The 60948-nt window shown below is 47.0% G+C and overlaps 5 protein-coding genes across 17 annotated transcripts; 4 read left to right on the top strand and 1 right to left on the bottom strand.

Annotated features, from left to right (window-relative positions):
• Positions 1 to 2274: 2274 nt before the first annotated feature.
• Positions 2275 to 7119, top strand: LOC100729580 (sulfotransferase 1A1-like). The gene is made up of 8 exons (XM_005007560.4): positions 2275 to 2453; positions 3286 to 3441; positions 3541 to 3666; positions 3758 to 3852; positions 4230 to 4356; positions 4448 to 4542; positions 4938 to 5118; positions 5239 to 7119. Exons 2-8 carry the CDS (start codon positions 3294 to 3296, stop codon positions 5349 to 5351), a joined length of 885 nt encoding a protein of 294 aa, XP_005007617.1. The 5' UTR covers positions 2275 to 2453; positions 3286 to 3293; the 3' UTR covers positions 5352 to 7119.
• A 4922-nt stretch (positions 7120 to 12041) lies between these two features.
• On the top strand, positions 12042 to 15838 carry Slx1a (SLX1 homolog A, structure-specific endonuclease subunit). 5 transcript variants are annotated; one of them, XM_013141903.3, is made up of 7 exons: positions 12047 to 12219; positions 12512 to 12577; positions 12971 to 13155; positions 13248 to 13562; positions 13971 to 14098; positions 14261 to 14348; positions 14425 to 15838. In XM_013141903.3, exons 3-7 carry the CDS (start codon positions 13000 to 13002, stop codon positions 14452 to 14454), a joined length of 717 nt encoding a protein of 238 aa, XP_012997357.1. In that variant the 5' UTR covers positions 12047 to 12219; positions 12512 to 12577; positions 12971 to 12999; the 3' UTR covers positions 14455 to 15838. The 5 variants fall into 5 exon arrangements, with proteins under 5 accessions (XP_005007615.1, XP_012997357.1, XP_003477892.1 ...); XM_013141902.3 differs by having other exon boundaries at positions 12051 to 12340; XM_013141901.3 differs by having other exon boundaries at positions 12051 to 12367.
• Positions 15839 to 15935: 97 nt separating this feature from the next.
• LOC100728747 (sulfotransferase 1A1-like) lies at positions 15936 to 21033 on the top strand. 2 transcript variants are annotated; one of them, XM_003477843.5, is made up of 8 exons: positions 15936 to 16088; positions 18891 to 19046; positions 19146 to 19271; positions 19363 to 19457; positions 19835 to 19961; positions 20053 to 20147; positions 20543 to 20723; positions 20844 to 21033. In XM_003477843.5, the coding sequence occupies exons 2-8, from the start codon at positions 18899 to 18901 to the stop codon at positions 20954 to 20956; spliced, it is 885 nt and encodes a 294-aa protein (XP_003477891.1). In that variant the 5' UTR covers positions 15936 to 16088; positions 18891 to 18898; the 3' UTR covers positions 20957 to 21033. The 2 variants fall into 2 exon arrangements, with proteins under 2 accessions (XP_003477891.1, XP_063082836.1); XM_063226766.1 differs by having other exon boundaries at positions 15987 to 16088; positions 18895 to 19046.
• A 154-nt stretch (positions 21034 to 21187) lies between these two features.
• On the bottom strand, positions 21188 to 36732 carry Sgf29 (SAGA complex associated factor 29). 7 transcript variants are annotated; one of them, XM_063226767.1, is made up of 11 exons: positions 36161 to 36705; positions 33038 to 33125; positions 29033 to 29108; positions 28358 to 28430; positions 28131 to 28221; positions 24048 to 24112; positions 22736 to 22865; positions 22522 to 22668; positions 22262 to 22297; positions 22009 to 22171; positions 21188 to 21400 (listed from the first exon to the last, which is right to left on the bottom strand). In XM_063226767.1, the coding sequence occupies exons 3-11, from the start codon at positions 29057 to 29059 to the stop codon at positions 21284 to 21286; spliced, it is 849 nt and encodes a 282-aa protein (XP_063082837.1). In that variant the 5' UTR covers positions 29060 to 29108; positions 33038 to 33125; positions 36161 to 36705; the 3' UTR covers positions 21188 to 21283. The 7 variants fall into 7 exon arrangements, with proteins under 7 accessions (XP_063082837.1, XP_063082839.1, XP_063082838.1 ...); XM_063226769.1 differs by having other exon boundaries at positions 36542 to 36701; XM_063226768.1 differs by having other exon boundaries at positions 36574 to 36694.
• An 8728-nt stretch (positions 36733 to 45460) lies between these two features.
• Positions 45461 to 47045, top strand: Nupr1 (nuclear protein 1, transcriptional regulator). Of its 2 annotated transcripts, none has more exons than XM_063226765.1 (3): positions 45461 to 45924; positions 46287 to 46430; positions 46743 to 47045. In XM_063226765.1, exons 1-3 carry the CDS (start codon positions 45818 to 45820, stop codon positions 46744 to 46746), a joined length of 255 nt encoding a protein of 84 aa, XP_063082835.1. In that variant the 5' UTR covers positions 45461 to 45817; the 3' UTR covers positions 46747 to 47045. The 2 variants fall into 2 exon arrangements, with proteins under 2 accessions (XP_063082835.1, XP_012996975.1); XM_013141521.3 differs by having other exon boundaries at positions 45651 to 45959.
• The last annotated feature ends 13903 nt before the right edge of the window (positions 47046 to 60948 follow it).

Genomic DNA, 60948 nt, shown 5'->3' with positions numbered 1-60948 from the left:
CAACCCAAAGACTGCGCGCCCAAGACTGGGGAAAGGGGTTTTTAAAAGTAAGGGAAAGTGGGGAGGAAACCTGTAAGGCCATTAAACCTGTTGACCCGCATCTGGAAACTGTATTGCTGTCCACTTAGCTCTGACCGTCCCGGGAGTTCCTGGTGTTGCTCAAATTACTCCCATCCTGCAGACTGACATTATCTCAGAGTGGCACGTCTGCAGCAATATTTGGAGAAGAAAGTGGAGAGTTAATTATCCCAGGACAGCTTGTCTTCGCCAGTGAGTGCAAAGGGGTCACGAGTTATGAGATGCTGGAACTTAAGTTTTACAAAGATCTGATATCTAACCCATTGATACATACAGAACAAAAGGAAAGCACCGATCGGGGTTTGGGCCACAGTATTTCCCGGTAATTTCTTTGAAGCTAAACAGTTCTTAAAATTGGGGCAGGCTCATTTTATGACAGATCATCACCAGGTCGAGGAGAGGTCACCAGAAACCCAAATTCTTTATGGCCCAGATAGGTGGGTGGGGGGAGGCAATAAGGCGCGCTACAGAACAGGAAAACGGCGAGTATCTATCTTGTGGGAAGAGTAACTAAGGTTAGGTAAAAAGGTTAAACTCATGGGCAAATCTCCCTGCATATAAACACACTACTTCAAACAATGTGTAAATTAGTGGGCCTTCTTGTCTTTTTTAGTTCTTTAGCGAAGACTAGAGGCGCCTACCCGTGATTAACAGCCCTTGTTAGCTTGTTTTAGCACCACTCTTCTTGTTTGTAGAGGGCCGCTCCGTGATTAACATCTCAATTAAGTGAAATTCTTGCAATTCTTTACAGGGGAGAGTATTGCTCAACATATCAATTGGGTCACTTAACATATCAGTTAAGAAAAGAAAACATTTAGTAAGCCGCGGTACAGGTTTGCTATAATACACAAAATGATGAAGCTACTTTCTTAGAGTACAACAATATACAGACCCCCCTGGTTCAGGGTCCAAACAAGAGGTACTGAACTGGAAAGTTACAGAGTTTTTAAAAGACAGAATCACAAAAGACATCCTGTTGGAAACAATTTAGCATGACTGTTTCACTAATTTTCAGTTGACACCTGTATCCTGCTTCTGTTGTTGAGCAGGTTAATTTTTCTCCTGTAGATACAGCTTATTTTGCTTTTCTCATGGAACTTATATCCTGAGTAATTTTCCATTTTTCTGAGTGAAATACAGGGCACTAGTTAAACGCAAGGCTCAAGATAGCGTCAGTTATGCCAAGCCACAACAGTCTCTGTTTCTTACTTTATCCTCTTAACGTAAACAGTCAGGGCTGTTGGCCGGGTCCCTGATACTAAAGTCCTTTATCATTTTCCCTCATTTTCCAAGTCATGCTTTTTCCTGGAAATTTTGGTTTTGGTTTCCCTTATCGCTAAATCAGGGTCCCAGGCTAGCTGGTGAGGTGCTGCTAGACTGAACTTGTAACCAGCCGCCCACGCTGTTTGGCTTTCTCAGGAAGTGTCTGAGATCATGGAGTTCTTTGAAGACTCCAGAGACCCATGCACGCGATTCAGGTCTCCAATCGCCAGCGCCCAGCTTCACTTTAGATTTTACTCTAAACTGTAAAGTCCAAGGCTGAGGAGGATGGTGCTCTCTCTCTATGAGTTCCAGGCCAAGCCTATTACCCTTCTTTTTGCAAAGGTCCCTGCAAACCAAAAAATGAAAATCAGCTCATGCAGGGCTCCTCTGCTAGGAGTGTTGCTGCCTGAGAGGCTCAGGACCCTTGAGGCGGGTGGGGGGAGGGGTGCAGGTGGGGGGAGGTGTATGTGTGTGTGTGTTCCTCCTCCAGAGACTGGGCTCCTGGCATTCAGGCTCTTTCTTATGCTACCCTTTCTCCAAATGAGCCATCCTTGCTCTGCTCAGCCTCCAGCCCCTCAGCCTGTCCTCTGACATCACTCTGCCCCTCCCTTGTGGTCAGAACAGCCAGTTCTGGGCCTGTCTGGGATTGGTCCAGCTTTAATCCTCTGGAGCCAGCATGAAGATGGATGGCCCTAACCCCTCTCGTTTCCCTCTCTTTCCCTCCCCAGCCTTCAGTGGGCTAATTAGAAAAGGATGGCTGTCAGTTTGCCCTGCAGGCAGAGGTAGAAATTGAGGGGCTGGAGAAAATCCACATTACAGCTCTCAAACCAACTTCTACAAACAGGATATTCCACTAGTTTCAGAAACTTTTTGTAGTGCTAAGAACTTCTTGAGCATTCAAAATCCACTTAGTTCCAACTGGCTGCTAGGATGATGACAGAAGCCGCCCCCAAACCCCACGCATTCCCTCCAGGGCAGCCAATCCCATCCCTTCTTTCACTTTGGACTTTGGAAACCTCCAGCTCTTGAGAGCTGCTCTCCATTCTGTGCACTGCTCCACACTAAGGCACTGCATACCCCAGGGGCCGGTCACCAGGATCCCGAGAGGCCAGGTAGGTGCTGCATGGGGCTAGCTGCCTGGATTGCCCTCAGCCTGCTCTGCTCCTGGCCACCGTATCCTCCAAGGGTAGCTCAGCCCCTAGGGCTCCATCAGCTACTGTGTGAGCCTGGCTGTGGCCTCTACTCTCCCAGCTCTTTCTCCTTGGATGTCCTAATTCAGTAGGTTTCCTTTTGTTCATTAGCTTTTTTTTTTTTTTTTTTTTTGAGCTAGGGTCTTGCTACATAGTTGAGGGTAGCCTTAAATCCTTGGCAATCCCGCCTTCCTCAGTCAGCCAAGTACTGGGATTACAGGAATGTGCCACCACACCCAGCTAGTCATTGGCACTTTGCTCACTTACATACAAGGCCGTGGCCCCCCTAAACATAGTTGCTTAGTTATTTGCCTACCCAGGTAAAATTTCACCCTGGCCCAAATGGGACGTTCTCATATGTGAACACTGAAAAAAGGGGCCAGTGTGGAAAGGACCCAGTGAGTGCTGGGTAGGAGGTGCAGCAGGAAGTATTAACATAAATTGGTTGTAAGCAGTTAGGGAGGTTAATTCACCCGAGTGTCTAAGGTGCTCACTGGCATCTCTTAAAGAGTTTCAAAAACCTGGCCTTTGGCTTCTACTACAGAAGGTGCTGTACTGGGTGATGGCCTCCGCTGTACACAGCCTGCAAATAAACCAGAGAACCTGGAGGCCAATCACAGCTACATCTCTTACTTGCTTGGTGAACTAAGCAAAGGGCTGAAACTCCCTGGCTTCAGTGTCCTGTCTGGAAGCAAAAATTCTTCCAGTAGTGGGGCAGTAACATTAAGAGAAGCCTGTGTCTCTGGCCCTTGAGGCAGCAGCATGCAGCTGGACCAGGACACCTCCTGCTCAAAAGTGACTTACGTGAAGGGCATCCCACTCCTCAAGCAATTTGCAGAAGCCATAGAGCCACTGCAGAGCTTCAAGGCCTGGCCCGATGACGTGCTCATCAGCACCTACCCCAAGTCTGGTAAGCAAGGAGGCACCCCTCTCCTGGGCTGCAGTCTCTGCTTGGCGAGCAGGACCTGTCTGTCAGTCCTGTTCACCTCTACTTGCTCTCTCTTCCCAGGCACCACTTGGGTGAGTGAGATGCTGGACATGATCTACCAGGGCGGTGACCTAGAGAAGTGTCACCGAGCCCCTACCTACGTGCGGGTGCCCTTCCTTGAGTTCAAGCACGAAGGGGTCCCTTCAGGTGTGTGGCAGGGCCTGGCTACAAGTAAAGCGGTGGTGGTGGCCGGGGGTCCTTGTTCCAGCTCAGCAGCTTTCCTTTGCCTGTGCCTTAGGGCTTGAGAATGTGAAACATGCCCCTGCCCCACGGCTGCTTAAGACACACTTGCCTGTGGCCCTGCTCCCCCAGACTCTGCTGGATCAGGTCAAGGTAAGTGCACTGCAGCGTCTCAGCTTTGATCATGTTCCACTTCGAGGGTTTCCTTGAGCCTTGGCTAACCTCCTACGGGGAGGGCACATGTCTGTTACTCTAGTGGGGTTCCCAGACCAGGAAAACAAGACTCTTCAGTGCAAACCAGAGAATGCAGTCCAGGCACTCACGAGCCTGCAGAGGACAAGGCTGGTGGGACCTCTCCTATCTTGTTCCAACTCTCAGTGTGATGGCATTGAAGAGAATCAGATCAGCACCAGATACTGCAAGCCTGTTTCCTCCTTTGCCACACTGAGAGATAACCTCCTCCAGGGTGGCTGGAGTGTGACAGGAGGCCAGATTGGAGAGCAAGTCTGCATCTGCATCTGCCCCTGCAGGTTGTCTACGTTGCTCGAAATGCAAAGGACGTGGCTGTGTCCTATTATAACTTCCACCAAATGGCCAAGGTGCACCCTGATCCAGGCACCTGGGACAACTTCCTGGAGAACTTTATGGATGGGAAAGGTGGGCCTCACTCTGTGGTAAAGAGGGACAAATGGTGCTGCGGGGCAGTCGGCTAAAAGTGAGAGTGCATTGTTGTCGTCCCCTTCCTCAGTGGCCTATGGGTCTTGGTACCAGCATGTGCAAGAGTGGTGGGAGCTGAGCCACACCCACCCCGTCCTCTACCTCTTCTATGAGGACATGAAGGAGGTGAGAGATCCCTGAAGCAGCCCCAGCAAACCAGGGTCCCGTCCTGCCCCCCACCCCAGACTCTGAGCAGTTCTTATCTCCAAGTACCTTCATGGGTGACCTATGCACTCACTGTTCAGCACTTTGTGGCTCTTGCCTCTCCCTGCCCCAGGATGAGTGTGCCAAGCTGTGGGTACAGTGACAGAAGTGACTTTCCCTGCTCTCCTCCAGAAGGAGCCAAACAGGGCTCACTCTGGGATCCCAGGGTAGAAGTGACTCTCTTTGGAGAAGAGGCCCATGGGGGAGCTGGGGCTGAGAGGCCTCTCTGTGGAAGTGACTCCTCCCCTGTGAAGTCACAGGGGGTGCTCCCTTTGTTTGCTTTATTAACAACTTGGAGAATGTGTCTGCTTCTTCAGAACCCCAAAAGGGAGCTTCAGAAGATCCTGGAGTTCCTGGGGCGCTCCCTGCCTGAGGAGACCATGGATCTCATCATCCAGCACACGTCCTTTGAGGAGATGGAGAAGAACCCCATGGCCAACTATACCACCATACCCCCTGATGTCATGGACCACACAGTGTCCCCCTTCATGAGGAGAGGTGGGTGCCTGGCCAGGGTGGGAGTCTGGGCAGGAGCGGGAGAAAGCAGCACTGGGGTCCAGCTGGGGCCACCTGTGAGTCCTCTGCACTCAGACTCAATCCTCTTTCCTTCTGCCCCAGGCATGGTGGGAGACTGGAAAAGCACCTTCACTGTGGCCCAGAGTGAGCGCTTTGATGCCCACTATGCTGAGAAGATGGCAGGCTGCAGCCTCCCCTTCCGCTGGCAGCTCTGAGAGCTGAAGGAGGGAACTGTTCCAGGGGGTGTCAGTAGGCCTGACCCTGGCCTCAGGAATAAAGTGCCATGTGCTCAGCCAGGCCCCTGTTGCAAGCAAGAGAGAACCTGAGCTAGAGAACAAGTCCCCAATACAACCCTTTTCCTACGCGGCCCGGTTGTGGGTCTGAGAAAGTGGAAATCTTGTGTTGCCTTTCCCATTGTATGAGCACTACCCCTTCACTTTCTCTTTACTCCTCTCTTGTCACCATGGGCCTTTGGGCTACACTGAAGGGAGAGGAGCAGCCATCAGCATCCGAGCTGTCTTCAGATAGGATGAAGTAGTCATCGGGGCACTGGTTAGGGGCTCAGGCTCTTGCTCAAGCTCTCAGACCCTGATTGGCAGTTGGTTTAAACACCCTATGGAGAAACAGAAAGCCATTGCAAGAGATGACCTGCTGCATCTAGCTTTTCCTTCGTACTCCATAATGTTCACACAATGACGAAATTGCCTAACAATATACCATGTGGGACTGAACCAGGGCGAAAACATGCTAGGTAAATGCTCTGTCAGTGTGCTAGATCCCAGGCCCTACCCTGGCTCTGATCTTTGCAGTCACCCTCCCCTCACCGGACATCAGGATGCATGCAGCTGTCCTGGCTCTGCTGCTTGTGGGCAAATGAACCAGCAGGCACTCATGCCCTGGTCATCTTGCAAACCACAGGGTCACAGGAGAAAAGGGATATGGGACCTCTGTGCCACAAAAGCTTAAAATGACTACAAGAGCTGGACCCTCGTTTACAGGAGAGAAAACTGAGGCACACTGCAGGAAACGGGTTGGTGAAAGAGGAGATGCTAAGTGATGGACAAGGTCACCTTCTTCTAATTTACAGCCTCCCTCTCACAGGTCCACAGGGCTGCTGTCTCTTGGGACCATTCCTGTAGGTTTCTCCTGGGCCTGGCCTCTGTGAGGGGACCCTGTGGACCAGGTCTGTCAGGCCTTATACAGATGGGATTGAGGTTGGTATTGATACCTAATTTATCCCTGTTGTAGGTAACAGGTTGGCAAGGAGTGGGAGTCTTGGTCATAGCAGGGCTTAGCTCATAACATGCAGGCACGGTGAGGAACCACATTTAGGCCTCTTCCTCTTCCCCTTCACCAATGTCACAGAAGAAAGCTGCCATATGGGGAACTGCATTGGAAAAACATATAGAGGTCCTTAACTGAACACTTACCTCTCACCCCCTATACAAGCTCTGGTCTCAACAGAAGTCACTTCTTGGCCAGCCTCAGGTGGCCACCTATTACATGGAGGAGGAATCTCATCACAGTTTAGGGAGTGAGTGGTGGACCTCACCAGAGTTCCCTGTCCTTAAAGAGGCAGTGCTCCTTTTCTGGGTGTCTCTGGCATGATGGGATCATGGTGCTTCTGGGTCATCAACAGTTTGCTCAATCAGTAGCTCTCCTGGATCAGTAGAAGTGTTAAGAGTTCAGCAAACAATTTCTGGAACCCAGAAGAGTTGGCCAGTGTGGGAAGCCACCTATGATGGCACCCATTTCCTGCTTCCGGGTTCTTCCCGGCCTGAACAAGCCCGCCAAATTGTCATATCTGCCCAGTTACCCGTGACGCTAGCCTATCAGCTTGTTAGGCGCGCTTCTCTGTGATTGGATACTGCTTCCCCTTATAAGAGGTTGTTCCTGCCCCCAACGGCGGAAGAGGAATCAACACCGAGGGTGGCGGACCTTGTCAGGTCCGGTTCGCTGTACGTAATAAAGTTTGAGAGCTGATCCTGCTCGAGTTTGGCCTCCTGTCTTCCGCGGCTCCGGTCATCTGGTGGCCCGTACAGGGAATAAAAGACTCAGCGACGTGCCTCTTCGGCCGGGAGGTGCGATTGCTGTCGCCTGCAGTACGACGGAGGACCTGGCCCAATAACAACGGAAGGCCGCGAGCGCCTCTTCTCTTCACCCTGATCAGCTACGTGAGATACAGCGGTTCCCGGGACAGGTGAGTACTGGGTCACCTGGGTTGGGTGGACGCACCTAACAGATTTTGAGCGCCACACGAGTGGACGCCGGTTTTTTTTTTCTTTTCTTTTCCCTTTGCATCTGTTTTGCTTTCGCTTCGCTAATACAGCCCGACAGGCTTTTGATAGAGCTCGATTGGAATGCTCAGAGGAGCCCGGAGCCACTGCCGATTGTGGGTCTCCGGAGGACCCTCAGGGCTCTAATTCTGATTCGGATTTGAAAGGCTCAGAAGAGGAGGTCGTCTTTGCTAAGCATGACCCTCCTACACTGTTAAAAGAGGAACTTAGGGCTCGGGAAGATAAAAAGGGGAACCAAACACCACCGTGCCCAAGCTACTCCGCCTTACGGGAGGAGCTTAAGCCCTTCCGCCCTTTGGCAAGTTCGCGACCCACGATCACCCCCTTCAGGGCGCCAGGCCCCACTAAGCCCTTCCGCCCTTTGGCAAGTTCGCGAATTCAGGGCTCGGGAAGATAGCACCGCCGTGGCCGGAAGAGGAGTTGCTCCCTGGGCTGCCACCACAACCTATGGCACCGCCCTGGTTAGAGGGAGAGCTACTTCCTGGGTTGCCTTCTGCGCCCCCATCTGGGGAGGGAGGAGGACGTTCCTTCCACCAGAGGGTATGGTCGCGGCTTCCCTTTGAGTGTTCCGGTCTCCATGCATTCCCGGTACAAGTAGGAGGCAGGAGAGGAGGAGGATATTATGAGCCCTTAGAAATTACACCCTGTGATTTTTCCCAAGGTTACATCCGCATACCCCATAACTGGAGCTCCAATAATCTTCACGGATGGCTCCAAATCAGGCATAGGCACATATGTGGTTATGGGTCAAGAGCCAAAAACTATCCAATTCACTCCAGACCAACCCCAGGTGGTCGAGCTCCAGATAATACAGAAAGTCTTACGTCGCTTTCCAGGCGATGTTAACCTCCTGTCGGACTCCAAGTATGTGGTAAATGCTCTCCAAGTTCTGGAGACGGCGGGTCCCATTAAACCCTCTTCAACGGTTGCCTCCATATTCCTAGGTATTCAACATCAGTTATAGAATAGAACCTCAAAAGTGTTCATCTCACATATCAGAGCCCATACTAATTTACCTGGGCCCTTGGCTGAGGGCAATGCCTTGGCAGACTCGGCCACGCGCCCGATATGGGTCTTCACCTTTCCCAACCCTCTGGAAGCAGCCCAAAAATTCCATTCTCAGTTCCATGTCAATGCCCGCACCCTCATGGCGCGCTTCAACATCACGAGAGCACAAGCACGAGAGATTATACGGTATTGCCCAGCTTGTGTGATCTCTTCACCCCAACAATCTATTGGCATTAACCCAAGAGGACTTCGCCCAAATCATATTTGGCAAATGGATGTTACACACATCCCAGAATTCAAAAAACTTAAATATGTTCATGTTTCGGTAGATACCGCCTCCCAGGTTATGTTTGCCTCGACAAAACCCGGAAAAAGGGCCACCCACGCTATTAATCATTGTCTTGCAGCCTGGGCTGCTTGGGGAAAGCCCAATATATTAAAAACAGACAATGGTCCTGCTTACACCAGCAAAACTTTTGTAACATTCTGTCAACAAATGGATGTTGTCCTTAAGCATGGCATTCCATATAACCCTCAAGGACAAGGCATCATTAAACGGGCACATCGGACACTCAAGGGTGTCTTACAAAAGCAAAAAGAGGGGATAGGCCACGGCCTAACGCCCAAAGAAAGAATATCATTGGCACTCTTTACCATAAATTTTTTAAACCTTAATCATAATAATCATTCCCCTGCCATGGAGCACAATAACCCGTCCCCGGCCGACAAAGGGCTGGTGAGATAGAAAGATGTCCTTACAGGACAATGGATGGGCCCAGATCCAGTGGTTAGCTGGACCCGAGGTGCGGTTTGTGTTTTCCCACAGGAACCAGGTCGCAAACCGCTGTGGGTCCCGGAAAGATTGACGCGAGCAGTAAACTCCCCACCAGTTCCTGATAAAGCACAGGAGGATAAGCCCGCGGACACAAGTCAACTCGACCCTTCTGGGACCGACGCTCAGCGCCCTAGACCATCTACAAACTAAAATGTCTGGTTTGGAGCTTTTTCTATTCTGTGGGTTCCTATTAATCACCCCTGTTCACACAAATTTGACCAACACTGTTAAAAATATGACAGCTTGGCTGCAAGACACCTACCTACCTAAGTTTCACAATTTGTCCCTCATATCTCCTGGCCCAACCTGACTACTTGGATCCTGATTGCCGTGGCCTTCCTAGTGGGGCTTGTGGTTATCGCCTCATACAAACTCAGCAGCAGGTTAAGATCACAGCTATGGCAGCCATACAAATGGCAGCAGGTGGCCCATCAGGCCAGCAGGCCGCCGCATATCTCCTTCACATTGCAAAACATCAGCTATAAGAGCTGAGTGGGCAAGCCAATGACGGGTAAGACGGGAAAAGCCCTCCCGGTCAACCTAAGACAGGCTCCACTCAGATATACATGGCCTATAAGGCCAGGGGTCCCTCCTGGAGCCAAATTATTGGCATTGAGATGCAAGACCAAGGGTACTGCAGTGCCATCCGCCCCAAAGGTTGGGGGAAAGGCAGAAATAAATGTCTATATACATCCAGGTTCGGTTCACAAAAGCCTGGCCCTGCGAAAAAATGAACCACTCACCTTGAGCATGGTCCTGGCGCAAGGATATGCACAAAACAGGGTGATGCACAGCAGGGTATAGACCTCTACATTCTCTCATGCCTCGGCCTACAAGGTAGGCCCACTCCTAGGTGTCTAACAGCAACAAGGTCATAGACACCTTGGAGGGACCCACAGACCATCCTATTTTAATAAATAAAAAAGGGGGAGATGTGGGAAGCCGCCTATGATGGCACCCATTTCCTGCTTCCGGGTTCTTCCCGGCCTGAACAAGCCCGCCAAATTGTCATATCTGCCCAGTTACCCGTGACGCTAGCCTATCAGCTTGTTAGGCGCGCTTCTCTGTGACTGGATACTGCTTCCCCTTATAAGAGGTTGTTCCTGCCCCCAACGGCGGAAGAGGAATCAACACCGAGGGTGGCGGACCTTGTCAGGTCCGGTTCGCTGTACGTAATAAAGTTTGAGAGCTGATCCTGCTCGAGTTTGGCCTCCTGTCTTCCGCGGCTCCGGTCAGGCCAGTTCCCACTATGATCCAGCTTGACTACCTTAGTGTGTGTCTGATCAGAGCACAGAGGTGGTATGTGTGTGTGCGTGTGAGGGGGGTGGATTGTAGAGGGAATTTGGGCTGACAATCCAGTTTTTTTTTTTTAAATCGGTATTGGGGATCGGACTCACGACCAACTGCTTGCAAAGCAGGTGCTTATGCCGCTGAGCTACATCCCCAGCCCCTGACAATCCAGTTTCAAGGAGGCAGAGAAAGAGTTTCTGTGGTGGCAGAATCATCATCTTTCTCACTCTCAGCTGGCCATGTTGTAATCTCCAGTCCCACTGCCATCATGCTATATACCTGTATTCACTGGTAACAGGGATTTAGACACCGGGCTTGTAGATTGCAGTCATCCTGTTGTTGAAGGATGAAACTTGGCACGTCTACCTTCATTTCTCATTATGTTAAAATTTTGGGTCAGATCCCTGCTCAACTCTGCACAAAGGTATGAACCATTTAAGGAGTCCCTGTAATATAAACTTTATTAGCCCTAAGTTTACCTATCCTATCTTCCTTTGAGACTAAGCACACCAACTGCCTGATGGTGGCACAAACCTGTAATCCAAACACTTGGGGACCCTGGGGCAGGAGGACCATAAGTTTGAGCCCAGCCTGGAAAACGTAGCAATTAATACTATCTCAAAATAATAATAATTATTGTTATTTCAGGATTTACAGGGACATCCAACTGTCAAATTTACATGGCTCAGTCCCAGATCCCTTAGAGCAATGCCTAGAAGTCTTTGGTCACTGTCCAAATCAAAAAGTAAATCAAAGAAAAGTAGAGCATTTTAGACCACCCCGTGATGTTACCCCCTTAGTGTCGTTAATGACCCCATATTAGGAACTCAGCTACCAGTCCCAAGGTGGAGTCACTGTCTCACCAAGGGAACTACACAATCTACTCAAATTAAGATGCCTGTCTTTGAACTTTCGAGAGCCAGTCCTGATATACTGATCACCAAGAAGATAACTTGATCAGGATTATCTTTCAGCTAGCAAATCCTTGATCTGTGTAAACCCCTAGCTCATCATTGTTCCCTTTTTATAAAGCCCTAAATGTTACACCAAGACAGATCTTCCCACTTTCTTTCTTTTTTTCTTTTTCTTTTTGAGACAGGGTGTTGTGTGGTTTAGGCTGGCCTTGAACTTGCAACAATTCTCTTGCCCCAGCCTCCACACTACTATTTTTTTTCTTTCTTGAGACAGGGTCTTTTATGTAGTTCAGGCTGGCCTTGAACTTACTTATGTAACACATACTGGCCTCACACCTGCAGCAATCCTTCCTTAGCCTCCCGAGTATTGGTATTACAGGTGTGTGCCACCATGCCCAGCATATTTTTGAGAGTCCTTTTAGGATAAATTGAGTTTCATCACAGCCCGGCAGGAACTGGGCTCAGTGAGGTCAAAGCCCACAATAAAAGAGTCACAATACTTCACTAGCAACTGCTTCCGCTAGGGCATTTACTTCCGCCCTTAAGAGGGCGTCCATGATGATGCCCCTCCGCCCTCATTCCAGTAGGAGTCTCTCAAAAGCCACTGTTTCTGTGTTTAGCCGTATTAGCCAACCAGAGTCAGCGGGAGGACCGAGTCTGAGAGAGTGGATGCTAATTGGTTGGGGCTCCCAGCCTGCCCGTTGGCAGGAGTTTGGCGGCCGGGTTTAGACACCTCCAGGTGAGGGTGTACGAACGTGCATTCCTGAGGTTCTTTTAGACAGCCTCGCGATCGTCCCTGAGCAATTTTCCCGAAACAAACATCTCCTGCCCTAGCAACTCAGTGATCCCTGGGATCTCAGGTCGCGGAAATCAACCTCCAGCTCTGGGTCTGTAACCTGTAAAGTCGGGATGGGCCCCGCAGAGGGGGCAGCGAGGCCGGGGCGCTTCTTTGGCGTCTACCTGCTCTACTGCCTGAACCCTCGGAATCGGGGCCGTGTGTACGTGGGGTTCACGGTCAACCCTGCTCGTAGGGTGCAGCAGCACAACGGAGGCCGCAAAAAAGGCGGGGCCTGGCGGACAAGTGGGAGAGGGCCCTGGTAAGATGAGGAGGCGCTCGGTGCCTGGGGAGTCTGCGGGGTGGAGGCGAATCCCACTGGGCGGGATCAGACTCTCACGGAAGGGCCAGGATTGTGGCAGAGAGCCGTGCCATTAATGGAGGGGCGGGGCCTGTCCCGAGGGCGGGGCGCAGTGGGGAGAAGGCGGATCCAGACGCTAGGGGCGGAACCAGGCCAGTGCTAGTGGGTGGGACCAGTCGGGTGGGTGGGGCACGAAGGGGAGGGGCGCTGTGCCCCTGTGGGGTGGGCAATGGCTGGTGAGGGTCTGATGAGCAAGACTGAGGTCCAGCGAGTGGGGGCTTAAAGTCAGGCTGGGGATGGGCTAGAACATGGAAGGGAGAGGCCCCCAGGATTGCAATGGCCCTGTGACCCCAGGCGGGGCCTGAGGTGGCAGGTGCGAGGGGATGGACCTGCCTGTGCCTGAAGGCAGCGAGGACTGGGCTCTGCGTGAGGGGAGCCGCTGGTGCGCGCGGTGGGGCTCACATGCCAGGCCCCGTTGTGGTCGCAGGGAAATGGTGCTCGTCGTGCATGGGTTCCCGTCTGCCGTTGCGGCGCTCCGGGTAAGACTGGCAGCGGGCGGGGTTTAAGGGTGGCAGCGGGCTGGGGCCGAGTACCCAGGCAGCTCCCAACTTCTGCATTCACCCGCCCGCAGTTCGAGTGGGCCTGGCAGCACCCAAGCGCCTCGCGTCGCCTGGTGCACGTGGGGCGGCGCGTGCGCAGCGAGACCTCCTTCGCCTTCCACCTGCGCGTGCTAGCGGCCATGCTGCGCTCGCCGCCCTGGGTACGGCTGCCGCTCACCCTGCGGTGGCTGTGCCCGGACTTCTGCCGTGACCTCTGCCCGCCACCACCTCCGCATGTGCCGCTGGCCTTTGGGCCACCTCCCATACCCCAGGCCTTGAAGGACTGCACGCAGGCGAGAGACCAGGGCGCGGGTGACCAGTGCACTCTGTGCGCCTGCGCACTACAAGTGAGCTCTCCCTTGGGATCTGAGGCCAGGGGTTCTGAGGGCTGTGGATGGGGCTGCTTGTTGAGGGGCCACCCTGGCACATCAGTCTTGTGTAGTACTTGGGGCCATTCCTGGACACATAATTAGCAATCGGTAGCATCTGCCCTTTCCTGTGAACTTAAGTAGATTCTGGGAGATAAGAACAGGCCACCCTCTCAGGAGGTCTTCCCTGGCACTCTAAAACTGAGTCTTTGTTGTGCACTTGCCTGCCCTTTTCTCCCTGAACTCTGTCTAACTTAGCATAACTGTAGCAAGTTTTATCATCAGGCTTCCCACCCTTCTCCCTAAATCCAGGAAGGCGTTCTTATGCTCCTGTCAATGTAAGTAAATGACTCCCTGTATCCCTTCCCTGCCTGCCATCTCCAACAGGATGAAGAGGGCCCTCTGCGTTGTCCCCATCCCAGCTGTTCCCTGCAGGCCCATGTGATCTGCCTGGCAGAGGAGTTCCTCCAGGCAGAGCCAGGGCAGCTTGTGCCCCTAGAAGGCCAGTGTCCTAGGTGAGTCTGGTCTCCTCCCCAAGCCAGGTCTAGTCCAGGGTGAGGGTGCCCAGTGGACCAGGCCAGGCCAGCTGAGTCTTTATCTTGGCACCTGGATCCCAGGCTGGTAGGGGCTTGTGATGTGTGACTCTGTATCATCTCATCCAACTACACCCTTGGTAGGTGTAAGAATTCGCTGTTGTGGGGAGACTTGATCTCACTATGTCGGATGGGATCCGAGAAAGACAATGATGACTCAGATTTAGAAGAGGTGAGATGACCCTAACCTCAGCTTGGATACCCACTCCATCCTATGCTGCCACTGATCAACTCACTTGTCTCCACAGGGACACTGGACAGACCTGCTGGAGACCTGATCCTTACTGTCCCCAACTCTACCCACTATTTCTTTTGTATTCCCCTTTCTCCTCTGCTCTTCCCAGGTTTTGAGTAAATTTTAAAAAATCTGAGTAAGAAAAAAATAAATCTGGATAAGAATACTTTGTACAGCGCCTGCCTGGCAAGCACAAGTTCTGAGTTTAATTCCTGGTACCAAAACAACAAATTTGTGCTGTTTGTGATAGTCCTTGATGGGTGCAACAGAGGAGGGAGTGGAGGATGTTTCCCCAACCATAGCACCAGCCTCTCTCCCGCCTGGAAAACCTCTGCTTCCATTTCCCCATAGTACCTCAGGTCACATGATTCTAGGAGGGCTCCAGAGAAGAGCACCTGTGATTCAAATCTCCCACCTCCAGTGCCAAGGTTCAGTTTAGATTTTAATCCAGACTATATTTAAAGACAGAGGCTGAGGGGGGAGGGAAGCAATCCCTTTATGGATCCTGTGGCTGTCCCCACTCCAAAGTCTACCCTCCTCTTATACAAAGTTCCTTGCAATCTTATAGAAACAGAAGTACTTTAGGTGCTGTTTTTCATACAATTATGAGTGATGCCTCTGAGTCCCTTGGCTACTGTAGGTAAGGGGCTACCTTCTATGGACATTGGACTTCAGTGCCTGTTGTAGATTAAAAACTGGTGGTCAACTTAAACATCAGCTGTACTCAATCAAAGTGGTCCTCCTGAAGATTTTTGCCAGTATAAAAAGGAGACTCGGAGAGGAAGAGTGGCATTGTTCCCCAACAACAGGGTTTCCCTGTTGTTGTTTGGAGCCCTTGGTTCTCCTGGAAGAGCTTGTCATCCTAGCTCCCCTGATAGGAACTTGGCTATTATCATCGGAGGAGCCCTGGACTTGTGGCTGAGAATGGCTGAAGTTCACTTTGGGGGAGCTCTGGTCCTTGCATTGAGCATTGCTTCCTGGCTCCCAAGGTGAAGATGTGTGCTGTTGCATTTCCAGGAGAAGCTTGTCATGCTGGCTTTATTATCGTCAGAGGAGCTTGAGACCTTACTGTCACTGAAGATGGCTGTGGTACTTTCCAAGGGAACCCTGGCCCTTGAGTGTTAATTGTTGTCTCCAGTGTAGAACCCCCAACCACTGGCACAGATGCTTCCACTGCTGACCTTTTGGCCTTCCCAGCACAGATGCATAACCCAGGCTTGCAGAAGTCATTGTCGTGGGCTCTAGGCCTTCAGTTGGACTTATGGGAGGCATTGTCATTGGCTCTAGGTCAACTGGACTTGTACAGGACATTGCTGTGCGGCTTAGGCCCTTGGCTGGGTTTTCTAATCTTTAGTTTATGGACAGATTTCCTGCACTTTCTTGTATTTAACTCTGGGTGACCATTATAAATAATACTATTTAAATAATTCTGTGTCCTGTATGTGATTTTTCTCACAACTCCTGACTACAGCAGTGCCCTAGTTCTTTCCTATCCTATACTGCCTTGGAAAAGCTCTGTTTGCTCTCCTCTGGCCCTAATTGCTTAACACCACCCAATCACATCACATCACTCCAGACTGGTCCTGTCAGAGCCGGAAGTTCCTTAAATCACTTGTGAGCTGCTCCACCTTGAAGAACCCTTGGTGTCTTGAAGACTTCCCTGGAACTACCAGGAAGGTGAGTGGCTCTGACCTCTAACTTTCCCTGTCTATCTCCTACCTTGAATGTGTCAATGAAAAAAGCATTCTGCTGACCTGCCATGCACATGTGGAGATTTGGTAATGGTGTATACTGGGGTCCAGGCCCAGTACCACTGATTTCCTGCTGAGAGGTATGACAAAAGAATAAAACAGACAAAATGTCTGTTTATTTACAGGCAGCAGCATCGCAATGATCACAGTCCAATGATACATGACGTACAGTGCCTTTGGTTCTTACTAGGTGCACAGCTTGATTGGCGGGGGTGGGTTGTGGGGAGGAAGCAGGGGTGGTGAACTGACACAGCTGGGTTCAAGAATTGAGGAATGGGGCTGGGGGTTTAGCTCAGCGGCATAAGCGCCTGCCTTGAAAGCAGGCAGTCGTGAGTTCGATCCCCGGTACCGATAAAAAGGAAAAAGACAAAAAAAAAAAAAGCACTGAAGAATTGAGGAATGACATTTTTGGGAAGTCACACAGGAACAGATCATAGTTAACTGGTAGCCTGATTATCTGCTAACTGGATTACTGAGCTAGATGGAATTTATGGGACTCAAGTCCTCAGCTGCCATGTTATCTTGGCTTTGAGGTGCCAGAACTTGGGCTGTTTGCTGGCCTCTGCTCTGTCTATTGGCTTAAAGACTGATCTGTCCCTAAGCCATTGTGGGCCTCGCCATAAGCCATGTAGGCTAGGACAGACTCAATTTATTTTTATGCCGATTTATTAATATTAGTTATTGCCTCCTTATACCTCATCAAGCTGGTCCTCACCAGAGGTGGTAGATCTGGTCAGTTGTCAGAGTGCAGCTTAAAAAGAAATTGAAACAAGGCCAGGGATTTAGCTCAGCAGGAATAAGTGCCTGCCAGACAAGTATAAGGTCAGGAGTTGATCCCTGGTACAAAAAAAAGAAAGAAAAACAATTCAACCTTGGCCACTTTCCCCTATTTTCAGAACTTCTGTTTTCTACATACTAAACTCGGTATGGAGGAGAGCCTGGTAGGTGTGGGCTGGTAGCCACAGCAAAGTAACTAAAATAAACAAGGCAGGCTGGCAAGTATTACAAAGGGCAGAGACCAGAAGAGAGTTTGCAGTGCAAATTATCACAGCTTTAAAAACCTGGACTTTAGGGCTGGAGATTTAGCTCAGTGGCATAAGCACCTGCCTGGCAAGCGTATGGTGGCGAGTTGGATCCCTGGTACCACAAAAAAATGCAACAAGACAAAAACCCCAAGAACTTTGGCTTCTACCAGAGTGCGCTCTAATTGGTTAGAATTTGGATTAGATTAATAGGAATTCCTTCTGGGCATGAGGCAGTGATATTTATTTTTATGCTGATTTACTAATATTGTTATTGCCTCCTTATACCTCATCAAGCTGGTCCTCACCAGAGGTGGTAGATCTGGTCAGTTGTCAGACTGCAGCTTAAAAAGAAACTGAAACAATCCTGACTGGCGCAGCTCCAATGAAACAGGAGACAGGAGACGCTTTTGTGGACGACAGTTAACTGCTGCTTTATTTACGTGGGCTCTGGTTTATATATTTGGCCGTGACCAATAACAGGCTGCCACAAGGAAGCAGGGCGGGAATGGGATGCAGGCTCTGGCTACTATATCCAGCTGTGGCCAATCAGGAGTTGCCACAGAGTACGGAGTAGAGCGCGGGGTGCGCACAGGTTGGCTAATTTAAAGAGGGACGTAGCGCATTGCGGAAGCTGGCGTGGTCCTTAGTCCCAGCTGGGGTATGGTATGTTGAGCGCCTGCGCCCAACACAATCCAACCCTGGCCACTTTCTCCAAGTTTCAGAACTTTTGTTTTCTATATACTAAACCCATGTTTTGTTTTCAGACCCTCTGCTTTTATTCCACCTAGGTGCCAAAGAAAGTAGAAGAGATTTCCCCACACTAAGCCCCACCCTATCTTTTCAGGAGGACAGCCATTCCCAGCACTAGTTCCATATCCCTCCAAATTTGGACCTGTAAAACCTCCAGCTCAGAGAGCCACCTACACTCTGCACGCACTAAGACACTGCACACCCATGGAGCTCCAATGCCAGGATCCTGAGAGGCCAGGAGTGGGCTGCATGGCGCTGGCTGTCCAGACGGCCCTTGCTAGCCCTGCTCTTGGCCACATGCTTGGAGGGCACCCCAACTCCTAGGGCTCCATCAGCTCCTGTGTGAAACCTGCCTGTGGAATCCATCCTCCCCTTCTCTTTCCCCATGATGTCCCCATCTCAGGACAACATCAGCTTAGCTTGCATCCCCTTTCCCTTTATCTGAGTTATCAGTGTTTTTCTTCTCAGCATAACAAAACTCTCCTCAAACAAGTACATAGTTTCTCAATTCTTCGTGTTTGTCGTGGAGCCCAAGTTGTTTGGCTGGGCAAACAGATTTCCTGGCTTGCTGGCCAGAGAAGTTTCCCTGTGAGAAGACCCAGAGATCTCTTGAAGCAGGAATTCTGACCTTTCTTTGATACTGAAGATCTGACTGGTCCCTGGCACAATATATATTACTAATCTGACCCCCTTTGGTATGGAGAAGAGCCTGGTAGGTGTGGGCTGGGAGCCACAGCAAACATAACTAAAATAAACAAGGCAGGGTGGCAAGTATTACAAAGGGCAGAGACCAGAAGAGAGTTTGCAGTGCAAATTATCCCCTAAAGAGCTTTAAAAACCTGGACTTTGGCTTCTACCAGTGTGCTTCCTCTAACTGGTGAGGATTAGAATAGAAATTCCTCCTGGTGGTACAGCAGTAACATTAAGAGAAGCCTGTGTCTCTGGCCCTTGAGGCAGCAGCATGCAGCTGGACCAGGACATCTCCTGCTCAAAAGTGACTTACGTGAAGGGCATCCCACTCCTCAAGCAATTTGCAGAAGCCATAGAGCCACTGCAGAGCTTCAAGGCCTGGCCCGATGACGTGCTCATCAGCACCTACCCCAAGTCTGGTAAGCAAGGAGGCACCCCTCTCCTGGGCTGCAGTCTCTGCTTGGCGAGCAGGACCTGTCTGTCAGTCCTGTTCACCTCTACTTGCTCTCTCTTCCCAGGCACCACTTGGGTGAGTGAGATGCTGGACATGATCTACCAGGGCGGTGACCTAGAGAAGTGTCACCGAGCCCCTACCTACGTGCGGGTGCCCTTCCTTGAGTTCAAGCACGAAGGGGTCCCTTCAGGTGTGTGGCAGGGCCTGGCTACAAGTAAAGCGGTGGTGGTGGCCGGGGGTCCTTGTTCCAGCTCAGCAGCTTTCCTTTGCCTGTGCCTTAGGGCTTGAGAATGTGAAACATGCCCCTGCCCCACGGCTGCTTAAGACACACTTGCCTGTGGCCCTGCTCCCCCAGACTCTGCTGGATCAGGTCAAGGTAAGTGCACTGCAGCGTCTCAGCTTTGATCATGTTCCACTTCGAGGGTTTCCTTGAGCCTTGGCTAACCTCCTACGGGGAGGGCACATGTCTGTTACTCTAGTGGGGTTCCCAGACCAGGAAAACAAGACTCTTCAGTGCAAACCAGAGAATGCAGTCCAGGCACTCACGAGCCTGCAGAGGACAAGGCTGGTGGGACCTCTCCTATCTTGTTCCAACTCTCAGTGTGATGGCATTGAAGAGAATCAGATCAGCACCAGATACTGCAAGCCTGTTTCCTCCTTTGCCACACTGAGAGATAACCTCCTCCAGGGTGGCTGGAGTGTGACAGGAGGCCAGATTGGAGAGCAAGTCTGCATCTGCATCTGCCCCTGCAGGTTGTCTACGTTGCTCGAAATGCAAAGGACGTGGCTGTGTCCTATTATAACTTCCACCAAATGGCCAAGGTGCACCCTGATCCAGGCACCTGGGACAACTTCCTGGAGAACTTTATGGATGGGAAAGGTGGGCCTCACTCTGTGGTAAAGAGGGACAAATGGTGCTGCGGGGCAGTCGGCTAAAAGTGAGAGTGCATTGTTGTCGTCCCCTTCCTCAGTGGCCTATGGGTCTTGGTACCAGCATGTGCAAGAGTGGTGGGAGCTGAGCCACACCCACCCCGTCCTCTACCTCTTCTATGAGGACATGAAGGAGGTGAGAGATCCCTGAAGCAGCCCCAGCAAACCAGGGTCCCGTCCTGCCCCCCACCCCAGACTCTGAGCAGTTCTTATCTCCAAGTACCTTCATGGGTGACCTATGCACTCACTGTTCAGCACTTTGTGGCTCTTGCCTCTCCCTGCCCCAGGATGAGTGTGCCAAGCTGTGGGTACAGTGACAGAAGTGACTTTCCCTGCTCTCCTCCAGAAGGAGCCAAACAGGGCTCACTCTGGGATCCCAGGGTAGAAGTGACTCTCTTTGGAGAAGAGGCCCATGGGGGAGCTGGGGCTGAGAGGCCTCTCTGTGGAAGTGACTCCTCCCCTGTGAAGTCACAGGGGGTGCTCCCTTTGTTTGCTTTATTAACAACTTGGAGAATGTGTCTGCTTCTTCAGAACCCCAAAAGGGAGCTTCAGAAGATCCTGGAGTTCCTGGGGCGCTCCCTGCCTGAGGAGACCATGGATCTCATCATCCAGCACACGTCCTTTGAGGAGATGGAGAAGAACCCCATGGCCAACTATACCACCATACCCCCTGATGTCATGGACCACACAGTGTCCCCCTTCATGAGGAGAGGTGGGTGCCTGGCCAGGGTGGGAGTCTGGGCAGGAGCGGGAGAAAGCAGCACTGGGGTCCAGCTGGGGCCACCTGTGAGTCCTCTGCACTCAGACTCAATCCTCTTTCCTTCTGCCCCAGGCATGGTGGGAGACTGGAAAAGCACCTTCACTGTGGCCCAGAGTGAGCGCTTTGATGCCCACTATGCTGAGAAGATGGCAGGCTGCAGCCTCCCCTTCCGCTGGCAGCTCTGAGAGCTGAAGGAGGGAACTGTTCCAGGGGGTGTCAGTAGGCCTGACCCTGGCCTCAGGAATAAAGTGCCATGTGCTCAGCCAGGCCCCTGTTGCAAGCAAGAGAGAACCTGAGCTAGAGAACAAGTCCCGTAGGCACCATACACAAGCCTTCCCCTATGCTGCTGCCAATGCGCCGCCTGTCTTTTTCTGATGGGGGAACCTCTGGTGGGAGTGAGCCCCAGGAGACATGGGTGAAAGGAATGAGTATTTATTTGTTCACAGAAAATCCTTTGTTGGCTTCTTCCAGGAAGACTTAGGGCAGCAGCTGACTGTGTCTGCCAGCCTTCTTCACTTTTTCTTAGGCTCCTTACAAGCCACCACGTACCTCTGGGCCACATTGAGAGGAGGGGAGTAGCCATCTGCATAGGAGGTGTCTTCAAAGAGGACGGAGTAATCATCTTGGGGCTGGAAGATGAGACAGGACAGGCTGGTCTGAGGCTTCCAGGCTTGGACTGCCTCCAAGGCCCAAGCTCTAAACTAGAAGACCCATAGGGTGTTTGCTCCCACCTTATCCTGTCCTGGAGTTATGAAGCTTAAATGCTTATCACATTTCTGTGCGTGAAGGCAAGGGATAATGAATAAGGAGAAGGAGACCCCTTTTACCAGATTTGGGCCACACCTGCACGGGATCTACTGCATTTTAGGAACTCTTTGTTAAAGGGATAAAGGACACGCCAGAAGACCAGAGCCTTGGAAGAAAACAGAAAATAGCCTCCAGGCTGCACCCAGTAACACAGGCCCAATGTCAGTGGCAGGACAGAGCCTTGGGAAAGCAGGAGGCTACAGATCTAGACAGGTGCATTCATTTCAGGCTCAGGCTCCTCCAACTGCCAAAATGAAGTTTGACAGGAGGCACAGTTGGCCTCCCAATCAGGGCTGGAAGGAAGGGGCTTACAGGACAGACATGGATAACCAGGAGGGAGACCCACAGCCATGGAAGAAGAGAAGCAGAGAGGGACTCAGGAAGACAACACACTGAGGTCCCCAAAGGCCTCTCTAACCAGATGCCTTACCCTCTGTGGAGGTGTGTGGATCAGGGCCCGGTAGAAGCAGGTGGTCTGTGGATACAGGGCCAGCACAAGCTGCTCCTTCTGAAACAAGGCCTCGGGGTCTGTCTCAGGGTTGGCCTTCCACTGGGGCAGTGGGATGATCCGCCGGCGGCTGAGGGTGTGTCTCCTGGGTCGGGGAGGTCGGAGGTTGTCAGTCCATGGCTGGGGAGACAGCTCCCGAAAAGCCCAGCTGCCCACCTGCCTTAGGGACACTCACTCTTTGCCTTCTTCATCAATGTCATCTACTTCATACCTGTGGATGAGCAGAAGGAAATCAGAAGATGCCATTAGATTACAGGCTGGTCAGGGAGTAAGGAGGGAATAGGGAGGGAATGGCCAGGGATTGGGCTATGTCACAGGCCACCACACATGGCATACTCCAGGGAGGCTGTTCTGTTAGGACTGGTAGAAAAATGGCAGTGAAGGTATAGCAAGGACAGTATAGCTGGTGGCTGGGTTGGGGCAGTGTCTACTCACTTGTTGGTGGTATGGCTGTAACTGACCACCTCAGCCAGGATCCACTGCTCATCCCCATCCATAGCCTTCACCCGTGCAGCAACCTTGTCTCCAGGTTTGGCCACGTAGTCCCCTGACGCTGGAATGGCCCCACAGAGAGGTGGGGGCCTGGGAGTAGAAGAAGGGTCAGTCTGGCCCCTCAATACCAGCCCCTCCCTTGCCAGCCCTGCCTCACTTGTCACCAGGCTTTCCGATCCACAGAGGCAGGGTCATGGCTGACTGCTGCAGCAGAGTCATCAGTACCCCTCTCCGCATGGTCTTCCGTGGGGGTTCTGAGTCATTGTAGAGGCCTGCGATCTTGGCCGCTGTGGGGAGGAAGTGAGCCTCTAAGGCAACAGGATCTGCCCAGGCCCATCCAGTACCCTGTGCGTGTTGTAGACCTTAGTGGACCACCCCTGTTCTTCCAGCAGATGTCCAAGGCTGGGGACTGGCAAACTAAACTACCAGATTGGTGACACAAAAGCACAGTGGGTATCCTGTGGACAGAAAGGTGCCATAGTGGAGCTCCTGAGGTGCCAATCAAGTTATTTTTTCCTCTAGTTCTAGGGTGTGAGCCCAGGGCATCACATACACCAGGCCAACTGCTCTACTACTGAGCTACACTAACCCTTTAAATATATATATATATATAAAATATATAATATATATATATATATATATATATATATATATATTTTTTTTTTTTGGTTACCAGGGATTGAACTCAACTGTGCGCTTGTCAGGCAGGCGCTTATACTGCTGAGCTAAACCCCTGGCCCTAAAATTTTTATTTTGATACTGAGTTTCAGTATTTTGCCGAGGCTGCACAGAATTTATGTTCTTCCTGTTCTTTCTGTCTCATCCTTTCACCACTGGGACCAAAGGTCCAAACCCTATACCTGGCTCCTCACATTCTATTTCTTGATGTGGTGGTAGTTATGTAAGCATGCTAGGTCACTTAAAAGTTTCATACAGCCATACAGTTATGTCAACTTTTATATATGTTGTAATTCAAGCAGAGGTTGAGAAAGAAAGGAGCCAATGTATCCTTCAGCCTCTCAGCCATAGCACAACACACCTATCCACTATGAACAGAATCAAAATGGCTACAGAACAGCACTGATGGGTAAGGAGGCTGCCCACTGTTCCAAGAGGCAAGAAAGCCAAGGCAGTGTGACTGAAGGGCTCTGGAAGCCAGCACACTAGGGAAGCTCCTTCCAGTTGGCTTAAGGACACAAGGGGACTTTACTAAATCCCCAGGTTATTACTGCACCAAGAAACATGTGACCAGAAGGAAGGCAAGGGGGTAAGAGAAACACGAGGGTTAGGAATGGATTCTCATGGTCTTGGAGGTGAGCTATGAAAACCCAACCTGTGAGAATTTGTCAGAAACCCTCTGGAGACACTCTGCCCAGATACGGCACAGGGTCCCCCACCAGGAGACATGCCTGCTGTCCTCAGCAATGCTCACTCTACTGGTCAGTAAACATACATCCTTGCCCACTCACCAATCCTCCTCTCTTCCAAGAGAGACTTGATCTCAGCAATCTTATCCAGGGCCTTCCGGAGGATGCTAAGGGCAGGGAAGGGACAGAAAAGGTTGAGTGAAGCAGATGGCAAGGTTCTTGAGGCCAATACTATAGCTGGAAGCTACTGTGTAAAGATGGGACAGACAATGATGGGTTGAATATACAATGGTGGCCCCATGAGATTATAATGGAGCTGGTAAGCTATTGTCTAGGGGCTCACAGTCACTTTAATGTTGTGCAACATGCATGTCTGAGACAGTGCTGGTATAAACAAACCTACTGTGCTGCCAGTCTTATGACAGTAGAGCATATACCATCACCTATAGGTATACTAGGTAGTGATAGCAGGTGACTGTTAACTGCTTTACTTTTGCTGGTTAGAATGTTTACTGTAAATGTATCCCATGTCTTCTGTTTACAGCATCTCTTCATTGCATCAATAGAACAGACTGAGCAATGACCTAGAGCAGCAATGGCAACCCTATGGCACACGAGCCACGGCTAGCTGTTTGTTTTCATTGAAAGTTCTACAAGGTTTGCCGTCACTGACTGATAGTATCCACATTTCTGTAAGTGTTCAGGGACATCTGCATAGTGATAAAATTACCTAAGCATGCACATCTCAAAATATTACATGGCCTCTGACTGCACTGTGTATGTGTCTGTATATTTTCATGGTTGTAGTTTTTGTGGCACTGGAGAATGAACCAAAGGTTTTGTGCACACTAAGTAAGCAATCTACCACTGAGGTACACTCCTGTTTTTCTATCCTAAAAGCATAAATAGCAACACAGTAAGAAGTAGCAGGCCAAAATCCCTAACAGAAAGCAGAACCCTACATAGTTAAAGAATTAAGTGGGTCAGGCACAGCTCCTTTGCCCTGAGCACATTTCTGTCCTACAGAAATGCTGCTGCAGTTCAGCAGCCCTAACCACCTTTTTTTAAAGCTAGTATTTAAAAAAAATTTTTATTAAGTTTATTGAGACAGTTTAGATATACACAATGATCACATTAATAGTAGGAAATCTATACTATACATTATGTATTGTTTCCTTTTTTTCCCCAATCCTCTCTTTTCCCTTTAACCACTCTTCCTCTCATTTACAAAGCTGTTTCCATTTTACCTTTTATTGTTTTCTTTCCCCTTCCTAACCATCTCTTGAGATGAGGTCAGATATGACAATCCAGGGTCTATCCTAGGTGGGATAGGTAAAAGGTGAGTCCTGGGGCCCTGGGCAACTGTGCTGGCTCAGACAATCACAGGGGCAGGGAACTCATCGCTACATCACTGCAGGCACGATACAGACCCTGGCATGACACAGACCCAGGAGCAATGCAAGCCAGCATATGGTGGTTCCAGCGTGGTCAGGACCCAAGTAACCCAGCAGATATCATCATGACGGAGCTTTGCTGGAGCCAGGCTTATACCTGATTTGGGGGAATCTCCCCAGAGACTATCTCAACAGCAACCAGCAGCAACACGTCCAATGCAGGTCATTTTCACTTCCCATGGCAAACCTCAGTCCATTTTTCCAACAAAGCTTTATTTAATGGTCCCATGGGATGTGTATGGTGGCACTTGCCTGTTACCTCAGCTTCTTGGGAACCTGAGGTGCAAGGAATGGGAGTTCAAAGCCAACCTGGGCAATGTACAGGGCATAATAAAAAAATGCAGTTAACAGTAAGTTAAAAAAATTTACAGTAGAAGCCATGTTGCTGAGAATGATGTCTGAAGTGAGGGAAATTCTCTGAGCATTATGAAGGGGATTAATAACAATGTGTCCTTTAATTTTATTTAAATTTTCATTTTTTAAACACAACTCATAGGGAGACCTTGTTTTGAAACTAAAAATTAAAAGGGGCGAGTAGAACACTTGCTTGGAATGTATTAGTGCCTCAGTTTAATCTCCAGGACAACAAGAAAGCCCTCATGATATAAAGGCCTTCATCATAGAGCGTGAGCTAGCAGATATCCAGGGGCATGACTCTTACGGAGCTTGCCAGGCAGAGACCAAGACACAGCAAGAGGCTGGCCACACCAAAATTGGCCAGGACTGAGAGGCAATCAGGCATCCCAGAACTAGCAGATCAGGAGGCCAAAGGTGATCTGTAGTAAATAGCCTGTCCTTTTGTTATAAAAGACACCAGCAGACAATTATGTAATATGAATAAGGTCTCTAAGTTTTTCGTTTTATTTTTTTCAGTAGGAGCATTGAACTTGGTGCCTTCACTTGGAGCCATATCCACTTCCCTTTTTATTCTTTACTCTGAGACACAATCTTGCTAAATCACTAAATTGTCCAGGCTACACTTCATCCTTCTGCCTCAGCCTTCCAAGTGCTGAGATCATAGGCATATGCTACCTCATCCAGCTTGCTTTTATATTTGAGTGAATGCCCAGATTTTGAGAATGATACCACAAGTGTATAACACTGTCTCTTGTTTTTTTTGGGGGGGGTGCAGGATGAGAAAAGGAAGGAGAAAAAGAAATGAAGGGGAGAGGAGACAGAGGATGAACATAGGGCAAGAAAGGGGAGAAGGAAAGAAAAAAGAAAGGGAGCAAAATGGCCTGTTTTTAGAAAACTTGTTAGAGCACCCAGATCCTCATCCAGAGCAGCACACAGTGACGCTCAGTGCATGGGATCTCCCCACCTGGACTATGAAGATCTTACAGCGGCTGAGCCGGCACCTCCCTGCCTTGCTTGTGCGCTTTCCCAGCATGGTACTAAGGAGGCCTGGCACAATGTGCATGGAATAAAGGTGGGAAGGTGCAAGTCTGAAAAAGTGACACTGTGACACAATTGTGAGGCGGGTCCTGCAGTTACCAACCAGGCTTTTGAGTGTGTAACTCTGAGTAAGTCATCGCCAGAGATTGCCCACACCAGACTTGACCCAGTCTCCACTCTGCAACAGTCAGGCTCAGGCTGGGAAGGGACGGCTTGCTTTTTACCTGCCAGTGAAGGGTGGGGTGGGTGGGTGGGTGGGTGTGGGTGTGTGTGTGTGTGGTGAAGGGCATGTGTGTGTGTGTGTGTGTGTGTGTTTTACCTGCCAGTGAAGGGCGTGCGTGCGTGCGTGCGTGCACGTGTGCGTAGCTCAGTGCTGGAATTTTAGGCATCCTTTTCTACTAAGGGAATGGGCCAGACTCAACTGAGCATGGCCCTGAAGCATGGTTGCTGAAGGCAAACAAAACTAAGGGCCACAACGCTAAGACAGAGGAAGGGAGAGTGACACAGGATGAGGGGAAGAAGGCTGGGGCCATTATTAGTGCTCAGAGTGCTAGGGGAGGCAAAGTAGCTGGCGCTCCACAGGGCCCTGAGTGTGCAAAGCATTCTTGTTTGTTTATTTGAGATAGGGTCCCACTATGTGGTCCAGCTGGCCTCAGACTCAGAGAACCTCTTGTCTCAGCCTCCCAAGTGCTGGGATTACAGATGCAAACCATCAAGCTCAGCTGCAAGGCAGTTATTTAAACTGCAGGTTATGAGTTACTGGGGAGTCAGGAAATTAATTTCTTGGGTACAACATACATTAAAAAGTAAACATATAAAACTATAAAAGACTAACTGAAAATGTTTTTTCTTTTTTGCAACTAAACTCTTGTTCTAATTCTGTGACATTCATGTAAAACAAATTTGTGCTGTGGAAAATCATTGTTACATTGTCCAGCAGGATACTGGAGTATGAATTTTGGGCTTAAAAATCAGGCTTCCCAGACAGGTAAGGCAGCATATTAACTCCAGTACTTCTGGGGGCTCAGGCAGGAGGATCATAACTTCAAGTACAGCTTGGGTGACGTAGCAAGATCTTGTTAAGTGCAAGGTCCTAAGTTTGTTTTCAGCACTATTTTAATCGGAAAAAAAAAAAAGGAAAAACGAAATCAGGTTTCCCCACCTACTCGTTGTGTGGCTTTGGGCGGTTTATGTAACCACTTTGTGCCTTGGTTTCTTCATCGGTAAAAAAGCAGCAATACTGCAAGCTACCTCAAGGAGTATAAGGATTAAATGAGGTAAATATAAAAAGTACTTGAAATGGTAGGAATAGCACAGTAAAAAATGCATTTCTTACCACAAATGATGGTCAGAAGAGCCTGTGGAATGCTGGCATCTGGTACTTTCTATGAATTTTATGTTCACAATCCTGGAGGGTGTTGTTATCTCTATTTTAAGGATGAGGCACCTGAGTCTCAGCTGAAGTGGCTACCCCAGGTGACGCAGGAAGCCTCTCCTCCCCAGAAGGACAGGCACTGGGCATGCAGGCAGTGGGAGCACGGCGGGGCTTTGGATGGTACTCACTTGCACTCGGCCTCGGCATCAGCCTTGGCAGTTGTATAGAGGCCACGAAGCTTTGTTCGGAAATAAGGAGAAACTACAAACACAGGAATAAGGAGCCATGAGCAATATGGCATGCTTCCAGGACACAGGAATCAGACTTGGCGGCTCAGACAGCCTAGTGCCTGCAGTGTGGACTTTACTGGCTCAGATGCCCAATTCACTTCCATGTGGTACAGATCATCACCACACGTACAAGAGCACTTTCTGATCTTTCCAAAGCACAACACACTCAGAAACTGTCTGTTGGGTATAAGAGAAATAGACAACCCCGACAGCCAGTCAGAGCTGGAAAGCACCAGGCCAGGGGGTGACCACTGTGGGACCAAGGGTACATCACCCTCCAGGTGACAGGGTGCCTGTGCACTCAAAGGGCCAGTTTCCCTAGACAATGCCACAGACTTCAGTCAGAGCTGAGGGATATGGAGGTTCTTTAGTGCTGAGCCACCTGTCACCAGTCTCCTGGATCACTTTAGGTCACTCAGTCCAAGGAAACACTGTTCCTCTGATCTGAGGAGCAGTTTGCTTTGGAAATGCAGATACACACAAGTGTCCTTTTGAAAACAGTGACAGCCACACTAGCAGCCTTGGTTCATGGCCCCTCCTCACTCCCTGTCTCTGCTGAGCCCAACTACTCACTTTTGTTCTCTGTCTGCATCCGCTCATGGGTCTTCTGGATGTTCACTAAGTTGTGCTCACTCCGTGAACGCTCTTCCTATGAGGTCAAAAAGACATGAGGCAAAGCCCTTAACCTGCGTAGTACTCTGCTTCCCTTCTCATATGTCCAAATTCAAGGTAAGTTCAAGATAAGTTTACTCAGTTCCCTGAGTAAATTAAAAACATTACAGAAGCCATCAAAATTAAATCATTAAGTTATGCCTTCTGGCAGCACCAAAGACCAATTGCTCTACAGATTCAACAGAATCCCAAATCCAGCTGATTTCTTTGCAGAAATTGACAGGTTCATCCTAAAATGTACAAAAGTGCAGAGACCTGTGTTATCCAGTCTTAAAAAAGAAAGGTAAGACTGAAGAATTCACATTTTTCAGGCTCAACATTTACTACAAAGCTACAGTAATTGAGATGGTGAGGTACTAAGTTATAGATCAGCACAACTGAATCAAGAGTCCAGAAATTAAGGCTGGGCATAGTAGCTGTAATCCCAGCACTTACAGGCTAAGGCAGAAGGATTGCTATGTTTGAGGGCAGCCTGGTCTACATGGCAAGACCTGTCTCCTAAATAAATAAATTAAATAAATAAATAAAAGGAAAGAAAGGTCCTAGGGCTAGGGCTTTAGCTCAGCGGCTCAAGTGCCTGCCCAGTAAGCATAAGTTCGATCCCTGGTACAAAAAAAAAGTCCTAGAGCAGTGACATGCCCAACATACCACAGTGTGCTATTTGTGACTTAACACCCTCATATTTTTGAATTAAAGACCATTAAAAGAATAAGAAGGACAAGAGTGGTGGTACATTCAAGATGCTGAGGCAGGATAATCACAGCGAATTTGAAGCCAGCATAGGTGAGTTCAAGGGCAGCTTGAACTACAAAATCAAACTTGTTTAAAAAGTGAAGAAAAAAAAAGGCTCCCGGTAAGTTTATTAGACATAGCCTGGTAGGTCCAATTTCCCTGGGCAACAGTCCTAACAGAGTCTAGGGAGGCTGTAGGAGATACCCAGTATCTTCAGGGCAAATTACCTCTAACTGTGACCACCACTCAGCTAACCCAAACTCAGAGCACCCGGTAGGTAACAGGCATCCTTTGTTGGGAAAGAGCTTGAACTCAGATCCCACAAGATCTCTCTGCTGCTTGAATATAAAGAGGGGGCCAGAGCAGCCATGGGGCAGAGCCTTTCTGTCTTAGCTGATGAGGCCAACAGGGTGCACTATACGAATCTTGTGGACCTCAAACCCACAGAAGTCTTCCAGGGGCACTTGTAACTTCCAGTGTAATTTCACTGCTCTTGAACCAATAGATCAAAATAAGAAAATTCCTTGGCTAGCCTGGGCTGCATGGTGAATTCAAGGCCAGTCTGGACTACATAGCAAGACTATCTCAAAACACATACACACACCCCCACCCCTACCCCACAAGCAAAAAAAAAAAAAAAAAAGAAAAATCTTGAAGCACCATGAGCAGGGCTAAGAATTATTCTGAGTACCATCTATGTCCTCCCCATAGGAAGGAGGTGAACCTTGCTACATAATGACTGGAAATCTGTCTTGGTAGAAGCCTATGAACTGAAGCCAACAAAGCTGGAGCTCAGAAACAAGTGCACCATAGCAAACTATAATAGTGCATAACAAGGTTGTCCAAGTAATATGCGATACACAGATCAAAGGCTTTATTTTGCTGGATAGGTATAACATATACTATACAAATTCCTACCAATCTGTTCTGTTAGGAAATTGAATTTTACCATGATGTAATTCAGTATGGCATTGCATACTGGTATACTTGTAAGATCCAACTCCCTTAGCTCATATGACATAATGCTCATACCAATAAGCACAATACTGGTGGAAAATTAGAGTATATAAAGAAGTAAAGAATTGCCTGGATTACCTGTGCAGAATATGATGCATCGAAAGGAACAAGAACACATGATAGGCTGGGTGGAGAAGCAAGTGGTGCAGAGCATCTCTGCACAGCAGGAAAAGGAGACGATTGCCAACTGTATTGCAGATCTAAAGCTGCTTGCAAGCACAGCCCATTATGTAAATGTATCTATCCCAGTTGAGACAGCCAGAAACAGCTGACTACATGGAAACTAGTCTGTATAACAAAACCTTCCCATATTGTTGTCTACTAAAATTACAGTTTTACTTTTCCTAAAAATGAAAAGCTTGGAATTTCATTTAGTGAGACCTAAATGTGTTGGACAGTCAGATGTTTCTCATCCTTACTCTGCATTTTGAGTTGTTCTGTGATGACTTTTAAATAAACACTTTGTTTTTATTAAAACTTATTACCTGACTAAAGTTTACCAAGTTCTAGGTTAAATTTGTAATTAGTTCTATGATCTTGCAATAAAGGACACCTGAAACAAGGAAAAAAAAAATACTGATGGAAAATGACTGCCCTGAGGAAGAGCTGGCAGTCATCCCCTGATTTTTATGCTAAGAGCTCTATGAAAATTTGTAAGACATAAATAGTGGTAGATGAAGGTGAAGGAAATTATTCAAAATGGAAAAATATGAAAATGTAACATCTTTTAGGGTTTTTCTTTCTGTCTGCTTTCCTTCTTTAAAGGCAAAGTCTAGTTTTGTAGTCTAAGCTGGCCTGGGATTTGCTATATAGTTCATGTTGCTCTCAAACTCGAAACTGTCATGATCTAGCCATCAAAGCGATGGGATTATAGGCATGAGCCACAACGACTGGCCCTAGTAGCCACCTGGGCAGCAAAAGAGTAATTCAGCAGACCTGAGTTGTCCAAATCTTGCACATCTAAAAAGAGGTTTAGCTGGTTTGAAAGGACAGCATTCTAGAGGTCGAAGCAGGAGTTTTGTTTTTTTTAATTTTATTTTAAAGATAGGGTCTTATTATATATTTTAAGCTGTTCTTAAACTCACCACGTAGCCCAGGCTGCTCCAAACTTGTAGTGATCCTCCTGCCTCAGCCTTCTAAATGCTAGGCCTGTGCCACCATGCCCAGCGAAGCAGTACATACACTGCACATTGCCATCCCCAAATCAGTCACCCAGATCAAAAGACATCTGTATTCAATTGTCTGAACAGTACCAGTGCAAACCTTTCTCTTCAATGAACTCACGGAAATCAGTAGTATAACTATGCAGTTGCTTCTTTCAGCTTCTCAGAGAGAGAATACAATGTTTACACGTGCATGCTTGATTTATTTCACTTATGAGTATGGTCTCAAGTTGCATCCATTTACCTATAAAAGTCTCAAGTTTTACCACTTATTTTAAGTATGAATGTAAATTTGGACCACTTATTTTAAGTATGAATGTAAATTTCCTTTTTATAGTTACATCATCTCCTATTTATAGTTACATATTAACACTATTATTATATAATTCAATATATCTGCTGTCTGTTGTAACAGATAAACTAAATGCATCCATCTGACTGACAATCTGAACTAGGGCTTATTGTGGGAATAAGGCTTATATTATCAACATCCTAAGAAATAATGTTAGGGCTTATTTTCCAGTTAGGTCTTATTTTCAGGGAAATATAGTATACCTTAAGCCACTGAACTGTATACTTTACATAGATTGTGTGTTATGTGGATTACCTCTCAAAATCCAACACAAAATGAATTCTACTATTGTGTTCGTAACAGAAAATCCAAGAGGAATGGTAGTCATACTTAACATTCCCCTCTCCTTGCCCTTATTATATTACCTCAGTTCCTGCCCGTCCGGTCTCTGTGAACACAGCCCCTACCCCCAGCTCCCTCTGGCTCAGCATCCAGCTCTTGTTCCTGTCTAGGAGTGAAGGACTGTGGCATTTTTTTTTCCTGTCTTTTTGAGACAGGGTCTCTCTATGCAGTTCAGGCTGGCCTTGAGCTTACTTGGTAGCCCAGGCTAGTCTCAAATTTACAACAATCCTCCTGCCTCAGCCTCCTGAGTGCTGGGATTACAGGTATGTGCCACCACACCCAGTGCCCTTGGTATTTTACCTGAGTTTGCTTGATCAGTTGATGGAGCTCTGTGAGAAGTTCTGCAATGCGGGAGTCAGCAGACACGAGGGCCATGGTATGTGGGGCACTTGATGGGGGAGGAAACAAAAGACAGCTCTGTTAGTGGCTACTGTGAGGTGAACCTATTCCTTCTAGAGAGATGCTGGGCGGGGTGTGGTGGTGCAGGCCTGGAATCTGGGAGCATTATGGGAGGCTAAGGCAGGAGGATAGAGCTCAGCCTGGCCAAAATAAAAAATAAAATAAAAAGGCTAGAGACATAGCTCAGTGTGACAACCCTGGGTTCAATTTCCAGTACCATCCCCCCCAAAATTATATAAGGTGCAATTATAGATAACAACAATGTATTACTGGAAAATTACTAAGAACTAAAGTACAAAACAGATAATTATGTGAGGTCATATGTATTAACTTGATTTAGGTACTCATACCACATACCAAAACATTATGCTATACAACGTAAACATATACAAGTATTATTTCTTAATAAAAATTTTAATTGATGAATATAAACCAATTACGGTAAAACACTAGTGATATATGTAGAAAAACAATGTGAGAATTCCTTGTGTCAGTTTTGTGAGTTTTCTGTAAGTCAAAAATTGTTAAAATAAATACTCAAAACATCAAAAAAAAAGTTGACCTCTAACAAAATACTGAGACTATTTCCCACCTACACAGAAGAGATACTTCCCCCTTTATAGACTCATTCATTCAATTACATTTACTAAACATCTACTTTGTGGCAGGCAGGAGGGATGTACAGCAACAAATAAGACACACAGGGTAGGGATACAGCTCAGAGGCACAGTGCCTGTCTCACAAGCGCGAGGTCGTGAGTTTGATTCTTTTTTTTTTTTTATTGGTACCCAGGATCGAACTCACGACTGCTTGCTTGCAAGGCAGGTGCTTATGCCGCTAAGCTAAATCCCCAGCCCATGAGTTTCATTCTCGATACCAAAAAACGAAAAGAAAACAAAATATCTAAATCTATTTTGCTTCTTAGGAAACAGATCAGAAAGAAAAGCAGACATTAAGTACAGTCATGCATGGCATAATGACATTTCTCAACAATGGTTGTCCTATAAGTACAACTTAGCATTTTTTACTGTGCCTCTTCTATATCTAGACATACAATACCCTTTTGTGACAATTAGCTCCAGCATCTACTGCAGCTGACATGCTGTATAGGATGGTAGCCTAGGACCAAAAAGCTAAACCATATAATGCAAATGACATAGTCTAGGTGTGCAGGATGCTATGCAGTATAAGTTTGTGTAAGTACATTCCATGATGCTCACATAATGAAATTACCTGTCAATACATTTCCAAGAAACACAGTTCCATATTCTTATTTAGTAAGAATTTCACAGGGGCTGGGGATTTAGCTCAGCGGCATAAGCGCCTGCCTTGCAAGCAGGCAGTTGTGAGTTCGGTCCCTGATACTGATAAAAAGGGAAAAAGACAAAAAAAAAAAAAAAAAAAAAAAAAAGAAGAAGAATTTCACCTAAGGGTGAAATAAGCACAACAAGAGACAAATGACAAAACAGATTAAAAAAATCTGAATACATAACGATGGAGAATCTCAAAGAACTGAAACAAATTCTCAAGTAGAAAGAACCTACCAAGTACCAAATACAACAAACAGCCAGAAGCAAATTTTTTTTTTGTCTTTTTGAGACAGGGTCTTGTATGCATTTCAGACTGGCTTTGGGCTCTCTTTATAGCCCAGGTTGGTCTAGAACTTGCCACAATCCTCCTGCCTCAGCCTCCTGAGTAACACTACAAGAGTGCACCACCACACACAGCTCAAAACTTCATTTCTACTTATTTATTGTCTTTTTGAGACAGGGTTTCACTATGCAGTTCAGGCTGGCCTTGAACTCACTTTGTAATCCAAGGTGGCCTCAAACTCATAGCAATCTTCCTGCCTCAGCCTCCTGAGTGCTGGGACCACAGGTCATGTTGAGCTCAGAAGCAAAACTTAAAACCTCAAAGATAAGTAGACTGCTAATAGATTGGTGGAGAAGAGAAAAAACACATCATGAATACTTCAAGGTTTTCCAACCTGACATACTGGAAGAATACTATATGAGGTATGGTTTTTGAAGGATAAAACTCAAAATTTCCGTTTTGAACACAATCAAAATGCCAATCAGAGGGGCTGGGGATACAGCTCAACAGCACAGTGCCTGCCTAGCAAGTTCAATGTCATGAGTTCAATTCCCAGTACGGAGGAAAAAAAAAAAAAAAAGCCAATTAGACATTTAAATGTGCTATGCCAGACATGAATCTTAGGATTTTTTTTCTTTTTTCTTTTGGTCTTTTTGAGACAGGGTCTCACTTGTAGCTCAGGCTGACCTCAAATTCACAGCGATAATCCAGCCTCAGCCTCCCAGTGCTAGAATTACAAATGTGCACCACCACATCTGGCATCTTATGGATTCTTATTTGAGTTCAAGAACACCAAGCATAAGATAGAAATTTTATAGTTAGCACAGTAAATGGCATTTATATTTACAGTATAAAATGGGGAAAGCCAAAGGAGTAAATAGAGGCAAAGAAGCCACCTAGCCTTAGGCCTTGGGGTTGTACAGCTATTAAAATTTTTTAAAAAGGAGCAAGAATAGGGGCTGGGGATTTAGCTCAGCGGCATAAGCACCTGCCTTGCAAGCAGGCCGTCGTTGAGTTCGACCCCCAGTACCGATTTTAAAAAAAAGGAGAAAGAATCATTTAAAGAAAAGCCAGAGGCAAAGTAAGATGATTAGCAAGCCAAATGAAGGCATTTGAGAACTGCATCAAATCCTGCTATGGATCACTAACAACACCGAACTTGACCATTGCAAACATCACCAAAGCTGTATCAGTGGAATGATGTGGGGGCCAAGGCCTCCTGGAGTGGGCTGAAAAGGACACCTGGAGTGGAAAAGGGTCTACTGGGTATACACTTAAGCCCTTCATTGCAAATGGGAGCAGTCACATGAGCGGTAACTAGAGGTTGAACGAGGTTGTTCTGTTAACATGGGTACTTTTATTTTTGTTTTATTTTATTTTTGGCAGGACTGGAGATTGAACCCAGAAAACGCTTCCCCCCAACACACACACCTTTTTTTATTGACAGGCTCTTGCTAAATTGCCAGTTGCCTGCGTTAACTTCAAACGTGGAATCCTCCTGCCTCAGTCTCCACAGTAGCTGCGTTTACAGACGTACGCGGCCACATTAGCTCTATTTTCTTTTAGAAAGTGGATACTTCTGGTGCAAACAGTAAAAAACGCCGGTCTTTCAGTACCGAGCTAAGTCCAACGCGGGACGAAGGGCGCAAGCGCACTGGGCCTCTCGAGACCTCCCCTTACCACCCAGAGCGCGTGCGCGTCCGAACCAAGCGACGCGTCCGTAGGTAAAGCAGGCAATGTGGACCCGGATGGAAGATTACAGTCCTTCGTTGCCTAATTTCTCCCGAGTTCCCAATCACGGCCTAGCCTCACCCAGAGTCCCAGGCGAAAGAAACACGTCTCACTGGCAGTTGCGACGGCGGGAACAGGCGCGTCCTCGAACGCTCCCTGAGTCCGCAGAGGACAAGGCACTTCCGTTCAAAGCTTGGAGGCCCAGGGAGAGCTACACGTTTTTTTTCCTTTTTATAAGCTTGGGCCAGCGCGGCGGACCCCTTCTACGCATGCGCACGTTGGCGTACTGCATTGCCTCCTGGGAAATGTAGTTTTCACTTTGGCGCCCGGCGGCTCATCCTGAACTGAATTCTGATATAGCAAAACAGAAACAATTAAAAGCATCTGGTTGTTGATTAGGGGAGGAAGGCCCCCAAGGAATATATGAGACCTATGTACTTTCAGCTTTAAGTTTGTTGAAAATGTAAAATTGCTCTAAAGAATAAAATTTATGTACATGCAATCCCTCCCCCAAAATCATTTGTCAACTGCATGAGTTACAAACATGTATTAATAAAAATTTTAGAAAATGTTTTGTAAAAATTGGAAACAAATTATAAACAAGCAAATCTTCAGAACCATAAATTACACTTTTACAGACTCTTACAGGAAACAAAGGATGTGGATACGCAAACATTTAGTTAATAGTATCTATCGAAAGCTATCCTGATAGCTTGACATGGTGGCACACACTTTAATCCCAGCACTTGGGAGGCTGAACAAAGAGGATCGTCCTGAATTTGAAGCCAGCCTGAATAATATAAGTGAATTCAAGGCCAAACAGGCACTACATAGTGAGCCCCAGCCTCAAAAATAACTGAAAAAAAAAGAAAGAAAGAAAGCTATCTTGATATTATTTCTTATGTAACCACTATAAAAGCATCTCAGTAGATCACACCGAGATTCTTTTCCAAAGAATCTTGAAGCGTCTCGGAGATCTTTACTTGAAGACACCAGGAAGGAGGGTACATAGTATAACTTCTTGCCCGTGCCCTCAGGAGTCCCCTCCCTTTGCTAAGTTCCACTGCTGAGGGCAAAGCCCACATCTCTTGCTCCTTTCCGCTTTCTTCCCATTTAGAACTGTCTTGTTGCATAGCGGGAGTCAGTTTCGGGCAACTCATGGGTAAAGCCAGTTACCCGTCGTCCTTAGAATGGGACCTTCCGTGGCAGACAAGTGGAGAAAATATATTGTGCCACCTTCTGGTCATAATAGAACTTTTTGTGTATGCATCAGAAACAAAGACCGTTAAATAGTGGAGGAAATTGTACCTTTTCCTATTTAATAGTCTTATCCCTGTTGTATATACAAAAGGTCTCATATGATCAGAAGGTGGCATAATATGCATGGAATCAAAACAAGGGCCTGCAATATATTGATTCATAATTTTCTTTTTGTCTACTTATAAATTACATTTTATGAAAAAATCTAAAATATACACCTGATAAAGGAGAAAATTTAAAAATTCTCCATAATCCCAGTCTAGGATATAACTTACTATGGATGTTTTTGGTAACTATGTCATTGTCTTGCCTTTTTATGTTTAATGATGAAAACAAAATTTCTTACAAAGATAGGATTACAGCTTCCTCCCAGAGCTGCACTGGACTCAGGATCACCCTTAGGGTGGCTGGGGCTGCAGACATCTGTGCTGGACGGGGCTGCTTGGCTGTGGAGTGGCCTTAGCAGCAGCTTTGCTCAGCCAAGCCCTCTCCTTGCCAGTACCAGCAGGGTGCCTGCAAGAGATTCAATACCTCTTCTCCAGCCGCAAGCCAGGACCAAGTCATCAAGCAGAACCCAAAGACTACCCTTCCTGACCAATCTCCCAAATATTCTTGACCTTCCTCAGAATTCCACACCTCCACTTACCAGCCACCAAGTACTAGGGATTAAACCCAGTGGCTTTACACTGAGCTACAGCCTTAGCCCTTTAAAAAAATTTTTTTTGTTTGGAGACAGAGTCTCTCTAAATTGCTAACTTTCCCAGACTGGGCTCAGTCTTGTCTTTTTCTGCCTCAGCCTCCCAGTGTGCTGAGACTAAAGGCCTCTGTTATGAGGCCTGGGTAGGATTCCACCTTTGAAGACCAGTACCCCATAAGGGGTTCCAAGAGCTAACCACCCTACAGGAGTGTCACAGAGAAAGACAGCTGAATGGTAGGAAACCTGAACTTGCTATGCAGTTCAGGCTGATCTTGAACTCACTTAGGTAGCCTGGGCTGGTGTTGAATTCACAACAATCCTCCTGCCTCAGCCTCCTAAGTGCTGGGATTATGGTTATCCTGTTCAGGAAGTCTTCACCAAAAAGAAGGGTATTAAAAGACCCTTCTGTGTTGACCTCACTCACTTTGATGACTGTTGCTTTGAGACTTACGTCTTCTTTGGAGCTAAATATCATAATTTCAGGAAGATAGACATTGTTACAGTTTTTTGCATGTGTGATTTTGAGTAGTAAAGCTGTCTACCAAGCAAAAATGTTTACCAGGTGAATTTATGGTAATACGAACTGATAAATGGCTAATATGGATACTGCAAATCATCTCTCTTTCTTTTTTTTTTTTGGTACCAAGGGTTGAACTCATGACTTTGAGCTTGCCAGACAGGTGCTTGTGCCTTGAATTAAATCCCTGGCCTACTGCAGATATTTATAAAGTTTATTTGGATTCAGGATTTTCCACTATGCAAATATATACATACTATGTGTAGTTTGCCCTGGCAGAGAGGCATATTTTACTAGTGACATTTATGATAATTGCATGATGATTTGCACTGTTTATTACTAAGTTTTCCCCAGGTATGGTGCACATGCATGTAAGTCCCAGCTACTCAAGAGGCTAAGGCAGGATTTTTCGCTGGAGAGACCTTGTCTCAAAAAACAACACATAGCTGGGCATGGTGGCATATGTATATAATACCAGCACTTTGGAGGCTGAGGCAGGAGGATCACCAGGAGTTTGAGGTGAGCCTAAACTACACAGTGACTCTGACTCAGTAACCCTTTTCTATTGCCTGCACCAGCTGGCAGGCTTCCCATTACCCTCTCACAGTGTTCCCTTCCAGATCTGAGAGCTTTGTGTCACAAACTGATTGATATAAAAATTTTGACTGAAGTTTGTACTAGGAACTAAATACTTCTCTAACGATATATTTTAAACAACCCCAGGCCCCAGGTCCTTTAAGCATTCTTTTTTTCCCCCTGGTCTTTTTGAGAGAGGGTCTCACTATGCAGTTCAGGCTGGCCTTGAGCTCACTTTTAACCCAGGCTGGTCTTGAACTCACAACAGTCTTCCTGCATTCTGGGATTACAGGTATGTGCCACCATGCCTGGCTCTTTAAGCATTATAAGCAGAAGACCTAGGAGTTGGAAAATCTTAATGTGGACACTTGAGTAATCACAAGCCATGTACATTTCCTTTCCTTTGTTCTACCACATGCTTGTCAATAGACCTCGTGTAACAGACAGTACATTTAGAATAGCACTGAAGCGGGTGTCAGGAGGTTACTGCCTCCTCAGCCCAGGACTAGAACTCCCTGGGCCTGACTCCCTTGGTTTACCAAACGCACTATGCTCTCCCGCACCTGGGCTTTCCTGAACACGGCTCTAGGCCTCCTGGTCTAGCTGACTCCTGCCCACACTTTCTGGGTTAGCCCACATGTGACTCTCTGGGAATCGCTCCCAAATCTTGCCACTTGCATGTTTTTCTTATATGAGTCACTGTGTAGTTTAGGCTCACCAGCACTGTGTGATAACTTCCTGTTTATTGAACACTGTTGTCCACTATCCTATCTATAAGCTTCTTTAATATTGACACTATGTTCTGTTGCTTTTCTTATTTTCTATTTTTTAGTTTGGGGGGGTGTCTTTTTTTTTTTTTTAATGGGGACCGGGGATTGAACTGCTTGCAAGGCAGGGGCTTATGCCGCTGAGCTAAATCCCCAGCCCCAGTTTGGGGTTTTTGAGACAGGGTTCTCTATGTAGTTCAGGTTGGCCTCAAGTTTGTGGTTCTCCTGCCTCAGCCTTTCAAATGCTGGGATTGCAGGCATTTACCACCACACCTGGCTAATTTTTGATTCTGTTTATTTTTGATTAATTAATTGCTGCCCTGGAATTGAACCCAGGGCTTTTGCATTGAGTTACATCCCTAGCACCTAAGCCCCTTTATTTTGAGTGAAGTTTTCACTAAATTCCTAAATTGCCCTGGCTGGGATTAATTTTTGATCCTCCTGCCTCAACCTCTCGGGAGTTCTGGGACTGCAGGCCTCACTCTGAGTGACCATGCTCAGCTGGGTCATGTTTGCTTTGATTTCCCCAGTCCCATGCAAGGGCTGGTGCGTGATCACTGCCTAAACATTTGTAGAATGGAAAATGCAGATCTCTATCTGTCTGTATGTCTCTCTCTCTCTCTCTCTCTCTCTGGGGGCGGGGAACAGAACCACTTGCCTATAAAGTGCATATATGCTCCCCCTCAGGTCTGTCCTCAGCCCTGGTCCTTGCTTTCTTTTTCTGTTAAATGAGATTTAGTTTCCTTGTCTGTTGTGTGGAATCAGGTTTGTTGCTTTCTAAGGAGATGTCCAGTAAAAGGATTTATTATTCTAGATTTTTCTACTAGTAAGAGGAGTCTTATCTGGCCATCTATTATTTTTAGTTGCCAGAAAAAAAATGCATGACATCTATATTATGCTAACATGTATTACTCAGAGTCACCTCTATTATTTCAAAAAATTTATGCAAAAATAAGATTATTGCATACGTGCCATTTTGTAACCTGCTCTTTTCACTTAACTATATACTATGACATTTTTCTCATATGATGGCTACAGAGTGCCTCACCGGATGGTGCTGAGAAGCCACTTACCCACAGACACTTGCAATGTTTCATGTTTTTTCATCACTGCACACGGCTGTGGTACAATTTTTTGTTCCCTACTGTTTACTCTCCTCTGGGGGCATTTCTGTAGAGAAGGCTCCTGCAAGTGGAAGTGTGTTATCAGGGGATATGTGCGTTTTGAAATCATCATTATCACCACACTGCCCACAACAGAGGTAAGGACAGCACCTGTTTATATTCAAGATGATATTCTGTGAATTTCCTGAGGCTGGTGCATAAAAATACATCTTCCTCTGAACTGTAAAGGTCAACAGACCAAAGAATGACTCAAATAAGTCCAGTTTGGTGAAGAAATTAGTTTATTCAGTTACCTACAGAGTGATGGATGGATTATAGGAACTTGTACTCCCAAAGTTGCCAATCCCTACTTACCAAGCTCTTGTTTAAATCATGCTCTTCTTAGAGCAAAAGGCAAAAGGCAGAAGTTAGAACCAAAATCAATGAAAAAAATTATGTCCAGATTAGAGAGTTTCTCTGGACCAAGGTGAGGTCATACAAATGCGTCTTCTTTCACTTCATTTAAACTTCCTGTAACACCTGGGTACACAGCAATGTCACAACCCGTCTTGCTTATCTTATCCATTCAGGCATAGAAGTTTCTGGATTCTTTGAGACAGTGACTCTGCACAGTCCTTAGGATGTCCAGATTTGATTTGGATAGATGTTTTGTTTTGGGGTGTGTGTGTGTGTGTAGCCCAGTCTGGCCTTGAACTCCTGCCTCAGCCTCCCAAGTGCTGGGACTACAGTCATGCCCTTCCATGCTTTGCTTCTTATCTGGATGGTGTCACTGCTGGACTTGGGTGTGTCTTGCTGTCTTTCCCTCACACAGCCCAATTCCCAAGCCCCTAGATTTACTCTAGGATGATTTTAGTGGGTTGTAATAGCTGTGACTGGCAATCTGCTGGAACATTACAAAGTTATAATCACAAGTGGAAAGCAAATAGACTTCTTCATGGCTGATTATACACATACCTGGAGGTTAGAGAGTGGAAAAACTCACCTGTTCACTTTTCCCGCCAAGTTCCTGCTGGGGCGCTCCAGGTCCATGGCAGATGGGTGGCATTTCCCAGAAGCCCCTTCTCTTTTGGATATTCTCCCTCTGGCCAACCTTCTCCCCAAGGTTTAGCTTTCTTTCTTCCAGCACCTGAAAATCCAGGCCAAGGAGACTTCCTTTCCTGGCTCCGTCATGGTGTCTTTGTGGCCCTCTGTAAGATAAAGGTGGGGCCTTTCAGATCCCTCTGAGCAGAGCATCTGGAAGCTGAATAAGGAATGCTGACCTTAGCAAGGATTCATGTATTCATTCCATTGTTTACTGAGCACAGACTGTGTGCCAGGAATTAAAGGTACAGTCATCAAACAGGCAAGACTCCTGCACTAATGAATAACCATAATAAACCAGCAAACACTTATGCAGCACTTACTGTCTTCCAGGCACTGTCCTAAGCCTTTATAATAACTGACCTTTCAATCCTCATAAAAAACCCCATCAGGCAGGATATCATTATTAACCCCATTCTGTAAATGGAGAAACAAAGGTAGCAACAGACTGAGTAACCTGACTAAGGGTACACAGCTAACAAGAGGTAGAATCAAATTTTGGATCCAGGCAGTGGGGCTCCAGAGTCTGCTCATTTAATCGCTAACTAAATAACCTGATTATTTTATTCTAGTGGGAACAAATAATGGGAGAGTAAGCAAGTCAAAAAGATATTGTCATTTAGGAATAACTGAGCTCTATGAAGAGAGAAAAATAAGCTGGATATAGTGGCTCATGCCTGTAATCCCAGCACTCAGGATGATGAGGCAGGGATGACGATCTCTAGGAGTTTGAGGCCAAGCTGGGCTATATAATGACTGCAAGACCAGCATGAACTACATAGCAAACCTCTGTCTCAAAAAACAAACAAACACCAAAAGAAAAAGAAGAAAAAGAGAGCTGGGAATCAGCTCAGGGTAGATCGCTTGCCTATCTTGTGCAAGGTCCTGGGTTTGATCTCCAATATTGCAAGAAAAGAAAATCATGTACCCAAGGACTAGTCACCAGAGAAGCCTGGTGGCAGAGTTCAAAGGTGAAACAACCTGTTTTCAAGTGGTGTCAGTACTGCCCCCTAGAGGGCTCCTTAGGAATTATAAAGGTGGTTTTGGTTGTCAAAATAAAAGGTCGTGACAGAAAAGAGAACAGCCGAGTGTGGTGGCTCACGTCTGTAATCCTAGCACTCAGGAGGCTGAGGCAGGAGAATCATTAGGAGTTCGAGACTAACCTGGGCTACAGAGTATAACCTGGACTACAGAGTACGTTCAAGGCCAGCCTGAACTGCATAGAGAAATCCTGTCTCAAAAAGACAAAAAAAAAAAAAAAAAAAAAAAAAAAGAGAGAGAGAGAGGAACAGTTTCCTTCAGGGTTCCCTTGCTGCTATTCATCCTACACAATGTTTGGCTGTCCTGCTAGACATTGATGAAAGTTAAAAATTTACCAATAATGACCTGACCCTAGACTTAACCCCGTCCCATGTCATGATACAGGAATTATTTTGCTACTCCAAAAGTGACAAAGCCTGCAGGACACCAAGAACACTGTATTTCCTTTCTCCACCTCACTTTGCCTTGTTTACCCCTTTCCATTATAACCTATCTTAATTATTATCCCAATTCTGATTCGATTCAAGTAGCCTTCTGTGTTTGCTGTATTTCTCTGGTGTTAATTTACAAATCAGGAAAACAAAAGCTAACTTTAGTTCTGTTTTAGGCAAGGGAGGAGCAGAAGTGAAGCCACTTTTAAACCAGGGGTGACATGGGGCCACTAGAGGGCGGAGAGGGTAGAATTGTGGCAACCCAGAGCTGGCACAGCGACAGTGGACACAGAGCAAAGTGGGGGGGATGGCTGGTGCAGGTTAGCGACATCTGGCCTGGCCCAAGAAGGTCCAGGAGTCTGGGTTTTTTGTTTGCCTGTTTGATTTTTGTTTTTAAGGATGTCTGTTTCTAAATGTGGAATGTTTTGTCTGACTACCTGCCTGCCCGAGACAACAGGGCTGATAAATGCTGGGATGGCACTTCTCAGGGCCATGATGACTCACAAAGGTTAGCTCCCTCAGCCAATAATACTCTCCAGTCAGCAACATTCCTTTTCATGTTTCTTATTTGAACTTAAAACACACTAATTTTTATTAAATTCATACTTAAGGCTGCCTGTTTGTGTTCATATCCGTACTCAGCTCCTGGAAAGGCAAGGGCAGGAGGACCACTTGGACCCAGGAATTAAAGGCCAGCCTGTGCAAAAGAGACACTGTCTCTCTACCAAAAAACTTAAAAAAATATATTTCATACATCCTTAAACTCACAGTAATTCATATTAAGTAAGTGCAAGTATCTGTTCACTTCATTATGTCTTCTACCTATATTATTATATACTAACTTTCTTTTCTGTCTCCTTTCTGTTCCAGCAAGGATCTGTGTTTTGGAAGCTATGTGATTGACCCTTAGGTCATGCTTGCATTGCACTGGATGGTACTGCCAGGGTCTTTGTGGTATTTTCTCTTTGGGTCCTCTCACCAGCTCTAGGAATTGGATAGGATTACTATGGAGGAGGAACCTAAAGCATAGAGAGGTAAAGAGGCAGGCTGGGCATGGTGGTGCACACCTGTAATCTCAGCACTTGGGAGGTGGAGGCAGGAGGAGTGCCAAGAATTGGAGGCCAGTTTGGGCTACATCGTGAGTTCAAGGCCAGCCCAGACTATACTGTGAGACTGTGTCTCAAGAAAAAAAAAAAAAGAAAGAAAGAAAAAGAGAGAGAGAGAAAGTGGCAGGTCAAGGTCACACTGAAAATGGTGATCAGGAGTTTGAACCAGGGCCTGTAGCTTGCTGAAGCTGCACTCTCCATCACTCTGGGAGCCTCCCTCTCAGGTGAGGGAGATTCCCTAGGGACTCTGTTCCTTGAAATGAAAGGGGCTTTCCATAAAAATAGGGGAGCATTGCACGATGGGTGGGAACCACTGACCTAGTGCATAGCTTGTGGATGTCCCCTCCTCCCTCCTTCTACATTCCATTTCTGCCGCCATCTCCTGAGTCCAAACCAGACTGGTGTACAGGGTAGGGGAGTTATGTGGCCAGGCCCAGGAGGGACATGTGGCAGAGGGCAGGGGACAGACAAGAAGGGGCAGCCTCAGTAAGGTTGTCTGATTTCTCTTGGCCAAAAGCCTAAGGACTGTTGACGCCCGGTTCCTGTCCCCTCCCCTTCTCCCCCAGGAGGCGGGAGTCTCCTCTGGAAAAACACTGGGGCCTCAGCTTCTGGGCTGGGTGCTGGGGGAAGGCCAGATTGCATCAGACGGTGCCTGAGGCCCAGGGCCCATCTGTGTTCTGAGGAGGAGACACAGCCTTATAGGTCAGGGCAGACAGACTGGAAAAGGAAGCCGGACACAAACAGAGCTCGAGGAGAAGATGAGGGAGGCAGCGAGTGGACCAGAGCTGAGGGCCACCTTGCCGCCAGCAGCCAGCCCCTCGCAGCAGGTCCTAGGCCTGGAGGATGAAGAAGCCAGCCTGGATGAGTATGACCAGTACAATCTGGCCCATCCCTACGGGGGTAAGGCCTGCTCTGCCTCCTCCTTGGACCTTCTACTTCCCACCTCCTCCCCACAGGGCCAGGATCCTCTTATTGGACTTCTTTTCTGGCTGCACCCTTCTCCAGCCAGCCTGTTCCCTGGGCTCAGGTCACCCTCCCATCCCTCCACAGAATGCTTCTTACACATCTTGGGGGTCCCTCCTTCCACTGATAGAAACAGCTGGCAGGATTGTGACTGTCCCTGGGCTGCATGATAATGCACCCCACTTCCCTGTTCTTGCCATACCTGCACCCCTAACCATCTGCTTTTCTGCCCACCTCTCCTCTGACTCCTACCCTGGTTATCAGCGGGCGGAGGCCGAAAAGGTCGGACCAAGAGAGAAGCTGCTGCCAACACCAACCGCCCGAGCCCTGGTGGACACGAGAGAAAGTTGGTGACCAAGTTCCAGAACTCAGAGAAGAAAAAGATCCGGCGCTGAGTCGGAGCTGGGGGTAAGGAGCCAGGGGCCAGAGAGCCAATGGAGGTGCCTTAGCCTCACAAGGACAAGCCTGAAGGTGTATGGCTGGGTGGCCAAGAGGGATCAAAGAACTGTCCTGGAATAAAATAAGACACGAGTTTTCCAGTGACCAGAGCAAGGAGGAGACACACAGCCTTTCCAACTGTGTGTCTGTATTTGGGTTACAGAGACCCCAAGGCCATAGAGGGTTGGATTCTCCTCTGGAGTTATACACCAGATGAGCGGGAGAGGGAGCAATAGAACCCAAGTCTCCGCGCATTTCACCACCTGCTTTCCCTGCCCCCAGATAAGACAGACCACGGACGCCACACCCAGACATGGAGACAGAACTGCGGAGGAATCAGGGAGCAGGATTTGGATCTGCTTGCCCTCCTCTCCACCCCCAGGATTTACCCCCCCTGAGTGAGGCTCCAGGGAGGCCCCCGAGAAAACACCTCCAGGTCTAGCAAAAGGGCCAGCTGGGAACTAGAGGTAGACCGCGGCTAGGCAGAGTCAGGAAGCTTCTTCTCAAAAAGAGCCACTGGAGAAACTGGAGCCCCCCAGCCCCATCCCAGGGCAACTGTGACAATAAACAAGTTCAGGAGCTGCAGTTTCCGTGTGTGTTTTATCCCGGCTCTTTGTGTGGTTTTCTGTGGGCACGTTTCTGCCTGCCTCTGTCTGCATTTGCCCAAACCAACCAGGGCATTCATGGTGTGTGTCAGTGTTTGGTGCATGTGTCATTTTTAAGGGTGTACTCCAAAAATAGAACACACCACATCTGCTCAGAATTTAGTCATACGGCCACACCCATCTACAAGAAAGGATGGGAAATGAAGTATCTGGCAGCTTGGCCCATGTGACAGCACAAACATGAATGGAGGCAGGGTTTAATTATTCAAAGAAGCAGGCGAGAAAGAATATGAGGAGAAACGAGCAAGAAACATTGGTCACAGGCTAGGTGCTTTGGTGAATGGCTGTAATTCCAGCACTCTGGGAGGCTGAGACAGGAGGATTACAAATTCCAGCCCAGTTCAAACCTGGGTGGTATTGCGATTTAACCAGAATCTGTCTCAAAATTTAAAACAACGGAAAAGGGAAATGGGCATGGTGTCGTGTGAAGACCCAGTATAATCTTCAGTAAAATAAATAAATAAATGGGAGGAAAGAAAAATAAATTGCTAACAGACAAATCTATCTGTGGAGCGGAAACCCCTAGCACTGGCCAGAGTTCAGCTTTCTCTTCTCCTGTCTTTTCCAAGTAAGCATGCAGCTGCACAAGCCACAGCTGGCTGTGGTGGCACATAGCTCTAATCTCCTTACACTGGAAGCTGAGGCAAGACAATTCCTTTTGAGTTGGAGGCTACCCTGCGGCTACATAGTGAGTTCAAGGCCAGCCTGAACTACATAGTGAGATCCAAAAGACCAAAAAAAAAAGTCTTCCCCACTTCCCCTCTCCCACTGTCTGATGACCTGCAGCTCAGGCAGGCCTCTCTTCTGGGATGGCAAGGGCCCAGAGTGCCCTCATCGTGTGTGAATCCTTCAGATTTGCCTTGGAGCTCCTCTTCCCATGTAAATGATGACCCATTGAACCTTTACTGCATGCCCACTGTGTCAGCAGGGCCTGATCGAAGCATGAACTGCAAGGAAGGACAAAGGGGACACTGGCAGGATTGGAACCAGGCCTGAGGGCCTCTGTCAGCTCTAGACCCAATGGGCAAACAGCTGCAGCACCATCGTGCAGTTGCTGGTGCTGGCATAGATCTGGGTGTCAGTTTCGGAAAATCATAGCAACAGCTCCCATGTTTGGGGCTCCTGTTGCATGACAGGTTTTCATTTATTCGTTTGTTTGCTTTTTGTGGTGCAGGAGATTGAACCTGGGGCCTCCCATGTGCTAAGTAGATGGTCTACCACTCAGCTACACCTCCAGCCCTGTGACCACAAGGTGCCATGGATTTTATTCCTTTTTTTTTTTAATCTTTTTTGAGATGAGGTCTCACTATGCAGTTCAGGCTGGACTTGAGCTCATTTTGTAGCCCAGGCTGGTCTCGAACTCGCAGTAATCCTCTCACCTCAGCCTCCCAAGTGTTGGGATTACAGGCGTGAGCCACTATACCCGGCTCAGATTTTATTCCTTTTAATTGATAACTCCATGTTGTAGTCAGGGGTTGTGAGGAGAACAATTAGAGTCAGGATACAGAATTTATAATATTATTTTATGATGGCCACCCAGAGTTAATACAAGAAAGTGCAGGAAATCTGTCCACAACACTAAAGACACAGAATATTCAGCCAAGGGCCTGAATCCCATAGCAGTGTCCTGCATGAGTGCACAACTGAGTCCTTTTGCTGTACAGCAAAAGTACAATCAGTAAAGAAAGAAATCAGCGGCCAGGTATGGAGGTGCATGCCTTCTAGAGGCTAAGGCAGGAGAATTGCTGCAAGTTTGAGGCCAGCTTGGCCACATAGTGAGTACAAGGCTAGCCTGAACTGCAGAAAGAGGCCCCGTCTGAAACAGACAAACAAACCATACACACACACACACACACACACACACACACACACACACACACACACATATGCATATTTGTAATACCAGTACTCTGGAACACTGAGGCAAAGGAATCACAAAGTGGAATGTAGTCTGGGTAGCATAGTGATTTAGCAAGATCCTGTTTCAAAATAAAAAATAAAAGAAAGGCTGGAGTTGTAGCTCAGTACCAAGATCCTGGGTTCAATCCTCAATACTGCAAAAACAAACAAAAAAATACGTCCTTCAAAAAATAACTCATATAGCTCAGCAGCACAGCACCTGCCTGGCAAGCATGAGGTCCTGAATTGTGTTCCTGGTATAAAAAGAAAGAAAGAAAAGAAAGAAAGAAAGAAAGAAAGAAAGAAAGAAAGAAAGAAAAACAATCCTTGGGCTGGGGATTTAGCTCAGCAGCATAAGCGCCTGCCTTGCAAGCAGGCAGTCGTGAGTTTGATCCCCGGTACCAATAAAAAGGAAAAAGACAAAAACAAAAACAATCCTACCAGAGATGTTGGAGTACACCTATAATCCTAGCACTCAGGAGCCTGGGGCAGGAGGACACAATGAGTACAAGGGCAGCCTAAACTACAAAGCAAAAAAAACAAAACCAAAAACAGGCAATATTCCTTTTTTTGGTGGGGGAAATACAGTCTTGTTAATTTGCCCAGCCAAATTATTAATTTGCCCAGCCTGGACTTAAATTTGCAATTCTCTTACCCCCCCCCTCTATATATATGCAGCAATGTCCTTCATGAGTCCACATGACGACCTAGAACCCATGACAATGCCTCCCACAAGTCCAGCTGGAGGTCTAGAGCCCACAACAAGGATTCACGCAGGTCTCTTTTATGGATCTGTGCTGGAAAGGTCTAGAGGTCAGTGGTGGAAGCCAGGAAGTCTATGCCAGCGGGGTGAAGGAGCTGTGCTGGTAGGGTAAGTGTCTACACTGGAGCTGAGAAGTTATGCTCATAATAAAAACCAGGGCTGTCCTGAAAAACACCATGGCTCTCAGCAACATGGAGGTCCCGAGCTTCTCTGATGATAAGAACAGTGGAGTACATGCCAGAAAGCCAGCATGATGAGTTTGTCCTGGAGATAAAATGGTACATGTCTTCTCCTCTGGAGCCAGGAAGTGATGTTCGATGTAAGGACCAGAGCTCCCCCAGAGTGAACCACAGCCACTCTCACCAACATTGTCTGTAACTTCTCTGATGACAATGGTCAAATTCACTCTGGGGAAGCTAGTCATGATGTGCTCCTCCAGGAGAACCAACGACTCAAACAGCAACACATAGGAGAACCCACAATGCCTAGCTTCTCCTTCTCCACATCTCTATTTATGCTGGCAACTTTCCTTAGGGGGGACATCCATGCTCAGCACCACACTGATTTAATACAGCTGGTGTTAACCTGACCACCAGTTTTTAATCCATAACACTTATTATTACTGATCCTATTTTTCAGACCAGAAAATTGAGATTCAAAGAAGCTAAATAATCTGCCCAAAGACACACTGCTGTAACTCATAAAATGCGAAAATTGAACTCAGGTCTGTCCAAGTTCCAAAGCCTAGCCTTCCCCCTTTTCATATCATACCTAAGAAGAATCATAGGGTACTGACTATGAGAAACCCTAGAGCTGTCAATTTCTTGTCATTTGCACCTCTGAGCCTGAGTTTCTTCATTGTCAAAGGCTGACATCAGCCTCTTTTCCACCAGAGCAGTACAACAAAGGCTGGGGAGCGCTGTGTCCTGAGCTGCTGTGGTCACTCCCTGAATACTGCTCCTTTGACAGCTGCCACCGAGGCCCCACATAGCACAGTCTACACTCAGCCTCTGGCTGGCTCCCCTACCCCACTCCCACACAGACTCTGGCAGGCCTGAGTACAATTCAGGCAATTCTTGGACTCACAGAAATTTTGGGTCAGGAGGGGTCCTGTCCAGAATCTCTCTCTTGTGTCTCCACCTCTTTCCACTCCCTTTCTCTTTCTTCTCCTGGTTTCAGGCAATGCCTGTTTCCCTAGGTTTTTGGGTTCCTCCTGAGAACTGGAGAAATTGCTGACCTTGTTTCTCCTCAAGGGCTTGCAGAAACTTCCCTGTGATGTTTCCGTAATTCAGAGGATCCCCAGCCCTTTGCAGAAAACTGAGAAGCTCACTGTAGGATTGGGCATTTTACAAACATCTTAGTCTTCTCTCAAAGGCCCAACCTTAGATACAGATGTATTGATAGAGATTTACATTTCAGAATGACCCTAAGTTAACTTTCAACTATCACTCCTTAAAGATGATAGTAGCAATTAGTAGTAGTCACAGCTACCACTATGGATGATTGGCCTCTGGGTTTTCCCAACTTCGTCTTTTAGTTGGCCCTTTTATGACTTCTGTCATACGGGAGTTCAGGCTAGACTGTGTTAGCTTAGTACTGAAAAATTACCACCTTATCTTTTTACTCAGTGTTTTTAAAAAAGAAACTCTAAAACCACCCCCAAAAATCCAGGGTCAAGTATTATAATTAGAAATTAACTGTAAAAAGAAATACCTACCTACAACTTCTTTAAAAAGTTCATTTGTGCTTTACTTTAGGTGATCTTGTGTACCGAGAATCACAAGGCTACACACTTGAGGAAACACCTGATTTGAGGTTGTGATATAACAAGAAATCTATACTTGTTATTGTCCACATGTAGATGGTCCCTGAGTTCAACTTAAAATTTATCGATTTTTCAATAATATGAACGCTATACATATGTGTTCAGTAAAATGTATACTTTGAATTTTGATCTTAGCCAGGTGTAGTGGTACATGCCTATAATCCCAACACTCAGGAAGCTGAGGCAGGAGGATTGCCGTGAATTTGAGGCCACCCTGGGCTACACAGAGAGACCTTGTCTCAAAAAAAATTTTCTTTAAATCTTTTTTTGGGGTAGCAGTTTGCCATATCATACTCTCTCGTGATACTGGAGATCGTGAGAGGAATTCTGCAGTGTTCTGGTGGCTCTGGTGCTTGGGTAGTAAATGCTTTCTTTCTTTCTTTCTTTCTTTCTTTTTTTTGTGAGGCAAGATCTCACTATGCAGTGCAGGCTGGCCTTGAAGTCATTTATGTAGCCACACTTGGCCTCAAACTCATGGGGATCCTCTTGCCTCAGGCTTTCAAGTGCTGGGAGCATGGACCACCACACCTGGCAGTAAATGCATTTTAAATTTATACTGCTTTCGGTTTACGATGAGTTTACCAGGATAAACACACAAGTCAAGAAGCACCAGCACTTGGTATCAGAAGTGAAATCCTGCTGGAGCTGGTGGTGCAAGACTGTGTAATCCCAGCTACTCAGGAGCCTGAGGCAGGAGGATTGCAGGCTTAAGGCCAGTCTGGGCACTTAGTGAGATCCTATCTCAAAATAAAAAGAGGGCTAAGGCTGCAGCTCAGCTCTGCCTGGTCAATCCCCAGTCATACAACAACAAAACTAAGAAAAACCTCACTGGTTTTCTCTATGCCTACACATACTCCTTTTTTGGTACCACAAATCAAACTCAGGACCTTGCACTTGCCAGGCAGGCAACTGTGCCACTGAGCTATACCCCCAGCCCTTACACCTTTACATACTTCTTACACCAAACTTGTGGGTTCTCCACATCAAGCGATTCTCCAGTTCTCTGCAGACATCAATTTTGTGTCATACAATCTGATTTAATTTTGATAGTGACTACATGAAGATGATGCAGAACCCACAGGCTAGAAGCTCAGTCCTGTAGGGCTCACCTGCTTCACGTGTTAGTCTCAAGCCCAGGTCTCCCGTACTTCCAACCCACCAACTGTAAATCTAGGGGCCTTCATCCTTTCCTCAGGCTTGACAATTTGGTAAAATGACTCACAAAACTCAAGGAAACAGTTATGTACATTTAGTGGTTTATGACCAAAAATGAGACTCAGAAGTAGCCCAAGGGGAAAGATGTACCAGGCGAAGTAAGGAGTGGGTGTGGTGGAAGCCTCCAGGCCCTCTCAGGGAAACACACCCTCCCAGCACTTCCCTGTGCCCCCTGCCAACTCTCCAAGGCCCTGTGTCTAGGTTTTGTACGAAGGTAAGGGCATGATGATTATATTTTTGGCTATGGATGATGCTCTCGATCTTCACTTCTGCTCCCCTCCCTGTGGGTCGGGGGAGCGGAAACTGAGTTTCAATTCTAACCACATGCTTGGTTCCTCTAGTGGTCAGGCTTTCTCCTCTAAGAGTCGCCTTACTACTACAAACTCAAGTATAGTCAAAAGTGAGTTATTATGAATAACAAAAATGCTTCTTTCACACTTAGCAGGAAATTCCAAGGGTTTGAAGAGGTCTATGCCGGGAACTGGGAAGAAAAATGAATGCTTATTTCTTATATCACAACTGACTTCATACTGTACCACGTGCTTTGCATACACAAGAGACAACTTTGTCATCATTACCAAGAAGTTAAAGAAAATACCCATAAGATAGGCATGGTGGTGAACATCTGTAATGCCAGCACTCGGGAGGATCACAAGTTCAAGCCCCGTTTGAGCAATTTAGTGACTTACTGAGACCCTGTGTCAAAATAAAAGATCTGGGTGTACAGCTCAGTGTGAAAGTCCTGGCTTCAATTCCCAATACCACCCCCTCCCAAAAGAGCTCTGTTCTCAGGAATTCTGGTTTAACTAGGCCGGGGAATAGCGTGGGCATCGGGATTTTAGAAAGTGATTTGAGTGTGCAGTGAAGATTGAAGACCACAAACACAGTGGACTTGGGGGAATAAGCAGTTTGCACCTCACCAAACATGGCTACAGCCGAAGCTCCCGTGCATGCCACGTGCTTTTCCTTATCAGGTGATCTTGACATTTTCCCATCAAATGGTAGGGACGGGACTGAGTCTCTTCTCTTTTAGTGTAGTCTCTTCCCTTGAGACCTTCTTGACTGTCAGAGAACAGCAGAAGGGGCACTATTTACAAAAGAAAAAAAAAAAAAAAAAGATGAATGAAATCACCAGGCAAGCCCACCTTGCTCTCTGGGAGTTTTGAAATCCAGCTGTCATACTGTAGAAAAGTTCAGAATTGCACACACTACAGCCCCACTGAAGTTGCAGCTGAAATCCATTGTCACCCACCCGTGAGTGAACAGAGGCTGAGTCGAGCCCCAGCTATCCACTTGCCTTTGAGTACTGAGTCCTCCCAGACAGGGGCCAAGATACTGTACAGACAAAGACAAACCATGTTCAGTTCCCAACCTCCATACTCTGTCAGTATGACACTGCTGTCTCACACCATTTAACTGGAAGGGCTCTACTTACCCAGACCTGTGTGAGGATTCTGTCTGCAAAATTGACTTGAGCTGAGCCGGGCGTGGTGGCTCATGCCTGTAATCCCAGCACTCAGGAGGCTGAGGCAGGGGGATCATTGGGAGTTCGAGACCAGCCTAGGCTACAAAGTGAGTTTAAGGCCACCCTGAACTGCATAGTGAGATCCTGTCTCAAAAAGACAAAAAAAAAAAAAAAATTGACTTTAGTCTGGTACTATTTATTGTTTACCCTGCATCTTAAAATCCTCATCTGTACATAGCAGATGAATATAAAATCTACCTCCCATGTGGTTTCAAGAACCAGGGGAAATTGTTTTTCAAGCACTTAGCACGATACCAGGCACATAAGAAACTCTGAGCCCAGAACTCTTCAAATTGCAGATTTTATTAGCTATCTGATCTTTTGGGACAGTTACCTGCCTCTCTCTGCCTGCTTTCTCCTGTATAAAACAGGGATGCTGATAACATTCAGCATTTGATTGTGATTAAGGGAAGTATGGTTAATAACCACACTGTGAATCCTCCACACAGGTTGGAGTGTGGCCCAGACAAAGCGCACACAAAGCACGAGGCTCATGCAAAGGCTTGAGCCCTGCAAAGACAAACTATACAGAACCACAACAAAGATGAGCAAGAAATGTGATTCTGGGGGACGGGGATTTAGCTCAGCAGTGTAAGTACCTGCTTGGAAAATGCAAGGTCATGAATTCAATCCCTGGTACAAAAAAAAAAAAAAAAAAAAAAGTGATTCTGTCTTTCATTTTATCAAACTATTTCCTCGCCTTTTCTATCAGGTAGTAGGTGTTTTGTAAGGGTCAGCTTGCTGTTTTTCTTTTCCCTTTCTCCAGGGTTGCTCGGGAGTGGAGCTGGGAAGGGACCTGGAATTGTTTCCGTCTTGGCACACTGGCTCTGCCTCCTTCCTTACTTCCTCTCTCTCTTTCTTTCTCTCTCGCTCAAGACAGCATCAGCATCTGGCTGTGTAGTTTAGTCTGGACTCACTATGTGCCACCACGCCCTGCTTGGCCCTCACTCTCTACCCACCCAGCCCTTGCTCTTATTTCGTGTTCTTCTGGTCACATTTCCCACCCCTCGTGTCATATCAGAGTTTAGGGCACCACTGGGGTCTTGTCTTTCTGTAAAATGGGGTAAGATTCCTTTGCCTCAGACATCTCCAAACTATTCAGAAAGAGAAGAGCACAGGAGCCCCTCTCGGGGACACATCAGTTTTAAATTCTCTTTCAAGATGGCTTGACTTGGGAAATCTTCAAAGTTTACTTCCTCCACATGTCCTAACCCTACCCCCCTTGTTCACATATCATCATGATTCTCTGCCCCCTTTTCCCTAAAGCCGTTCAGCTAAAAATAAACTGCAAGGACCTCCTGCTACGACTAGAATGTGTGCTCTCTCCAAAATTCATGCTAAAATTCAGTGCCATTGTATCAGGATTGGGAAGTAGGACCTTGAGGAGCCAATTAGTTGAAGGAGGCTCCGCCCTCATGGGTGGGCACATGGTGGTACCGTGGGATCTGGACCCATATCTTGATGGTGGGTTTGCTCCCTCTGCCCTTCCATCATGTAATGTCTTCTGTTACGATGCACCAGTACATTTTTGGTCATTATAAATTTCTCTGTCTCTCTTCTCTTTCTCTCTCTCTCTCTCTCTCTCTCCCTCTCTCCCCCCTCCTCTCTTTGTAGCAGCACAAAATGGATTAATAAACACACACACACACACACACACACACACACTCACGCACACGCACACGCACACGCACACCTGCACTGCAGTGCTGAAAGCCATGTGGTCCTCAGATGGCTCAGGAAGGTGTGAGAATAAGAGATGGGGAGACTGCACCTTGGTTTACATACATTATCCAGCCACAGCAATTATTGTTATTGTATCCTGCTGGGTATTTACCAGAGCCTGCAGGCAGGAAAAGACCCCAACTCCGGGGTTTTGGGTACACTGCTAGTCTGAGGCTGAACAAAGGAGACCGTGTACTGACACCCACGCTTCCATTTTCTAGACAGTTCAGTGGCCTTGTTAAATTAAATTTGTTTTTTACTAAGAGATCCTTGGTTTATTTATTTTTTTATTCTTTTAGTTTTTTTGGTATCAGGGATCAAACTCACGATCTTGTGCTTGCCAGGCAGGCACTTGCGCCAATGAGCAAATCCCCAGCCCCATTCTTTTCTTCTGTCTCTGTCTCTTTCTGTCTCTCTGTCTCTCTTGAACTCACAGGAGTGAGGTGGTGAGTTCAATCCCCAGCCCCTACTAAGAGATCTTTGAAATAAAGCATTTATTGACCTGTTATAGCTCTTATCCAAAAGTAGAAAGACTCCTCTAGGGCAAATTCCCTAAGCATAGCCAGATAGCAGTGAGAAAGTGCCCAGGGTGTTTCATGATGAAATTTTAGGGAAAAGAAATGCAAATCATTGACACTCGACCTACATAGTCTATACATAAGAGGGGCGGGACAAAAGATCAGCCAAAGGGAAGCTTTTGCTACCTCTGAGTTGGTTGGGTCTAAAAGCAGAATGGAATGTGGTCTCGATGGGTTCTCCTCAACACACGGAAAAGGCTGGATCCATTTTTTCTTTCTCTTCCTCCTCCTCCCCCCTCCGTTCCTCTCTCCCTCCCTTGCCCTCTCCCTTTCTCCTCCTCCTCTTCTTCCTCTAGTTGTTGCTGACTTAGTTTAAAACTGTGAGTTAAAAATGAACTTCTCCTCAGTGAAGGTGGTGGTGCACACTGCAATCCCTGTACTCTGGCTGAGGCAGGATGGCAAGTTTGAGCCCCACCAGAAGAACTTAACAATTCCGTGAACCCTATCTCAAAATTAAAAATGCAAAACACAAAAAGGCTGGCAATGTAGTTCAGTGTAAAGGCCCTGGATTCAATCCTCAGTATCATGAAAGCAAACTTCTCTCTTTCTTCCCTCCATCCTCTGACCTGTAACTTAATTTTGGATATCTCAGCATTCCTCTTGCATCAGCCTTTCTGGAGCCCCAGGGGAGAGACCAAAGGAGAAACCCTGAGCACCTGTGCAGTAGACTCTTGATGACAGGGAAGGCTTCTCCCTGGGGCTGGGACCAGCACCCAGGGCTCTGCAACTGTCCCCTCTCCATCATTACAAAAGCAGTGATGCTGTGGAACCCTAAGAGAACCCACAGTTTGTGATCTGCCTTCTGTTCCTCCCATGGTTCCCTCTTCTCGCTTTTTCCAAAACATTTAAATTGTCAAATTAATCATCTGTAATTGCTTAATGGGATGCTCATGACAGCTCTGTGCAAACTTACTCTGTTCTGTCTTCTCTGGAAAAACACTTTAGAAAGTTTTTTTGTTTGTTGACTATTTTGAGAAACAAATATCTACTATTCAGATGTTTACTGGTCCTTGCCACATGCCAGAGTACTTTTTTTTTTCTATCTTTTTGAGACAGGGTCTCACTATGCAGTTCAGGCTGGGTTTGAGCTCACTTTGTAACCCAGGCTGATCTCGAATTTGCAATACTTCTCCTGCCTTAGCCTTTCGAGGGCTGGAATTACAGGTGTGCACCACAACACCTGGCTGTGCCAGGGTACATTCTATTATTTTTTTTTTTGTACCAGGCATCAAACTCATGACCTTGCACTTAACCAGGCAAGCACTTGAGCCACTGAGCTAAATCCCTGGCCAAGGGTACATTCTAAAAGCAATGGTCAAAGTTGTGTCTAGAGAGACACTGTTTTTTCCTTGTGGGGCTTGTGACTTTCTTGAACAATGGAAATGGACAACTGATTACAAGTGAAGGAAAAAATAAACAAATATTTCAGGGTGGCTAGAGCACTATCAGGTGCTTTGGCAAAGGAAAGTCTTGTGAGAAGTTGGCTTTTCGGCAAGCCCAGGAGGAAGTTTCAGTCATGTTGAAATTCCTGTTTATTCCTTAAGAGCACAAAACCACCTGACATGCTGTGCATTTCTTTCTTTTTCTTCTTCTTCTTCTTTTTGGTACTGGGGATCAAACTCAAGACCTTGTACTTGCCAAGCAGGCACTTGTGCTGCTGAGCTAAACCTCTAGCCCTCTATGTGTTTCTTTGTTGGCTGATTTGTTCACCACTCTCTCCATGCCTGAACATAGGAAGTGCATAATAAATATTTATTGACTGACTGACTGACTGACTGGACAATGCTAAACAGAAAATAAACTCAATGCTATGATTGAGAACAAGGAGAGAGGGGAATGCACAGAGAATATTTGTGAAATTGGCACTTGAGCTAAAACTAGAATGAATATAAAAAGGAACTGAGTGTATAACAACAGAGGTGTGAGTTACTTATCTATGTGTGACAAGTTATCTCAAAATTTAGATACTTAAAACAACACACATTTACCAAAAGTGGGGTGCATGCCTATAATCCCAGCACTAGGTAAGCCAAGGCAGGAAGACGGCCTCTAGTTCAAGGCCAGCCTGAGCTACACAAGGAGACCCTGTCTCAGAACAAAACAAAGTCAAAGCAAAACAAAAAACAAAGCAAAAACAAACAAGCAAGCAAATAAAGCCCCAGAAAATACACATTTATTATTTTATAGTTCCTGTGAGTCAGGAATCTGGGGCAGTTCTGTCTCCAGGTCTCCCACAAGCCTACAATTAAGTTTCCCGCAAGGCTGCAGGCATTTAAGGCTTGGCAATGCAGACGCAGGGACGGAGCTGCTGCCAAAGTACTGGCTACTGGTCAGAAGCTGACTCTGTCTTGATGTTAGTATAACAAAATATCTGAGCCTGGATATTTTTATGAAGAAAAAAGCTTAGTCATGGAATAGTAAACAAATTACAATTTGAAAAACAGTAAAAAAGCTAAAGAAAGGAGGTTTTATTTAACTCATGATTCTAGTGGCTAAGAAGTCCAAACAGCATAGTGGCAGCATCTGGTGAGAGTTCCATAGCTTCATAGTAACATGGAGGATAGCGTCACTTGGAGAGAGACAGAGACGGAAGGGAGAGAGAGAGACTGCACAGTCTGAGAGGAAATGAGAGATGGAGTAAGGCGGATAGACTTGCCTTTCTTTCTCCTCTTTCTCTTTTTTAGTACTAAAGAGTGAACCAGGGCCTTTACACTGAGCTACAGCCCCAAACCTTTTTTATTTTTTGCTTTTAGACAGGGTCTTACTAGATCACTAGATGGGCAACCCCCTTCCTTAGTCCAGGTGTCGATGGCACTTACCACTGTCTTCAAGACAGGCAATAGAAGGAATTGAGAGCAGAGAGGATTACGGCTTAGGACACAGAGGCTCCCTATCCTACTCATGAGGAAGTGGGGCAGATAGACAGGCCACAGTCTGGTTTCTGAGGTGGAACTGGTTCATGCCCAAACAGGATGGAGAAGTGGCTAAGTAAGCCACCGGAGTTGGAGGAGCCAAGAGCACAGGAATGAAAGGTGTTGCAGAAGTGACCTGTGTGACAAAATGGGACAGACTATCAGGATGATGGATTTTGAGCGAGTGCTTGAGAAGTAGGTGTAGGACTCAAGAAACATCCGGGTCCCTCTGCCCTGCTCTGGCTACTTTCTAAAGTTTATATGCTGATATTCACACATTTGGGGGGGGTGATAAGCAGATAATTAAATAAATAGACAAGCACTGGACTGTTGAAAGGGAGCCTGGTTGGGTTTTAGGGGGTGGGGTGTGTTAAAGATAAAGCCAGACACTAGTCAGAGCATTGGTGAAACAGGAGAGGAAGACTCAAACACCTTGCAGCTGACTACAGGACTCCGCCCAGCTGCTCTGGGAGAGATCTGATTTGGCTGCAGCAAGCATTGGGTCAGCATCCATTCCAGGTGACTCTACCCCTCTGTAGCCATCCACAGTCAAGTGAGCAAGAGGCTCCTCCCCTACCATGACTACTAAATATCTCTGCACATGTGTGCCTTCATTGCTTCCCTTAGCTTCGGCAAAATACTTGACCTCCAGGATTTGAAAGAGGAAACATTCATTTTGGCTCACAGTTTCAGTGGGTTCATTCCATGATCAACTGCCTCCAAACCAGAAATGGCAGTTGGAAGGGCTCAAAAATGGAAGAGAACTGCTCATGTCACGGCATCCAGAAAGCTGAGAGAGAAGGGAGGAGCTAGAGACAAGGAAGCACCCTTCCAGGTCACACCCTCAACGAGACCCCACATTCTAACGGTGCATTTAGCTACTGAACTCCCATGATCCAGTCACCTTCCACAACCGTGAGAGTTTGAGGACACAGTGTACATCTAAATCACAATAATGTGCAATCCCACTTTTCTCTTCTTTATAAGTAACTTAGAAGGTTAGTCTGTGCACTATTCTCCCTTAAACTGTAGCTTTTGTTTGTTTGTTTGTTTGTTTTCTGGTATCAGGGATCAAACTCAGCTTCATGCTTGCCAGGCAGGAGCTTGCACCACTGAGCTATAGCTCTGGCCCCTGTGGCATAATTTCTAATAAAGCCTGGTACCATATTTCTGCCTATTCATCATTTCAATGAATGGGATGATCGTGCTGAACTGGTACACTAAGAGCAGGTAACACCAAAAGCCACTGGCACCCAAAGCAGGGGAGGGGACGGCGCTAGTAACACTGAAGCTGTAGATGACCTTGCAGCAGCCAACGACAGGGCAACAGAGCCTGCTGAGTGCTGCCCTCTCCCATCACAGGAAGAATTTCCAAAGCCTGCTA

This window comes from Cavia porcellus, unplaced genomic scaffold, assembly GCF_034190915.1.
Source record: "Cavia porcellus strain 051 isolate PalLab524CR breed Dunkin Hartley unplaced genomic scaffold, mCavPor4.1 scaffold_16, whole genome shotgun sequence".
Taxonomy (NCBI): domain Eukaryota; kingdom Metazoa; phylum Chordata; class Mammalia; order Rodentia; family Caviidae; genus Cavia; species Cavia porcellus.
Note: the sequence above shows the minus strand (reverse complement) of the source record. Positions and strands in the feature narration are given on the sequence as shown.

Coding starts and splice junctions, on each gene's coding strand:
- LOC100729580 (XM_005007560.4), top strand. CDS start 3,294: ATGCAGCTGGACCAGGACACCTCCTGCTCAAAAGTGACTTACGTGAAG. Junction 3,442..3,540: donor CAGCACCTACCCCAAGTCTG/GTAAGCAAGGAG, acceptor CTCTCTTCCCAG/GCACCACTTGGGTGAGTGAG. Junction 4,543..4,937: donor TCTATGAGGACATGAAGGAG/GTGAGAGATCCC, acceptor CTGCTTCTTCAG/AACCCCAAAAGGGAGCTTCA.
- Slx1a (XM_003477844.5), top strand. CDS start 12,390: ATGGGCCCCGCAGAGGGGGCAGCGAGGCCGGGGCGCTTCTTTGGCGTC. Junction 13,156..13,247: donor CTGCCGTTGCGGCGCTCCGG/GTAAGACTGGCA, acceptor ACCCGCCCGCAG/TTCGAGTGGGCCTGGCAGCA. Junction 14,349..14,424: donor ATGACTCAGATTTAGAAGAG/GTGAGATGACCC, acceptor TTGTCTCCACAG/GGACACTGGACAGACCTGCT.
- LOC100728747 (XM_003477843.5), top strand. CDS start 18,899: ATGCAGCTGGACCAGGACATCTCCTGCTCAAAAGTGACTTACGTGAAG. Junction 19,047..19,145: donor CAGCACCTACCCCAAGTCTG/GTAAGCAAGGAG, acceptor CTCTCTTCCCAG/GCACCACTTGGGTGAGTGAG. Junction 20,724..20,843: donor GTCCCCCTTCATGAGGAGAG/GTGGGTGCCTGG, acceptor CTTCTGCCCCAG/GCATGGTGGGAGACTGGAAA.
- Sgf29 (XM_003477842.5), bottom strand. CDS start 33,112: ATGGCCCTCGTGTCTGCTGACTCCCGCATTGCAGAACTTCTCACAGAG. Junction 24,113..28,357: donor GATGCCGAGGCCGAGTGCAA/GTGAGTACCATC, acceptor CCCTGCCCTTAG/CATCCTCCGGAAGGCCCTGG. Junction 22,866..24,047: donor CTTGGAAGAGAGGAGGATTG/GTGAGTGGGCAA, acceptor TCCTCCCCACAG/CGGCCAAGATCGCAGGCCTC.
- Nupr1 (XM_013141521.3), top strand. CDS start 45,818: ATGAGGGAGGCAGCGAGTGGACCAGAGCTGAGGGCCACCTTGCCGCCA. Junction 45,960..46,286: donor TCTGGCCCATCCCTACGGGG/GTAAGGCCTGCT, acceptor CCTGGTTATCAG/CGGGCGGAGGCCGAAAAGGT.